At 35.4% G+C, this 72,089-nt stretch overlaps 2 protein-coding genes, 1 long non-coding RNA gene and 2 pseudogenes across 4 annotated transcripts; 2 read left to right on the forward strand and 3 right to left on the reverse strand.

The window, feature by feature from the left end:
• Nucleotides 1-20,069: 20,069 nt before the first annotated feature.
• Nucleotides 20,070-21,964, forward strand: LOC145059166 (protein FAR1-RELATED SEQUENCE 12-like). The gene is made up of 3 exons (XM_079007030.1): nucleotides 20,070-20,522; nucleotides 20,609-20,858; nucleotides 20,964-21,964. Exons 1-3 carry the CDS (start codon nucleotides 20,070-20,072, stop codon nucleotides 21,749-21,751), a joined length of 1,491 nt encoding a protein of 496 aa, XP_078863156.1. The 3' UTR covers nucleotides 21,752-21,964.
• A 12,044-nt stretch (nucleotides 21,965-34,008) lies between these two features.
• Nucleotides 34,009-35,750, reverse strand: LOC145058892 (UDP-glycosyltransferase 73C11 pseudogene; annotated as a pseudogene).
• Nucleotides 35,751-35,930: 180 nt separating this feature from the next.
• Nucleotides 35,931-37,826, reverse strand: LOC145058791 (UDP-glycosyltransferase 73C3 pseudogene; annotated as a pseudogene).
• Nucleotides 37,827-38,333: 507 nt separating this feature from the next.
• LOC145058866 (Pentatricopeptide repeat (PPR) superfamily protein) lies at nucleotides 38,334-39,846 on the forward strand. The gene has a single exon (XM_079006744.1). The coding sequence runs from the start codon at nucleotides 38,413-38,415 to the stop codon at nucleotides 39,643-39,645; it is 1,233 nt and encodes a 410-aa protein (XP_078862870.1). The 5' UTR covers nucleotides 38,334-38,412; the 3' UTR covers nucleotides 39,646-39,846.
• Nucleotides 39,847-43,248: 3,402 nt separating this feature from the next.
• On the reverse strand, nucleotides 43,249-56,501 carry LOC145058010 (uncharacterized). Of its 2 annotated transcripts, XR_013686216.1 has the most exons (5): nucleotides 55,885-56,501; nucleotides 55,230-55,328; nucleotides 45,059-45,155; nucleotides 43,673-44,078; nucleotides 43,249-43,574 (listed from the first exon to the last, which is right to left on the reverse strand). It is a non-coding gene; the product is annotated as an uncharacterized LOC145058010 (long non-coding RNA). The 2 variants fall into 2 exon arrangements; XR_013686217.1 differs by lacking the exon at nucleotides 45,059-45,155.
• Nucleotides 56,502-72,089: the final 15,588 nt, after the last annotated feature.

A 72,089-nucleotide genomic window follows, 5' to 3' on the forward strand; every position in this document is an offset into this window, starting at 1 on the left:
TTAGCCTATTTCTAATAGTTTTCTTGTGTATTTCAATATGATGGTTACTCGAGGTCCAGGCTACAGTGATCCTGAGAGGCCGAGTGCCAGTGATGATGAGATCCATAGGATCATTGTCGCCGTGGTGGCTACGGAGATTAGAGAGGCCATACTAGAGATGTTTGGGTCTATTAAGACCATGCTGATCGAGACTTTCGACAAACACTATGCCGTCGTCATTGAGGCTACTGTTGTCGCAGCCATTGCTGCTACAAGACCGCATGGGGGTGATTCGTTGTGGTACCGGGAGTTCAACAACACGCAACCACTAGAGTTTGATGGGACCTATGTCCCGATTGCCACCATAAGATGGATTTCTGAAGTTGAGGGTGAAGAGTTTTGAGCATTCTAACACTCCTAAGGTGTACATGCAACCCTAGAAACCTTGGATCTATGTTTTACTAAGATACATGCAAATTTGATTTTCCAAGGTTCTTAACCTAACTATGGCATGGGGAACTTTGAAACATAAAAGCAAATAGAAGAACATACCTTTTTGTTGCTTGGATTCCTTGAGAACCTTGTGAGCCTAGCACCTCAAGTGTGATGCCTCAAATGTCTCACACAACACCACAACTCTTGGAATAACCTTGAGAGAAGTTCACTAACACTCAAAATCGGATAGCCCTCTTGTTCTTTCTTTTTTGGTGTCGATTTTGCTAGCCATGGGGTCCTTTTATAGTTGTGTCACAAGTAGGGTTACAACATGTAAACCCTAATTGACATGGTTTTCCATATTCCATGATCCATGAGTTTATAACCTCCATGGACTATCCATGGAGCACCTTGTGGGTTTTAGCCCAATTCAATAAACCATGGATCATTAGCCCACTATAAAAGAATAGATGATTTACACAATCAACCCCATATATTTAATTAGTCTCCTTTTGATCACCAAATTAATTCTAAATTAATTGTTGATCAATACTAATTAAATAATATTATTAATATATTAGAACTTATAATATATTAATAAACCTTAAGTGTCCTTTCTCTCATTTAGTCTATCCAAGTGTTGCAATGCTATGCAACCCAAATGGACAGTGCCAACCGGGTCAAGTACATTCCAGAAATAGTTGTGAACTTAGACACCCAATCTAACAGTCTCCCACTTGGATAAGTCTAATAACTATAACTGCAAGAATGACTTCAGGAACCGATCAGCAATCGTAGCTCTTTCAAGGCCTCGCGAAATTAAGATGATGATGATACGCCATTTAAGATAAGTGATCATATAATCCTCTGTTCTAGATATCAGTCGGACAAATACATGGAACGATGTCTTACTTATTGTCCAACAGTTTGTTTCCCAATTTCCGATTTGTTTGACATAGAACTTAATTGAACACACCAATTTAGTTCTAATCGGGCCCAGTACATAGGTCAACACAAAATCATCGAGGGGCCCAGATATCGCTTCTAATCCAAGAAGGAACAGATAAACTTCGACTCATATGCTTGTTCTACTACTTGGTGAATTATACACAAAGGCACGTTTTATAAAATCGAGTTACCAAGGCGTTTTTGTACAATCAATGTAACCAAATCATAGTCAACATCTCATATCTCTAGGTTTGAAGACTTATATGACATTACCGTCTCACGATCACTCGAGATAAATTCCATGAAGTGATACAAGTGAGCGTGGGTTGAATCCAATACTCAGAACTTATGAGCACTCATGAGTGTTGTAGCAACTCTTGCTATGTCCATCATCTTAGACATCTACAAGCCAACTTCATGAAAGTCTTGATTCATATCTACTTCCAACATATGACTGACTGTGGAGAATTTGAATAATATGATATACCATAACATAATTATTCTGGAAGTCAAAACATGCAAAATAAAATGATAGTAAACGATTGAAAGAAGATATCAACAGTTTACTTATAAATAAGCAATAACTTTTATTTATCATCAAATGTCAATTACACTTTACAAATTTCAAAGCTATCTAATTACTAAAACTAATATCATCCTTCAGTCTTATGTGCCTCGCATGCTGGAGATGCTTAACCCTACCCAGTCCCTTCGTGAGGGGATCTGTTGGGTTCTCATCCGATGATACCCTTTTTGCCACGAGGAGCCCTTCTTCTATTCAATGTCTGATGAAATGGTATTTTCTGTTGATGTGTTTGGATCTTCCATGATCCCTTGGTTCCTTGGCTAAGGCAACTGCACTTTCACTATCACAGAAAATCTCCATAGGCTCCTTTATAGCTGGTACAACTCCAAGGTCTCCAATGGAGTTCTTTAGCCATATGGGAGCCTCCTTTGCTGCCTCGCTTGCTGCTATATACTCTGATTCGCAAGTTGAATCAGCTACTGTCTCTTGCTTGGAACTTTTCCAAGTATTTGCTCCTCCGTTTAAGGTAAAGACCCAGCCTAACTGAGAGCGGAAATTATCCTTATCAGTCAGGAAGCTAGCATCACTATACCCCACTACTCTCAAGTCATCACTCCCACCGAGGGTAAGGACCCAGTCCTTAGTCCTCCGCAGGTATTTGAGAATGTTCTTTACCACAACCTAGTGATCCTTGCCAGGGTTCCCCTGATATCTGCCTGCTGACCATGCTCAACGCAGAGGCCGCATCAGGAAGAGTACAAGTTATAACATACATGATAGATCCGACAACGGAAGCATACAGTACTCGACTCATATCTGCTATCTCAGCCTCTGTACTCGGGCTCTGAGTCTTACTCAATTTGGCGTTACTCTGGATCGGTAACTCTCCTTTCTTGGAATTCTGCATGCTGAACCTATTCAGCACCTTATTCAAGTAGGTACTCTGACTAAGTCCAATTAGTCTCTTACTCATGTATCTCAAAATCCTTATCCCTAGGATATAGGCAGCTTCTCCAAGGTCCTTCATAGCGAAACACTTACCAAGTCAGGACTTCACTTCCTGTAGAGTTGGGATGTCATTTCCTATGATTAGTATGTCATCCACATACAATACGGTAATACTAAAAAGCTAACTATACTCCCACTAGCCTTGACATATACACAAGATTCATCTTCGCTCCTCGAAAAGCCAAACTCTTTGACTTTCTCATCGAAACAAAGATTCCATCTACAAGGTGCTTGTTTCAATCCATAGATGGATTTCTCAAGCTTACACACTCTATTAGGGTACTCTGTGCTGACAAAACCCTCTGGCTGAATCATGTAAACATCCTCAGCTAACTTTCCATTAAGGAAAGCGGTTTTGACATCCATTTGCCATATTTCATAGTCATGAATTGCATCAATGGCTAGCATAACCCTAATAGACTTAATCTTCGCTACTGGTGAAAAGGTCTCATCATAATCAACTCCCGGAGTTTGAGAAAATCCCTTTGCAACCAATCACGCCTTATAAGTGTGTACATTACCATCCATGTCAGTCATCTTCTTGAAGATCTATTTGCACCTGACTGTCTTATGACCTGGTACATTGTCAACCAAGTTCCAAACTTGATTGTCATACATGGATTGTATCTCGCTGTACATAGCCTCTTTCCATTGGCAGCCTCAGGGCCTGCCATGGCTTCCATGTAGCTGTTAGATTCATCCAGACTTACCGGTTTATTATCACTGATACGTGTATCACCTTCGGCAGTAATATGGAAACCATAGTAATGCTCAGGCGCATTCTTAACTCTCGTGGAACGCCTCAGAGGTACGGATTCGTCAGTCGGATCAATAAGAGTTTCCTCCTCAGGTAGATTGCTAGGGTTTGAGGTTCCTTCACCACTTGACTCTTGAATTTCTTCAAGGTCAATTTGCCTCCCACTGTTTCCTTGGTTTATGAACTCTCTCTCTCTCTCTCTCTCTCTTCCCCTCTCTCTCTCTCTCAAGACTCATCTCCTTGCTACAAAGACCACATTATCACTAGGTTTGTAGAAGAGGTAACCAAAGGATTTCTATTGGTAGCTGATGAAAATACACCTTTCACTTTGAGGTTCGAGCTTATCGTGAGTCTCGCGCCTCACAAAAGCCTCGCATCCCTAAATCTTGATGTGGTCCAGATTGGGAACTTTTCTTGTCCACATCTCGTGAGGTGTTTTGACAACCTTTTTGGTAGGGACTAGATTAAGAATATGGGCGACAGTCTCTAAGGCATACCCCCATAATGAGATTGGTAGCGAAGCTCGACTCATCGTGGAACGAACCATATCCAACAAGGTTTGATTACGCCTCTCAGCCACACCATTAAGCTATGGTGTCCTGGGAGGTGTCAATTATGAGACAATCCCACATTCCTTAAGATAGTCAAGGAACTTTGTACTAAGATACTCACCACCTCGATCGAATCGAAGCATCTTAATGTTCCTGCCCAACTGATTCTCCACTTCCTGTTTAAACTCCTTGAACTTTTAAAAGGTTTCTGACTTATGCTTGATTAAGTAGACATATCCGTATCTACTAAAATCATTAGTAAAAGTCACATAGAAGCGGTTAGCATCCCTTGTGGCGGTTCTGAAGGGTCCACACACATCAATATGTATGAGATCCAACAAATCCTTACCCCTAGCACAAGAACCAATGAAGGGTGACTTTGTCATTTTCCTAAGTAAACAAGATTCATAACTATCATCCGACTTTAGGTCAAATGACTCCAAGACTCCATCCTTTTGGAGTTGGCCTATGCGTTTCTTGCTTACATGTCCAAGACGACAATGCCATAATTATGCTTTATCCAAGCTAGTGGAAGAATCAATACACAACACAATATTTCCTAGGTTATCAACAACCGACACAGTTTCATACACACCATCACAAGGTAATGCTTTAAAATAAAGAACATTATTAAAGAAAGAAATAATACCACCACATTCATTATCAAACGAAAAGCTAAACCGTTGTTTGTACAAACCATGAAAGGAAATAATATTTCTCGCCATTTCAGATGAGTAACAACATTTATTCAAATCTAATCTTAACCCACTACTTAGAAACAAAGAATAAACTCTAATCTTGGTGACATGTGAAGCTTTCCTATTCCCTATGATTAAGTTTATCTTCCCATGCTCCACATTATCACTTCTTTTGAGTCCCTACAAATCAGAACATATGTGAATACCACAACTAGTATCAAGGACCCAAGAATTAGAATGGGGTGAGTTATTAGACAATATAGTGTATATACCTGCATGGTTGGTTTTTACTTTCCCATCCTTAACATCTTGCAGGTACTTTGGGCAGTTTCGCTTCCAGTGCGCCTTTTCATGGCAATAGAAGCATTAAGCCTCTTTAGGGTTGGCAAAAGGAGTGACAGAACCTCTTTTGGTCCTACTTGAAGAGGAGCCATCAAGGGACTTTCCCTTGGTACCCTTCGAAGGGCTCTTCCTCTTCTTCCCTTTACCTTGCCTGATAGCTAGAACAGGGGCAACGGTAGGAGTAGGAGTAGTAACAACCGACTTACCTTTAAGACCACTTTCCGCGGTCTTCAAAAGTCCTTGAAGTTTGCTGAGTGTAACTTCCTCCTTGTTCATGTGGTATGTCATTCGGAATTGATCATAACACGAAGGTAAGGAGTGAAAAATGATGTCAATTGCCAACTCCTCGGGAAGTTCACATTCAATTTCAACAAATGGTCCATGAATCTTTGCATTTTCTGCATGTGGCCCGTGACGGGTTCACCATCCTTCATTCGGGTTGTTATCATGGAGGAGATGATTTCATACCTTTCTTAATGAGCACTTTTTTGGTAGCGGTCCATCAAGTCCTGGTGCATCTCAAAAGGGTAATAGTCCTCATAGGACTTTTGGATCTCGGTTGTCATTGTGGCCAACATGATACATGCCACTTTGGTGGCATCTCTCTCATGTGCCCTAATGTCAGCGATCTCCTCGGGAGTAGCAGTAGACTCATCAAGATCCCTAAGCTCCTTGTTGAGGACATATTCCTCATCCTCCTACCGAGTGACCATCTTGATGTTCCTGATCCAATCCATAAAGTTGGATCCATCGAAGATGTCTCTCCCACAAAGGTTCATGAGAGAGAAGGAGCCGGTAGGGTTTGAGCCAGAAGCAGCATTGTTGGAAGACATCTAAAAAGAAGTTTAGATTAGATATAATTATACTCCTTAATAAGACACCCAAATGTAATAATAAGGCTAGGATCCAACACAATATTTTATAACTTAGAAGAGGGATGCCGTAATCCAAGCTATAAAATATTTGAAGGTAGGTGAATGACGATTCACCAATTTCCACCATGAAAAACGAAATAAATTATTAGGTTTTAATTGGTTTTGAAACTCCTAGATTCATTTGAGATTCATTGAACTTTTCAATGGCATGTTTCAATCTCGATTGCGCCCTTCAGGTTTTGTGACCGGGATGCCAAGGATCACAAAACAAGGTGTGAATTAACCATGCAAATTACTTGGTACTCTTAATGTTTATCACCTAACCGATGTGCCGGTTAACCACACGCGCTCCACCGATCTATGATAAACATTAAGCCACCATTTTCCTACCTTGTTAAGTCCAAGTTAGTGTGTCGATTAACCACACACGCTCCACTAACGACTTAAGCAAAGCGTAAAGTGTAATTTCATGGGTTAGCACCATATTCACATTTTCCAAAAGTAACTAAGATTGAGAATTTATAAAAAACATTTAGTTACTTTATAACCATCATACTATTAATGAGGATTAAAGTCATTGTCCTACCCATTCGTCTAATGACCCTCCACCAGTCAAGGAAGTGGTGAGTGAGAGTGTACACCCATTAAGCTGCCATTTTATAGGCAACAACCTTATACCCCCTTATAGACTGGCTTCGTGAATGAGGCCTACTAACGGTAAAACAACTTGTTCTTATATATATATATATATATATATATATATATATATATATATATATATATATATATATATAATTAACTTATAATATTATAAAGTATAAGGGTTGAATTTTAAATTTTAAAATTCTAGGGGTTGGAACTAAAGTTTTTAAAGTGACTTTACATGTTCCAAAACATGAGGGCAAGTTTTGTAAATTTCAAAACTTTTCATCTTTCATATCTTATGAGTTAATGGTTTATTAAAATGAGAGACTTTTCATTTTATGTAGCCTATGTGTTTATTAATGGATTTTAAAAGAAAGACTTTTGGTAATCCATAACCTGTGGACAAATTATGGATTCCATTAAAACACATCAAGATCAAGAATTAAACTAACAAAATAATTCCTATGATCTACCATACTCATAAGTTCCTGAACATTCATATCAACAATTTCAAGAATCATAAAAAACACATATAAGACTTGAAATTTTGATAATAGCTAATGAAAATGGATTAGCATAACTATTACACCATCTAAAACAAGTTTTATAAGACCAAAACAGTTTAGGGTGATGTTTCTAGTCCATTTCCAGCAGCAAAACTTGAAAATCTACATTCAGGGCCTCCTACTCGTCGAGTGCAAGAACCTACTCGACAATTAGGATGAATTACACATGGACTCGGCGAGTTCACTCAACAGAATGCAGAAATCTTGAGTTTTCTCAACAATTTGCATCAAGTATCAAGAAAACAAGCCTAGGCTCTGATACCACTGAAGGGTTTTGAGCATTCTAACACTCCTAAGGTGTACATGCATCCCTAGAAACCTTGGATCTATGTTTTACTAAGATACATGCAAATTTGATTTTCCAAGGTTCTTAACCTAACTAGCATGGCATGGGGAACTTTGAAACATAAAAGCTAGTAGAAGAACATACCTTTTTGTTGCTTGGATTCCTTGAGAACCTTGTGAGCCTAGCACCTCAAGTGTGATGCCTCAAATGTCTCACACAACACCACAAATCTTGGAATAACCTTGAGAGAAGTTCACTAACACTCAAAATCGGCTAGCCCGCTGGTTCTTTCTTTTTTGGTGCTGATTTTGCTAGCCATGGGGTCCTTTTATAGTTGTGTCACAAGTAGGGTTACAACATGTAAATCCTAATTGACATGGCTTTCCATATTCCATAATCCATGGGTTTATAACCTCCATGGACTATCCATGGAGCACCTTATGGGTTTTAGCCAAATTCAATAAACCATGGATCATTAGCCCACTATAAAAGAATAGACGATTTACACAATCAACCCCATATATTTAATTAGTCTCCTTTTGATCACCAAATTAATTCTAAATTAATTCTTGATCAATACTAATTAAATAATATTATTAATATATTAGAACTTATAATATATTAATAAACCTTAAGTGTCCTTTCTCTCATATAGTCTATCCAAATGTTGCAATGCCATGCAACCCAAATGGACCATGATAACCGGGTCAAGTACATTCCAGATGAGTTTGGAGAGATTTACTGAGATGTCCAAAGATGAGTTTGTGCCGGTGCTTAAGAGAGAGAGAAAGAGAGGTTGGCCCAGGAGTTCCTGTCTCTCAAGTAAAAGATAGAGACGGTGACGGAGATCAACATGAACTTCCATGAGAGGGCCCTATTTTTCCCTGAGCACGTGACTTTAGAGCAGGCACACGTGAGTCGGTGTCGGAGTATCCTGAGAAAAGATATTCGTGAGTTGTGGTGAACACTTTGTATCAAACATTGGTTGAGCTACAAACCAATACCAGGATGAGAGAGGTTGAGCTAGAGACTCAAGTGTGAGAGGAGAGGGAGGCTCGGGGGAGAGATAAGAGGCTAATGCAATCACAGACAGAAACTAAGTGGCTCAAACCCGCTGACTCGAGAGTTGGAGGCCAGAAGGGCTATACTTATAGTAAATGCGGCAAGGGGCATGAGGGATCGTGTTGGTCAGGGTCTATATGCTACATGTGTGGCAACGAGGGGCACATGGAAAATTATGAATAATCTTAACATGTTTAATCCATGAATAACCTTATTATTCTAAAAGTTCATAGTCAGTTATAATTGTGGGAGAAATTATGAAGTAAGATTAATATGAATTGGATTAATTGACTCTCACTGGATGAAAGTAGGCAAATGGTTGTAACCAAGTTTAATAGGTACTTGCCATAAAGCTAGTATTGAACGAACCCATATCAAGATCAACTCATATATCACAGTTGTGAGTGATATTTGATTAAAGGTACTATCTTTGTATCCTTAACACCTCAGATACATAGTGGGACCTAAGTGTTGGGAGCTTTGTGATTTGATATGGTCAAATGTTAATCCTTAAACGAGAGTTATAAAATCCATTTTCAGGTATGGTGTGAACTATGCAAGAGGCTTATGTAGTCAAGATGTGATTTGTTCCTCTTATGTGTTTAGAGTGAGACATCTAACGCATGTTACCCAAAGTTGAACTACAAATGAGATTGATTGACATCCAAGTCTCATGTTCAACAGGATCTCTGTGACAAAGGGATAACTAATAAACTTATCTTATACATCAACTGATTCTTTGAGCTTCTGGGAATTGCATGTTGATAGAATTGCACTAAGTCATATACAACAAGGGCAGTGAAATGTTGCAAGACATTAAACACTGTCTATATCAATCTACGATGAGTTGTGTGCAAGTGGGAGATTGAAAGATCTATATGTCTAAGAGTCATTATAGAAAGATATTGCTAGATAATATATCTTCCTAAAGGATCACACTAACAACAACTTGATTCATATATATATATATATATATATATATATATATATATATATATATATATATAGAGAGAGAGAGAGAGAGAGACAGAGAGAGAGAGTTAGGTTCAAATGTTTCTTACATCTATTGTGTGCTAGAATGCACCAATAAGAATTTAGTAAAAGTTAAATTATTATTTAATCAAATAAAGATAGATATTAAATGATTTCCATAATTATATGTATATTAAACGATATCCATAATTATAATTCTGTTTTTATGGAAACTAATTAAATTCATCATTAATATCAGCAATAATATTCTTTCAGAATGAATTTGCAACTAGATTTTCGTGTATGGGTACATATTTTGTTTCACGACTCACTCACTCAAAATACAAAAAAGTTGTCTGAAACATGAAGAACAAGAGTGTATTATATCAGAATGAGAGTTTATTCTAGAAGAATGAGAGTATACTCTAACAGAATGAGAGTAGATTCTAGTAGAATACACTCCCGTTCTTCATATTTAATGCAATTTTGTTGTATTTGAAATGAGAGGGTCCATAAACAAAACACGAACCCATACACGAAAACTTAGATGTGAATTCATTCTGAAAGAATGTTATTGCCGACATTAACGGCGAATTTAATTAGTTTTCATAAAAAGAGAATCAAAATTATGGATATCATTTAATATACATACAATTATGGAAATCATTTAATATATATATATATATATATATATATATATATATATATATAGAGAGAGAGAGAGAGAGTTATGTTCAAATGTTTCTTACATCTATTGTGTGCTAGAATGCACCAATAAGAATTTAGTAAAAGTTAAATTATTATTTAATCAAATAAAGATAGATATTAAATGATTTCCATAATTATATGTATATTAAACAATATCCATAATTATAATTCTGTTTTTATGGAAACTAATTAAATTCATCATTAATATCAGCAATAATATTCTTTCAGAACGAATTTACATCTAGATTTTCATGTATGGGTATATATTTTGTTTCATGACTCACTCACACAAAATATAACAAAGTTGTCTGAAACATGAAGAACAATAGTGTATTATAGAAGAATGAGAGTTTATTCTAGAAGAACGAGAGTATATTCTAGTAGAATACACTCTCGTTCTTCATATTTAACGCAATTTTGTTGTATTTTAAATGAGAGGGTCCGTAAACAAAACACGAACCCATACATAAAAACCTAGATGCGAATTCATTCTGAAACAATGTTATTTCTGACATTAACGACGAATTTAATTAGTTTCCATAAAAAGAGAATCATAATTATGGATATCATTTAATGTAAATACAGTTATGGAAATCATTTAATATCGATCTTTATTTAATTAAATAATTATTTAATTTTATTAAATTTCTATTGGTGCATTCTAGCACATAATTAATGTAAGAAACGCATGAACCTTGCCATATATATATATATATATATATATATATATATATATATATATATATATATATATATATGTAGGGCAAGGTACATGTGTTTCTTACATTTATTATGTGCTAGAATGCACCAATAGAAATTTAATAAAATCTAAAGTCTATTTAATTAAATAAAGATAGATATTAAATGATTTCCATAATTATTTAATCAAATAAAGATAGATATTAAATGATTTCCATAATTATATGTATATTAAACGATATCCATAATTATAATTCCGTTTTTATGGAAACTAATTAAATTCATCATTAATATCAACAATAATAATCTTTCAGAATAAATTTGCATCTTGATTTTCGTGTATGGGTACATATTTTGTTTCACGACTCACTCACTCAAAATACAAAAAAGTTGTCTGAAACATGAAGAACAAGAGTGTATTATATCAGAATGATAGTTTATTCTAGAACAATGAGAGTATATTCTAGTAGAATACACTCTCGTTCTTCATATTCAATGCAATTTTGTTGTATTTGAAATGAGAGGGTCCATAAACAAAACACGAACCCATACACGAAAACCTAGATGCGAATTCATTCTGAAAGAATGTTATTGCTGATATTAACGGCGAATTTAATTAGTTTTCATAAAAAGACAATCATAATTATGGATATCATTTAATATACATACAATTATGAAAATCATTTAATATCTATCTTTTTTTAATTAAATAATTATTTAATTGTATTAAATTCCTATTGGTGCATTCAAGCACATAATAAATGTAAAAAACACATGGACCTTGCCCTATATATATATATATATATATATATATATATATACATATATATATATATATATATATATATATATATATATATATAGAGAGAGAGAGAGAGGGAGAAAGAAAGAGAGAGAGAGAGTTAGGTTCAAATGTTTCTCAGATCTATTGTGTGCTAGAATGCACCAATAAGAATTTAGTAAAAATTAAATTATTATGTAATCAAATAAAGATAGATATTAAATGATTTCCATAATTATATGTATATTAAACGAAATCCATAATTATAATTCTTTTTTTTATGGAAACTAATTAAATTTATAATTAATATAAGCAATAATATTCTTTCAGAACGAATTTGCATCTAGATTTTCGTGTATGGGTATATATTTTGTTTCACGACTCACTCACACAAAATATAACAAAGTTGTCTAAAACATGAAGAACAAGAGTGTATTATAGAAGAACGAGAGTTTATTCTAGAAGAACGAGAGTATATTCTAGTAGAATACACTCTCGTTCTTCATATTAGACGCAATTTTGTTGTATTTTAAATGAGAGGGTCCGTAAACAAAACACGAACCCATACATAAAAACCTAGATGCGAATTCATTCTGAAAGAATGCTATTTCTTACATTAACGGCGAATTTAATTAGTTTCCATAAAAAGAGAATCATAATTATGGATATCATTTAATGGAAATACAATTATGGAAATCATTTAATATCGATCTTTATTTAATTTAATAATTATTTAATTTTATTAAATTTCTATTGGTACGTTCTAGCACATAATAAATGTAAGAAACACATGGACCTTGCCCTATATATATATATATATATATATATATATATATATATATATATATATATATATATGTAGGGCAAGGTCCATGTGTTTCTTACATTTATTATGTGCTAGAATGCACCAATAGAAATTTAATAAAATCTAATAACTATTTAATTAAATAAAGATAGATATTAAATAATTTCCATAATTATTTAATCAAATAAAGATAGATATTAAATGATTTCCATAATCATATGTATATTAAACGATATCCATAATTACAATTCCTTTTTTATGGAAACTAATTAAATTCATCATTAATATCAGCAATAATATTCTTTCAGAATGAATTTGCATCTAGATTTTTGTGTATGGGTACATATTTTGTTTCACGACTCACTCACTCAAAATACAAAAAAGTTGTCTGAAACATGAAGAACAAGAGTGTATTATATCAGAATGAGAGTTTATTCTAGAACACGAGAGTATATTCTAACAGAATGAGAGTATATTCTAGTAGAATACACTCTCGTTCTTCATATTCAATGCAATTTTGTTGTATTTGAAATTAGAGGGCCCATAAACAAAATACGAACCCATACATGAAAACCTAGATCCGAATTCATTCTGAAAGAATGTTATTGCCGACATTAACGGCGAATTTAATTAGTTTTCATAAAAAGAGAATCATAATTATGGATATCATTTAATATACATACAATTATGGAAATCATTTAATATCTATCTTTATTTAATTAAATAATTATTTAATTGTATTAAATTCCTATTGGTGCATTCTAGCATATAATAAATGTAAAAAACACATGGACCTTGCCCTATATATATATATATATATATATATATATATATATATATATATATATATATATATATATATATATATATATATATATATATGTAGGGCAAGGTCCATGTGTTTCTTATATTTATTATGTTCTAGAATGCACCAATAGAAATTTAATAAAATCTAATAACTATTTAATTAAATAAAGATAGATATTAAATAATTTCCATAATTATTTAATCAAATAAAGATAGATATTAAATGATTTCGATAATTATATGTATTTTAAACGATATCCATAATTATAATTCTTTTTTTATGGAAACTAATTAAATTCATCATTAATATCAGCAATAATATTCTTTCAGAATGAATTTGCATCTAGATTTTTGTGTATGGGTACATATTTTGTTTCACGACTCACTCACTCAAAATACAAAAAAGTTGTCTGAAACTTGAAGAACAAGATTGTATTATATCAGAATGAGAGTTTATTCTAGAAGAGTGAGAGTATATTCATCATTAAATTCATCATTAATATCAGCAATAATATTCTTTCAGAATGAATTTGCATCTAGATTTTTGTGTATGGGTACATATTTTGTTTCACGACTCACTCACTCAAAATACAAAAAAGTTGTCTGAAACTTGAAGAACAAGATTGTATTATATCAGAATGAGAGTTTATTCTAGAAGAGTGAGAGTATATTCTAACAGAATGAGAGTATATTCTAGTAGAATACAGTCTCGTTCTTCATATTCAATGCAATTTTGTTGTATTTGAAATTTGAGAGTCCATAAACAAAACACGAACCCATACATGAAAACCTAGATGAAATTCATTCTGAAAGAATGTTATTGCCGACATTAACGGCGAATTTAATTAGTTTTCATAAAAAGAGAATCATAATTATGGATATCATTTAATATACATACAATTATGGAAATCATTTAATATCTATCTTTTTTTAATTAAATAATTATTTAATTGTATTAAATTCCTATTGGTGCATTCTAGCACATAATAAATGTAAAAAACACATGGACCTTGCCCTATATATATATATATATATATATATATATATATATATATATATATATATATAGAGAGAGAGAGAGAGAGAGAGAGAGAGAGAGAGAAAGAGAGAGAGAGAGAGTTAGGTTCAAATGTTTCTCAGATCTATTGTGTGTTAGAATGCACCAATAAGAATTTAGTAAAAATTAAATTATTATGTAATCAAATAAAGATAGATATTAAATGATTTCCATAATTATATGTATATTAAACGAAATCCATAATTATAATTCTTTTTTTATGGAAACTAATTAATTTTATAATTAATATCAGCAATAATATTCTTTCAGAACGAATTTGCATCTAGATTTTCGTGTATGGGTATATATTTTGTTTCACGACTCACTCACACAAAATATAACAAAGCTGTCTGAAACATGAAGAACAAGAGTGTATTATAGAAGAATGAGAGTTTATTCTAGAAGAACGAGAGTAAATTCTAGTAGAATACACTCTCGTTCTTCATATTCAACGCAATTTTGTTGTATTTTAAATGAGAGGGTCCGTAAACAAAACACGAACGCATACATAAAAACGTAGATGCGAATTCATTCTGAAAGAATGTTATTTCTGACATTAACGGCGAATTTAATTAGTTTCCATAAAAAGAGAATCATAATTATGGATATCATTTAATGTAAATACAATTATGGAAATCATTTAATATCGATCTTTATTTAATTAAATAATTATTTAATTTTATTAAATTTCTATTGGTACGTTGTAGCACATAATAAATGTAAGAAACACATGGACATTGCCCTATATATATATATATATATATATATATATATATATATATATATATATATATATATATATATATATATATATATATATATATATATATGTAGGGCAAGGTCCATGTGTTTCTTATATTTATTATGTGCTAGAATGCACCAATAGAAATTTAATAAAATCTAAAGTCTATTTAATTAAATAAAGATAGATATTAAATGATTTCCATAATTATATGTATATTAAACGAAATCCATAATTATAATTCTTTTTTTATGGAAACTAATTAAATTTATAATTAATATCAGCAATAATATTCTTTCAGAACGAATTTGCATCTAGATTTTCGTGTATGGGTATATATTTTGTTTCACGACTCACTCACACAAAATATAACAAAGCTGTCTGAAACATGAAGAACAAGAGTGTATTATAGAAGAATGAGAGTTTATTCTAGAAGAACGAGAGTAAATTCTAGTAGAATACACTCTCGTTCTTCATATTCAACGCAATTTTGTTGTATTTTAAATGAGAGGGTCCGTAAACAAAACACGAACGCATACATAAAAACGTAGATGCGAATTCATTCTGAAAGAATGTTATTTCTGACATTAACGGCGAATTTAATTAGTTTCCATAAAAAGAGAATCATAATTATGGATATCATTTAATGTAAATACAATTATGGAAATCATTTAATATCGATCTTTATTTAATTAAATAATTATTTAATTTTATTAAATTTCTATTGGTACGTTGTAGCACATAATAAATGTAAGAAACACATGGACATTGCCCTATATATATATATATATATATATATATATATATATATATATATATATATATATATATGTAGGGCAAGGTCCATGTGTTTCTTATATTTATTATGTGCTAGAATGCACCAATAGAAATTTAATAAAATCTAAAGTCTATTTAATTAAATAAAGATAGATATTAAATGATTTCCATAATTATATGTATATTAAACGATATCCATAATTATAATTCCGTTTTTATGGAAACTAATTAAATTTATCATTAATATCAGCAATAATATTCTTTCAGAATAAATTTGCATCTAGATTTTCGTGTATGGGTACATATTTTGTTTCACGACTCAGTCACTCAAAATACAAAAAAGTTGTCTGAAACATGAAGAACAAGAGTGTATTATATCAGAATGAGAGTTTATTCTAGAAGAACGAGAGTATATTCTAACAGAATGAGAGTATATTCTAGTAGAATACACTCTCGCTCTTCATATTCAATGCAATTTTGTTGTATTTGAAATGAGAGGGCCTTTAAACAAAACACGAACCTATACATGTAAACCGAGATTCGAATTCATTCTGAAAGAATGTTATTGCCGATATTAACGGCGAATTTAATTAGTTTTCATAAAAAGAGAATCATAATTATAGATATCATTTAATATACATACAATTATGGAAATCATTTAATATCTATCTTTATTTAATTAAATAATTATTTAATTGTATTAAATTCCTATTGGTGCATTCTACCACATAATAAATGTAAAAAACATATGGAACTTGCCCTATATATATATATATATATATATATATATATATATATATATATATATACATATTTAGAGAGAGAGAGGGAGAGTTAGGTTCAAATGTTTCTCACATCTATTGTTTGGTAGAACGCACCAATAAAAATTTAGTAAAAATTAAATTATTATTAATCAAATGAAAATAGATATTAAATGATTTCCATAATTATATGTATATTAAACGATATCAATAATTATAATTCTGTTTTTATGGAAACTAATTAAATTCATTATTAATATCACCAATAATATTCTTTCATAATGAATTTGCATCTAGATTTTCGTGTATGGGTACATATTTTGTTTCACGACTCTCTCACTCAAAAGACAAAAAAGTTATCTAAAACATGAAGAACAAAAGTGTATTATAGCAGAATGAAAGTTTATTCTAGAAGAATGAGAGTATATTCTAACACAATGAGAGTATATTCTAGTAGAATACATTATCATTCTTCATATTCAATGCAATTTTGTTGTATTTGAAATGAGAGGGTCCATAAACAAAACACGAACCCATACATGAAAACCTAGATGCGAATTCATACTGAAAGAATGTTATTGCCGACATTAACGGCGAATTTAATTAGTTTTCATAAAAAGAGAATAATAATTATGGATATCATTTAACATACATACAATTATAGAAATCAATTAATATTTATCTTTATTTAATTAAATAATTATTTAATTTTATTAAATTTCTATGTGTGCATTCTAGCACATAATAAATGTAAAAAACACATGGACCTTGCTCTCTCTTTCTCTCTCTCTCTCTCTCTCTGTATATATATATATATATATATATATATATATATATATATATATATATATATATATATAGAGAGAGAGAGAGAGAGAGAGAGATAAAGTTAGGTTCAAATGTTTCTCACATTTGTTGTGTGTTAAAATGCACCAATAAGAATTTAGTAAAAATTAAATTATTATTTAATCAAATAAAGATAGATATTAAATAATTGAGTAAATTGCAAAAATGGTCCCTGTGGTATGCAAAATTTTGGGGTTTTAGTCCAAACCACGAGTTTTTTGGAACCATAGTCCTTTTGGAGTGGTTTCTATGTGGTTTTGGTCCCTGGACTTAACTCCCGTTAAGTTGGAACTGTTAAGCCCCCTCACGTGCCTCACACGTGAGGGTAATTTCGTCATTTCATGTCAGGGACCATTTTTGCATAAACGGTTTTTTGGATTAATTGACATTTACCCCTCATTTACTTTCCCCAACACTCGTCAACTCCCCAACTCCCTCCTTCTTGCTTCTGCTCCATTGAACCTGCAAAAAACCCTCGTTGCTTATCTAAACAAGATAATCGACACTACACATATAAGGGCATACGTTTAATAGGAAATGGTGTTCGTAATGTGGCATATCAGACCAAAACACGAAGTTGTTGATGTATCAACTGTATATGGTAAGCTGCTCTGTTTTCTTTAACTTTTATACTTTGCATTTTCTTATTGATTTAGAACAAAAAAATGCAAAATTTTAACTTTGTTAATATGTATAATTTTGATTTTTAGCTGGTGCACCCACATGGTTTAGTATTAAGCTTCATCACGGTGGGAAATTTACTAAATTACCTGATATAAAGTACATTGGAGGTGAAGTGCGTTATGTTGATTATGTGGACATTGATGAGTTTTCTGTGCATGAACTTGATGCCATAATGCTTGACCTAGGTTACCCAGACCCACGGAATTCTGAATTCGCTGATGAATCCCCAGTTATATACTACCATTTTAGGATACACAATGGTGACTTTCAATTTGGTCTTAGAGCTTTAGGGAATGATCAGGATGTGATCAACCTTTCTAAATATATTGCACATAACAAGCTGATTGAGGTGTACACAGAGCATGGAAAGACAAATTTATTGACTTACTTCATGTCACCAAATGCAAAGGGTAATGTTGTCATTGAGGAATTACCAGAAAATGATGATCAAGGGGCTGAAGTTGAGGGTCAAGTTCATGCAGATTCTTCAATGAAAAATGTGAACCATGGTAATGGTGAGCCTATTGGTGAGTTCATGTCTCTGATTCTTTTTGGGAGTAAGAATGATAGTTTCTCACCAGAGTATAGAAGGGGTAGGGTTGGGAATTCCAAAATAGGTGAAAGTTCTTGTAGCAATAGGCTTAATTTAGATTATATTGATGAGGTTGTTCACATTTCAAAGGAAAAGAATGATGATCTGGATGGTTCAACTAATGTTCAGGAGGCAGCAACTTGTGTTCATATTGATGAGATGGATGGTGTTAGGGAGGCTGCAAATGTTGTTCAAGAGGCATCAACTTTTGATGAAGAAGGCTACAACACCCCCCCTGTTAATAATGCTGATGAACAATTGAATGAGTTATTTGATAACCTTATGGAAAATTTGATTGGGAGTGATGATGATAATGCAGAGTATGAAGGGGATGGAGAATCTGAAGAGGGTAATCAAGAGTATGAAGAGGATGATGAATCTCAAGAAAGTGATCCAAATTTTGAAGAGTATGATGAATCTGAAAATAGTGATCCAGAGTATGAAGAAGATGAGAGACAAATAGAAGATGAAGATCATATGGATGACATAATGGATGTTGACAACAATATACAGGATGTGGATGTGGACATGGGAGATTTCACTCTCAATGTTGAAAGTGATGTGGAAGGTGGGCATGAACCTGAAGATATGGAAGTGATTAACAATGAGGAATTTGAATCTTTGGATGAAGGATCCGACCAAGACAGAGAGAGAAGAGCTCTTATCAAGAATTCGAGAAAAGAAAAAAGGTGCAGTCTTGGGGTAGTACATAAACAATCTTTTTCAGTTGGAGATAAATTTAATAGTAAAAAAGAATTAAAGGAGGCAATTGATTTGCATGCACTAGAATCAAGAAGGAATCTTTTCTTTAAAAAAATGACAATGTAAGGCTTAGGGCACAGTGTAGAGGTGTTGTACCTGTCACCAATAAAGGCCAAGTGGGTAGTCAAGCTACCACTTCAAAAAGAAAGGGTAAAGAATTAAAGACACAAAAAGTAACATGTGGTTGGTACATTCATGCATCTAGGTCAAATCCTGAATCCGACTGGTTTATAAGGACCTTAAACCAAACTCACACATGTTTGCAAACAAGGAAACTCAGGGCTTGTACTGCTTCTTTAATCAGCAAGAAAATCTTTGATCAAGTTGAGGCGAATCCAGATATACCTTTGAGAGCCATACAAGATCACTTTCAAAAGACCTACCAAGTGGGTGTTAGTATGGACAAGGTGTTCAGGGCAAAGGATAAGGCAAGAAAGCATATAACTGGTGACTACACAAAGCAGTATGAACTGTTGAGGGACTATGTTCTCGAACTTCAAGCCACCAACCCAGACACCACAGTGAAAATAGATGTATGTTCTGAGCCTAACCCTGATTCCCCAACTAGGCAGTTTAGAAGAATTTATGTGTGCTTGGGTCCACTGAAAAAAGGGTTCAAGGCATGCCTTAGGGACTTATTAGGTTTTGATGGTGCCTTCATGAAAGGACCATTCCCTGGGCAAGTCCTTTCAGCAGTTGGTCTTGATCCCAATAATGGAATTTACCCATTAGCATATGGGATTGTTGAGTCTGAAAACACAGAAAGCTGGAAATGGTTTTTAGATAACCTTGGGGATGACTTGGACCTTGGAAGAAACTCAAATTTTACTTTCATAAGTGACAGGCAAAAGGTAAAGTTGGAAGTAGTTTTTATACATTTGGTCATTTAAAGTGTGGTTGTAAGTTAATTCTAATGATTGACAATTAATTTTTGCAGGGTTTACATACTGCAGTTGAGCAAATTTTTCCCAATGCTGAGCATAGATATTGTATCAGACATATTCATGACAATATGAGGAAAAGATGGAGGCAAACAGAGTACAGGGACCACTTATGGAGGTGTGCATCAGCTACCACCATTCCTGAGTTTGAACATTTGATGAAGGAGTTTAGTCAGTATGATAAGGAGGCATGTGAATGGTTGAAGCAAATTCCTCCTAAACATTGGGCAAGGAGTCATTTTTCAGGTAAATCTACATATTCCAATTTGATCCTTATGTCTTTCACTTAGTGAACTGTTTTACTTGTATGTGAATTGTATTAAATGTTTTTTAATGGTAATTTACACACAGGAAGAGCAGTTTCTGATGTGTTGATATCAAACATGTGTGAAGTGTTTAATGGGAAGATAGAGAAAGGAAGGGATAAACCTGTCATTGGATGTTTAGAATTCATAAGGGAGTATCTAATGAAGAGGATATGCAATGTCATGAAGGAAATGAAAAAGGCTAAAGGTCCACTAACACCCACAGCAACAGACATCCTAACTGCAAGAAAAACAGTTGCTTCACAATACATTGCTAGGTGGAATGGGGGAGACAAGTATCAAGTCACAGGAGCTTTGCAGGATCAACATGTGGTTGATGTTAGGAACAAAACATGCACTTGCAGAAAATGGGAATTAATTGGAATTCCATGCAGACATGCAATTGCAACTCTGAATGAGATGAGTAAAGACCCAGAGGCTGACCTTGACATTTACAAATGGGTTCACAAGGTGTATTTTCTAGAGACATGGAAAAAGGCTTATTCTTTTAAGGTGGAGCCAATTAAGGGTAGATCCATGTGGCCCAAAAGTGAATGTCCCACAAAGCTAATCCCTCCTCCACATCGCACTCAGGTGGGAAGGCCTAAGAAAAAGAGAAGACAAAGTGAGGGTGAAAGGTTAAGCAAAAAGCAGAAGGCAAGTCAAGGTGATGGAGTGAATGCTGCACAAGAAGGAGGTTCCCAAAAACCAACAAATGATGGAGTGCAGAAGCTATCAAGGAAGCATATCAGTGTTACTTGTAGCAAATGCAAGAACAAGGGACACAACTCTAGGACCTGTAAAGGGCAAGGTGGGAATCAATCCAAGAAGTAATGTGTCATGCATGCATGGAGTTTTTTGTGATTTTGGTTGGTTATGAAAACTTGGTTGTTATATTTACAATATTTTGTTGAAAATTTTTGGTTGGTTGTTATGAAAACTTGGTTGTTATCTTAGGTATGGTAATGTGTCCCTTTTGGTAATGTTTAGAATCTTTGGTTGTTATGTTTAGAAACTTTGGTTGTTATATTACAAATCTTAATGAAATATGCATTTTGGTTATGTACAATTGGTTCTAAATATATATATTTTGGTAACACATTCATACCATTTCTATTCATATGTTAATTCTTATACATTCATACCATTTTAGTAAAACATTCATTACACTTGCATCATAAAATTGTACATATATCATTATCATCATAAGTCACTACAAACTTGATCACATAAAATTACAAAAAAATGACCAAAACACCCTTCAGAGTATACCCCTACACAAACCAAATATAAAAGAATACAATCACAAAGAAAAACCAACTTCCAAACATGTACATTTTCAGCTTCAAATTATCATCCTTCAATGCTCTGACATTTGCCACCAAAATGTTGTTCTTGCATATCAGTCCATTGCATTGATCTTGTAGCATGTTCATACTTCTAACCAACTCATTGCACCGTTCCTGCACTGAATTCAAATTTCTTAGCAGACCAGGTATGATGGCTTTAGACCTAGCACACATTGGGGGATCAAGCCACCCAATAAACCCACAAACGGAATCATTCATAGGGCATGCAAAAAATCTCCTTCCTGGATTCAGAGGGGTCCAAGACGTTTTCACCACAGCAACTTTTCCACAAAAACATAGCACCATTTTTGTAGCAGAGCTCAAGAAGAAGAAGGGTAGAAGAAAAGAGACGTTGGGGAAGAAGAACGCAGGAAGTGGGGGTATTTAAAAGGAATTAATCCAAAAAACCGTTTATGCAAAAATGGTCCCTGACATGAAATGACGAAATTACCCTCACGTGTGAGGCACGTGAGGGGGCTTAACAGTTCCAACTTAACGGGAGTTAAGTCCAGGGACCAAAACCACATAGAAACCACTCCAAAAGGACTATGGTTCCAAAAAACTCGTGGTTTGGACTAAAACCCCAAAATTTTGCATACCACAGGGACCATTTTTGCAATTTACTCTAAATAATTTCCATAATTATATATATATTAAACGATATCCGTAATTATAAATCCGTTTTTATGGAAACTAATTAAATTGATCATTAATATCAGCAATAATATTTTTTCAGAACGAATATGCATCTTGATTTTCGTATCTAGGTTGTCTGACATCTATTGTATGTCTAGAATGCACCAATAAGAATTTAGTAAAAATTAAAATATTATTTAATCGAATAAAGATGGATATTAATTGATTTCCATAATTATATGTATATTAAACGATATCCATAATTATAATTACTTTTTTATGGAAACTAATTAAATTCATTATTAATATTAGCAATAATATTCTTTCAGAATGAATTTGCATCTAGATTTTCGTGTTTGGGTATATATTTTGTTTTACGACTCACTCACTCAAAATAAAAAAAAAATTGTCTGAAACATGAATAACAAGAGTGTATTATAGCATAATGAGAGTTTATTATAGAAAAATGAGAGTATATTCTAACAAAATGAGAGTATATTCTAGTATAATATACTCTCGTTCTTCATATTCAGTGCAATTTCGTTGTATTTTAAATGAGAGGGTCCATAAACAAAACACCAACCCATGCATGAAAATCTAGGTACGAATTCATTCTGAAAGAATGTTATTGCTGCCATTAACGATGAATTTAATTAGTTTTTCATAAAAAAAGAATCATAATTATGGATATCATTTAATGGAAATCATTTAATATCTATCTTTATTTGATTAAATAATTATTTAATTTTATTAAATTCCTATTTGTGTATTCTAGCACATAATAAAGGTAAGAAACACATGAACCTTTATATATATATATATATATATATATATATATATATATATATATATATATATATATGAGAAATTAAATATCCTCCTAGTTTTTGTTCCTACAAATCTTCCTACCCAACTAAATGATGACGTGTGTCACATTTAATGCTCATTTAATGATATTTTAGTATATTAAAATAACACATGTCATCATAATAAATGTAAGAAACACATGAACCTTGCCCTATATATATATATATATATATATATATATATATATATATATATATATATATATATATATATATGAGAACTTAAATATCCTCCTACTTTTTGTTCCTACAAATTTTCCTACCCAATTAAATGATGACGCGTGTCACATTTAATGTTCATTTAATGATATTTTAGTATATATTAAAATAACTAATGTCATCGTTAAATGATTTCATAATTATTTAATCAAATAAGATATTAATTGATTTCCATAATTATAATTATATGTATATTAAACGATATCCATAATTATAATTCTTTTTTTTATGGAAACTAATAAAATTCATCATTAATATCAGTAATAATATTCTTTCAGAATGAATTTATATCTAGATTTTCGTGTATGGGTACATATTTTGTTTCACGACTCACTCACTCTAAATACAACAAAGTTGTCTGAAACATGAAGAACAAAAGTGTATTATAGCAGAATGAGAGTTTATTCGAGAAGAATGAGAGTTAATTCTAACATAATGAGAGTATATTCTAGTAGAATACACTCTCGTTCTTCATATTCAATGCAATTTTGTTGTATTTTAAATGAGAGGGTCCATAAACAAAACATGAACCCATACATGAAAACCTATATGCGAATTCATTCTGAAATATTGTTATTGCTGACACTAACGACGAATTTAATTAGTTTCCATAAAAAGAGAATCATAATTATGGATATAATTTAATATACATACAGTTAAGGAAATCATTTAATATCTATCTTTATTTAATTAAATAATTATTTAATTTTATTAAATTCCCATTGGTGCATCTAGCGCATAATAAATATAAGAAACACATGAACCTTGCCATATATATATATATATATATATATATATATATATATATATATATATAGATCTTATAATTAATTATACAATATTTGTTTCATGGAAATATTAATTTCTAATGTTAAGTATCAAAGTAACTACAAATGAGATTGATTTCCATCTAAGTCTCATGGTCAATAGGATGTTTGTGAAAAAGGGATAATTGATAAGCTTATCTTATACATCAATTGATTCTTTAAGCTTTTGGGAATTGGATATTAATAGAATTGCACTAAGTCATATATTACTAGGGTAGTGAAATGTTGCAAGATGTTCACCACTGTCTATATTAATCTATGATGAGTTGTGTGCAAGTGGGAGATTGAAAGATCTATATGTCCAAGAGTCATTATAGAATGATATTGCTAGATAATATACGATCCTAAAGGATCACACTAACAGCAACTTGATGCATATATATATATATATATATATATATATATATATATATATATATATATATATACAGCAACTTGATGCATATATATATATATATATATATATATATATATATATATATATATATATATGTATGTATTACGCTCGCAGATTCGGGCTAGTCAATTTAGAGACAATAAGCGTAAAAAACGACTTTTTTTATAGAATATTATTAAAGTGAATAATCTAAACTAATCTATAGTATATGTCACAAAGATTTCGTACATATAAAGAATGCTGAAATCTGACTCATAACGAAGAAGTTATGACCTGTTGAAGTTTTGCGACAAAACCGACACGACGCCACATATCGTAAAAAGTGAATTTTTGATAAACTACTTTTTTTCCTTAGCGATCTAAACAATAGTCGTAGTGGACGTCAAACCAAAATCGTGCATATAGAGAACATCCAAATCTGATTTCGTATGAGGAAGTTATGATTTTCTAAGATTTGACATAGTAGTATGCAGCCCGAGAATCGAATTTTAGATCAATCGATTTTTAGCTGAAACAGCCTAAATGAGAATTGAGTATCTCATTAATAGGAGCTCAACGGTATAAAGACAGACGAAAATGGACGTCTGATGACAATGTTATGAATTTTTAACGGACTTTAACTGTCCAAGCCCTTTAAAATATAACTTTAAAAATAAAATCAAATTTAGCCAAAGGAGTCTAAATGAAAGTTGTAGATGACGTCACTACCTACACGTGGATATAAAGAACGTAAAAAAATGGAGATCGTACGCGAAAGTTACGGAATTTAGAAGATAATTAATTTTGGGGTTAAGATGCGAGGTGACACGTGGCAAAATCCTGACCATTGATTTCTCCCCACGCCTTGCCACCGAATCTTGACATGTGGCTACGTACACCCTGCGTAGCACCTAGTACACCCCACGTACCGAGTATGCCCAACATACATTAAAGTTACGTCCAACGTAATCCGATCCTCCGGCCTATAAATATGAGGCGTTTTTCCTCATTTTTCTTCACATCTTTCTCACACTTTTCTCCCAAATAACTCCAAACCCTCTTCCCGTTTCCCTAGTACTTCTTAAGTGATAGGAGCGAGTACAGGAGCGCCAGAAGGCCCTGAGAAGAAGAGCTTTCGGCTTAGAAGTTCTGCACTTAAGAGCCCGGTTCCTCGCCAAACTCCCTTGTAACTGAGTTATGCTTACCCTACTTTAAGTATAACTTATGTTTAAGTTCATTATCGTTATTATGAACCTATAAAAAAGATTTATCAGTGATTTAAAGTCGTTATATTGATTGATATACTTATATGAGAGGTGTCTAGAATGGTCACATTGGCTTGGTTGTTGGATTTCAGAAAAGCTATATGTCGAAATGGTCCTGCCTCCCAACTGTCCTGCCTGGCTGCTCTTTACTTGATAGATCATGAAAGTAGACTTTGAGTTAATGATGAATCTAGACTAATAATTAGTCGCAATAAATATTAGACTAAAATCTAGTAATAATGATACTAGGTTTTGTCGAAGGAAACGAAAATTAATAGAAGCGAAGCGCTGCCCGAATTTCGAGTCATCACTTAAACAAGTGAGTGCATAGTTACTTTCATCTTACACATAGATATGAAGAATTTAATATAAATTATGTGCTATGTGTGCATATTATATGTGTTCTTGAATTTATGCTAGATGAACGAAATATACATGTTTTATTCGAGTTAAACTGTATATGTATTTTTATACCTATAATTCTATAAATATTGGGTAAAGATGGGTAGATGAAAGATGATATGGATGATGAGAGATGAAAAATGATATAGACGTTGAGAGGTGAAAAGATGATGAGAAGCCTTGACATAAACGATGATCCAGTCATCTAGCAGAGTATAGATGACAACCACAGACTATTCTAGACAGTCCAGTGGAACGCTAGCAGGCTCGCAACCTGTAGGTGTTTTTGAACTATATGTTCACTAGATGTACTCTAAATATCCTGGCAGCTGAGCCTAATGGATAATATTAGCAGCTATGCTTAATAGATAATCTTTGAACTACGTCTTCACCATATGTACTCTAAAAACCCTGGAAACTATGGACTTAGTGCCTTATGAATGGACGTTGGCAGCTATTGATTTAGTGCCCTATAGATAATCATTGGCAGTTATGGACTTAGTGCCTTACAAATGAACGTTGTCAGCTATGGATTTAGTGCCTAATAGATAACATCCACAGCTATGGACTTAGTGTCTATTAGATAAACCCTGACAGTGATGGACTTCGTGCCTATTCCTTAGGACAATCCTTAGGAATGAATGAATCAATGAAGGATAAATGATTCTTAGGGTAGATCCTTAAGAATAAAGAAGATAATCGGGATGGGAAATTAGGTTAATTGTTTGATGATTAAACATAATAATTATTTTATTGTGGGTTGAAAACCCTATGTACTCACTAGGTTTCCCAACCTGACCCACTCAGTTTATTTGTATCACAGATGTCGATACGAAACTATATTGTACTGAGAGATTAACAGAGATGTAAATCATTAGTGTAAATGAATGTAAGGTCTGTTTATGCTTATGTTACTGTATTGATGATAACATCCCAATGTTTTAAATATAAACAAAATACATTTATTCGGAAATGCTTTGATAATATATTTATCATGTTTTCTGGGAACAAATCTGCAATATTATTCTGTAAAATGGATACTCTGATTTTTAAATAAGCATAAATAAAATTTTTAAAATGATCGTGAATTTGGGGATGTCATATATATATATATATATATATATATATATATATATATATATATATATATATATATATATATATATATAGTAATTAATTATACATTATTTGTTTCATGGAAATATTAATTTTCAATGTTAAGTATCAAAATATATCATAAGTTATGATTTATTATGTCATGTACATCTTTTTGGATGAAAATGTTTTTCGTCTTATATGGATTTATATGTTTTATAAGTTATAAAAATTAGAAGAGTTTTTATATAAAAACTAGCTTCTTCTTTTTATAAAATATTCAAGGAGACCAGAAAGAAGAAAGAAGACCTGCTTTTGATTAATTTATTCAACACACCATGCTCTTAGAAAGCATGGCTAGTTGATTTGATAAAACATGGGTCTTAAAGTGCTAAGACCCATGAGATAAAGGCTTAGAGTTAGGACTTAAAAGAACTAGTTTTCTCCCTTCTTTGAAAAGCCAAAAACCAGGAAATTTGTGGCTTCCCATCTCCATATTATCTCTAGTTTTTGTCTCTTAAAATGTTAAGAACATAAAGATGAAGATGATAATTGAATAGTCTCCTTTAATGCAAACCAGTTTCTTTGTCTTAAGAGCTTAAGAGATTCTTTTATTACAAGAAGAAGACTAGAATCTTATCAAGTTGATTTACTTTTGGTGGATATCTCTAGAGAACTTCTACCTTGAAGTTTCATGTTACACTTCATCGACTTCCAATATCCCATGAGAATCAAAGTCTTCAAAGGTTGCAAAATGATCTTTTGTTCAAATCTAAAGTCTTCCATTTCTATGTTTATGTTTTTGAAGCAATTTTTGAATAAAAACCCAATGTATCTTTTTTTGCAAATTCTGAAAAATATGTCTAGCACACTGCATGTGCTATATAAATACCATCAACTCCTTAACGACCTTAATCAAACCCTATAATAATAATAATAATAATAATAATAATAAGGTTTAGTACCAACTTCACACTATAAATAGGAATGTATTACTATATAATAAACTCACATTATGTTGATATGACATTAAATTGTATCCATTTCCTAAATTTAAATTGAGATCATCAATTAGAAGATCTAAAAAAACACTTCTAATTTTGCTTGTTCTCCATACAAACCACTGCCCAAGCAATAGGATATATCTGGTCATTTTCATCCCTCCCAATTGCACAAAGCAATCCCCCTTGCAAATCTCTTTCAAGAAACAGCCATGAAATCCTATTATCCTTCTACATCCTTCAATCCAACCTTGTTTCACTCCTTGAAAACACACATAAAACTTGCTAAAATACTTCTTCCCATCTAGACCATTCTCCAACTCTAGTTTCACAGTTGATCCTGGATTTGTCCTCAATATCTTATGGCCATATGACCATAGTTTTGCATAGTGCTCTACAAGAGTACCTTCAATAAGCTTTGGTGCATACTTCTTTGCTCTCATATATTAGCCTCTGCTAGCATAGATACCAAACTTGGTCATTACTTGTAGCCTAAGTTTCTTTACACTCAATTACTTCCTCTGTACAAAGCATAGATTTATCAACGTTAGAAGCAGAAGTTAAAAATGCAGAATTTTGAACATGTAATAATTTGTCAACAATATTCAAATGAAACATTATATTGTTTAAATATCTAAAGCCAACAAACATTCCACCCTTAGACAAAATAAACTTATCCGACTCAATAACTTGTTTAAAACCATCAGAATTCAAACAACTAGAACTAACAAGATTCTCGCGAATCTTGCGAACAAACAAAACATCAAAAAGCCTAATTGTCTTTCCAGAAGTAAATTCAAGACACACAACACCAACACCACAAATAGGAATAAATGAATCGTCTCCCATTTTTAGCACCGACCCATCTTCAAGGAGAGTTAATGTTTCAAACATTCGTTTATCCTTGCATACATGGTTCGTTGCCCCAAAGTCGATCCACCAAGCAACATCATCATCCTGTATATAGAATGATCCTGGAATGAATAAAACATAGTAAACATAATTCTGATTAGAATTATCAAAGTTAGTAAAAAACTGACCTCTTTCAACTTGGGGCAAAGACCCGTTCACCTTCCCATTGGTTCCACTGTTTCCAACACCATTGTTGCCTAAATTCACACGACAATCATGCTTTCAATGCCCAGCTTGATTACACCTCCAATAAACCAGATCCTTTCTCTTTTTGTTGGAGTTGCTTGGGACATGTTCCTGCTTACGTTTTCCATGTCCTTTGTGGTTCTGATTCCTTGATTTGTTTTCAACCATATGAACCGAGGGCTGTACATATTCAACTTTTCCTTTGGGTTTATCAGTTTGTCACTTTCCTTCGCACGAAGAGATTCTTCAATACGAATGTGACTAGCAAGTTTAACCAAAGACAGTTCCTCCTTTTGATGTTTTAAGTTATATTTGAAGTCTTTCCAGGATGGAGGCAGTTTGTCAATGACGGTTGACACAACAATGGATTCATCCATATCCATACGGTGCAGTTTAAACTGACCGTATATGCAAAGGAGTTCATTGTATTGTTCAGTAACAAACCTTGAATTGTCCATCTTATAATTATTAAAGTCACTGACCAAAAACTTCTTGCTATAAGCATCCTCAATGATATATTTCAATTCAAGGGTGTCCCACAACTCGTTGGCACATAAGGCTTCATTATGGATATCAAATAAAGCATCAGACATGCCGTTCAGAATGTGGCCTTTGCAAATGTAGTCATCTTTGTCCCACTTCTGCCTCCTCCTTATCTCTTCAATTGTCTCAACAACACCTTCCTTAGCCTCCGCTGGTCTTGGAGTAGTCAGCACGTATGCTGCTTTCAAAGTAGTCAACATGAAGTTCTTCTTCTTCTTCCAATGCGTGAAGTCGACGCCTTTGAACTTCTCCAGCTTTGCAAACTTCGTAGTCATCTCGTGGATTGAGTCTCCCATCTCCAGGAACATAGAATATAATTCAATTGTAAGAAAAAGTAGGGTTTGTAGTGGAGATCTGGATACCACTTGGATTGTGTGAACACTTTCTGAACTGATATTTCTACCCTATGCCTGGGTTGCAAGAAATTCATCCTAGGATAATCCAAGAGGACACTTACGATTCTAGGCATAGAAGTCGTAAACCAAATTACTAGAAGGATTCTGTGTTAGTTTGATGAAAAACGAGAACTTAAGAATTTTGTGTATCTTCTCAAAGAGAAGAGCTGTTAATATAATAAACGAGATTAGGGTTTCTATTAGGGTTGGCCGCTATTGGTTGCTTTGGAAGCAAGCCAGGAAATTCGAAATTTAATGAGGATTTAGGGTTTCCAAAACTGAAAAAGTTCATCAGCGGGACCCCAGCCAGGGGCTCTGCCCCTTGGACCCCTCTAGGGGCACTGCCCCTAGACCTTGCCAAAGGGGCGCCACCCCTTTGGAAACCCCAGACCTAGGGGCGCTACCCTCCGACCCCCGACTTGTCGTCAAACCGGCTTCTAATTCAATCTTATAGATGCATGCACTTCGCACAAACCCATACATATATTAGAGTACAAATTATGAATCCCCTTAGCTCACATGTTAGTTCTAGTTACATAAAATGACAGGGTGACACTAAAATCACCAACATTTTGTTCCATGAAGATAAAAGTCTTGCGAACTAAGTCCCTAAGTAAACCCTTTGACAACTACTCTAACAATTTTATTTAGTCCAAAAATATTCCACCAAAATCACATTGTTCATGATTAATGATAACATTAGGAACACAACATAAATAAGAAGTAAGAAGCAGACACTTTTATTAAAAGATCTTCAGATACTTTTACACATGAAATCCTTACTCTAATCCTATACAAATCAATCTAAACTAACCAAGAACACTCATATGTTTCTGTGTTATTTAACTAAGAAAAAGGAAACATACCTCCCAATATTACACGAACAACCTATGAATATTCAAAGGAAAATAATCACAGATACAAAAATTTGAAGCTGATGATAATTACTTTGTAGGGTTTCCATATGTGTTATGATAAGGTTCTAACTAATGGTGGGCGTAACTTGGCGGCAATGTCAAACATCAAACTTTTACGAGCCATGGTAAGTCACATCGTTTGTAAGGTGTGTTGTATATAATTAATAAGTTTGTATATATTTTCTACTATAATTCATTTTTACATACATATCACTTAAGGTGACATTTTGTTAAAGCGTGACGACAAACACAAGTCTTGGATCCATGATGAACTTTTTAGAACCTTGGATATTATATATAATGTATACGATGCTTATTATCTCAATGTAATAAGCTCTAAATATACAGTAGGCAACGGAGTAGAGAAATTGCATTTGTACTCGACGTGGGACAAATACAACTGTAGACAGTTTGTGGAGCTTCATATCCTTTAATGTATCCACACATTGCTTAGTTGTACTTGCAATATATCCTGCTCAGCTATATATCATCTTCAAGACAACCCATGAACCTCTACCTTATTCCACTTCGGTCCCTCAACAAATCTGCATTAATCAAAATAACTTAGGAGTATCACCCATTCATGAGTTTCAGTAATTAGGATTGTAGGAAATCTACAACCTTTAACATAACACATTTTAAACAAATTTTTGCAAGGTAATCATACCGAGTTAAATATAAATAAATAATTCATTGTTCTGATTGAATAATTCGTGAATCATGTTGTTTGTAAATGCCCTGATGTCTAGGTGTTGAGACTTTCCATTATAAACTTGGTTATATTTCTTAGTCAAAGTTGCACCATTGTCACAACGGATAGAAATTTATGATATTGGTTGCAATCACAACAAAATCTACATTCTCTAACCATTTGTCTCTTTACTACAACTACTAATGTTACAAATTTGGATGAGATTGTTGAATTTGTAATGCATGTCTTTTTTGGAGGCCTACTAAATGGTATTTCCCTCAATATATAATTTCCAACCACTTGTGGAACATCGTCTTTTACATTGGTTATCCAACATTCATCAAACTATTATGTATAACTTACAGATATCCAAAAATACGACAAATCATAATCTCTGGCTTCTTTTAAAGATTTGAATACCATTTTGATTGCTTTCCAATGGAGTACTAGGATTCTATAATACCTACTCAACATCAAGCAACCTATAACCATGTGGTATTTCAAATGTAAAATTGATTTGCCCATATTGGCAGGGCCGGTCCAAATGTGTATGGTGCCCGGGGCGAAAAGAAAAAAGTGGCCCTCTTAAAGAAAAATAACATAAAGATTCAAAAAAATATCATTTATTCTTCACTGTAAACATGTACAATTAGCAATAATAAGCAAGTCAAAATATTTATCTTTTGAGTTAGTTTGAGTTTGAACCAACTTTAGACCCTAAAAATCATTTAAATATTAATTATATATATATATATATATATATATATATATATATATATATATATATAATTTTGGGCCCTCTGAAGACGTGGGCCCTGAGCGGTCGCCCGGGTTGCCCACCGTTACCGGCCCTGCATATTGGGCATAATCTTCACAATCATATCCATGGGAGTGCTAATCGGAAAGCAATCTTTATACTTATATTTATTGAGAATTTCTCAATGTAATGTAATTGGGATGTCATAATCACTTTCTTCTCACGTCTAATCCTTCTTAATAAATGAAAATAATTTTGCCACATGTCACTCTTTTATTAACTTTGACACATGTCATTTTTTGGTATTTTTGATTAAAAGTTTTTTCCATTTGTCATTTTCTTATTTTTTATTTTTTTCTTAATTAACACATCATATTTACACTTCAATTAATAATTACCTTAATTGAAAATAACCAATAAATTACAGTATTAATACTCATATAGTATTTAATATGTTTCCTTTTAAATTCAAATTTAAAATTTAAAATTTAAAATTTAAAATTTAAACAAAATTTTGTTTAAACTTTTATATGTAATTATTGTTTTATCAAACACGTATAATATACGTATGTCAAACCTAGTCCTTATGTAAAGGATGACGCCTCCCCCATGTTTTTGTTGGAAAAACTTGATAACAAGAAAAATGTTAGGTCATTGCTCAAAAAATTCATTGGGTGAATTCCAACTACCTAAAATACTTTATAACACTAAAATTACCAACTTATGAGATTATCATACCAATGAAAGACCATGGTTCGTACATGGAACTTGAGGAAATTGAACATAGTCTTATAATTTCCTACTAGTGGCTTGTTGCATGATATCTTCAATTAATCGTGTTATATTCTGGTGAGAAGATCCTCCCTCTTCTATTGCTTTATATGCCATCTCACTTAGTTCTTTAGCTCTCTTTCTTCTCTCTTCTCCTTCTTTCCCTTCTTCCATCACCATCTCTATAGCCTTCCTCAGCTCCTCCCTCTTTACTCCCACTCCCGAATTCTCTTCATCACCCAAATGGACAACATCTCGAGCACCAACACTAACTCCAATCCTCAACACTTGTACAACCAACTTCTCATTCAAGAACTGCTCTTGAAACTGAGGCCATGTCACCATGGGAACACCAGCACATACTCCTTCTAAAGTCGAATTCCACCCACAGTGTGTCAAGAACCCTCCAATCGCAGAGTGGGACAAAACCAACACTTGTGGAGCCCACCCACGGATCAATAGACCTCTCTCTTTTGTTCTCTCTTCAAACCCCTCTTCATCTATCCATTCTTCTATCTTTTGCGTCTTATGACCTGCCCGAACTACCCAAATAAATGGCCTTCTAGTTGCTTCTAGAGCTAAAGCAAGCTCAATTAGTTGTGTAGGTTCAACACGACTAACACTTCCTAAACATGCATAGATCACCGAACCATTTTCTTGAGAATCTAGCCACTTGAGGCATTCGTTTTTGTTAATTGACGACTTGTTACCTCTTTGGGCTTTCTCTGATACATCTTTGTAACATAACGATAATGGCCCTATGCACCAAACTTTACCTCCTTTGAGTTTCTGATATTCATCCGCGTATCCTTGTTCTAACTCCTGAAAACTGTTTATGATTACTCCATATGCTTCGGATTCAGATATCCGAAGCTTTTCATGAAAACTATCTAAATTTTTTGAGCCTGAATTGAATACGATAGGCAGTTGGGATCTTGTTAGTTCAATACGATCAGGCAAACCAGGTAAAACAAATGACTCCAACTCACCCACAGTTTCATATACCTTAGTGAGGTACAAAACATGGTTACACATCTGTGTGAAGCAATTCATTCCATCGAATATAATCCTTGGAATCTGAAACTTTTTTGCTGTTTCAGCTGGCCATAGGAGAAACGAGTCGGATACTATGCAACTTGGTTTAGGATTCAGGTTTTCAATATATTGTTCGACTCTTTCTTGTAGTGTATTAAATGCTTGCATAAGTGATCCGATCAAGTTGAAACTAGGGAGAGTATCTAAGCTCTCACAACCTTCTGGTAATCCAAATTCCATAGATGGAAATGGGAATTCAAGAAAGTGGATGGGAAGTCCTGATTTGATTGCTTGATCAAGAATGGATCCGAATCTTAGGGCGTTTACAGGGGTGGTGATGAAGGTGACTCGGACACCATGCTGAGATAGTAACTTGGCTATGTCAATGGTGGGAATATAATGGCCTGGGGATGCCATGGGTATAACAAGAAAGTGAAGCTGGTTATGTTCTTGTGATTCTTCTAAAGCCATTTTTGAGGGATTGAATCTATGTGGGATAATGGAATTGCATTTGCATTCTAAATAAAGGGTTTCATTCTCTTCTCCTTTCCCTTCCCCTCTTTAATTTATTAGATAAATCCGTGATGAGGTAAGCGTATGCATAAGCGATTATTTGCTTACACAATAAAAAAAACATAACTTTGTAGAGGAAGGTGGAGGTTGCTACAAGTTTTGTCTAATCCGGAAAAATCCAAAGGCGGAAAATTAAATTAAAGAATATAATATATTTATTAGAAAGACAGAAAGCCGGCTAAGATGCTAAATAAAAAGATATTTTTATAAACCTTGTGTTTTGATAAGTTTGTTGGACTATAGTCTTTGTTTACAAGGTTGTGTTTTATCCTTTTTGTGTTTTGCTTTTGTCAAATACTATGTTATGCCTATTGTGCTCCAACTGTATGCTTGTTGTGCTTCAAGAAATCTCACAAAATATGCTTAATAGTAAATACAACCAAACGATTGTGTGGTTAATTTTGTTTCATAAACATTGATTAAACATATCATTTGGGAGTGATTATTTGTTGTTAAGTTTCATATGTCTCAAAAACAACCTCTTTACCTCAATTTATAATTTTATATGTTCCCTTATATCTTGTATTAGTAGTCTCAAGTTCATGTAAGAAGATCCTCCTTCCTCCATCACTCTATTTGCTATCTTCTTAAGTTCCTTCACTTTCTTTCTTCTCTCAATTCCTTCAATCCCATCATCCATTACCTTTAATATACTCTTCTTCACATCCTCACTCTTCACTTTCACTCCAAACTTCTCTTCTTCCCCCCAATGCACAACACCCTCAGCCCCAACACCCACCCCAACCCCCAACACTTCCACCACCAACTTCTCATTCAAAAACTGATCTGCAAACTGAGGCCATGTGATCATGGCTACACCACCACATATTCCTTCAAGTATGGAGTTCCATCCACAGTGTGTCAAGAACCCTCCAACTGAAGGGTGGGACAAAATCAACACTTGTGGGGCCCAACCTCGAATCAAGAAACCCCTATCTTTTATCCTCTCTTCAAACCCACTTTCTATTACCCACTTCTCAACTTCATTGTCTCTAATCACCCAAATGAAAGGATGATTTGATGCTTCTAGACCTAAACCAAGCTCGATGAGTTGCAGAGGTGTAACATGACTCACACTACCAAGACAAGCATAGATGGTGGACCCACGTGGGAGCAAATCAAGCCATTCCAAGCATTGTTGTTCAGAAATTGTGCAACTTTTTCCTCTTTGAAGCTTATCTTTTTCACTATCATTGCATAGTGACAATGGTCCTATGCACCAGACCTTACCTTCTTTAACTTTCTTGTACTCATTGACATATTCTTGTTCCAGTTCTTCAAAACTATTGATCACCATTCCATAAGATCCCAAATCGGTTTTCCTCACCAGTTCAAGACGCTCACTTGAGGTTCGTGAGCTTGGATTGAACTCAACCGGAAGCTGTGCTCTTGTTAACTCAATGCGATCAGGCAATCCAGGCACCACAAACTTCTCTGACTCAGGCAAACCATCGAACACCTTGGATGCATACAAACTGTGAGCACATAACTGTTTGAAACAACTCATTCCATCAAAAGTAATTCTGGGTATCTGATATTTAGCCGCAGTATCAGCAGTCCAAGCGAGGTACTTATCAGATATAATACAACTTGGTCGAGGTTCTAAAGTATGGAAATTTTGCTCGAGTTTCCATTGAAGCATGTCAACTGCAGCCGAAAACTTCAGCGCTAGATCGGGAGTAGGGAGAGCGTCTAGACTTTCGCATCCCTCTGGTAATCCGACCTCCGTGGATGGAAACGGAAGTTGAAGGAAACCCACCGGGAGTCCGGGTTTGTTGAGGATGGGACTGTATCGAACGGCGTTGAGGGGTGTGGTGACGACTGTGACAGTAATATTTGGTTGCTGTGCGAGTAATTTGGCCATGTCAATCATGGGGATGGTGTGGCCAGGGGCTAGGAATGGAATCAATAGGAAGTGAAGCTCATACGTGGATTCGGAAGCCATGGAAAACTTTTGGAGATTGAGGGTTGATAATTGGTGATTAGGGAATTCGATTTTAGAAAATTTGTTTCAGAATTTTCATGTTCACGTAGAATGATCATCTTGAATCTTCTATCAAAATGGACAGCTTTTGAAAAGTCGTTGCCGTAAGAAACATGGAATTCATGGCAATAAAACACGAAGATAATATATTTATTTAATTATATATTGATTTTTTTAATAAAGATAATTACATTTTTTGTCGTTTTTATAAAATATGAGTTTAACTTTATGTAATCGTAAAACTTGATGAATTTTAATTTCATTTTTAAGAAGTCATGAGTTTTAAAAACTAGATAATAAGCGTAAAACTAATAACAAAAGAGAAATTTCAGAATAACATAGCTTATTATATTTCTGTTATAAGAAAGTATTATATTAGTTTTATTCATAAAAACTCTCTAATTATTGAAACAGTTGATTGTGTTGATAAGGGTAACAAAGTAAAAATAGGGACAGACGGTATAACAAAGTAAAATGTCGGATCAAAGATGCATATTATTTCAAATCACAGGGACCATTCATGTAATTTAGTCTAAAATTAATATTCAAATAAATATTGTATTTTTGTGTTTTTTTTTTCAAATATTGGATTTTATTTTATTTTATTTTATTTTTTCTTATTCTAGCGAGGGACTACCACGTTGTCTTCCGTCAGGCTCACTTGAGAAGGGGTTAGGGTTTATGCGAGCTGCAAAATGGAGACGATAAAGAAAGGGTTTAGGATTTCAAAATTAATTTCTTTCAGCATCTCGGATTATTCTCATCATCACCAATCTCATTTTCGAACTCATCGTCGTGTAGATTCTCCATTGTTAAGTAGATTTTTCTCCTCGTCGTCATACAATAACAGGTCTAACGATGGTTACAGTGGTGGTCGATCACCACCACCAAGACGACGCTCCGGCGATGGATTCAGCACATCAGATCGAACTCCTTCTTCGTCACGGCTTTCTGGATTCAACCACGGTAACGATGACAGCGACGCCGGCGATAATAGGGATCGAAGACACACAGGAGGAAGAAGGGATATCGACAGCAACAGAAGACCTAAGTACGATGATGATAGTAGGTATAGACCGAGTAACAGAGCATCATCGGAAGTAAACAGAACCGATAGTCGGAAATCTGAAACAAACAGCTCTTATGTCCCATTTGATGATGATGACGAACAGAAGCCCCAGTTTTCTCATACTCCACGAGTTAAAGATCCTAAGATTCAGGACGTTGATGGATTCCTCGATAGATTCAAGCTTGGATTCGATGAAGAAAAAGGTAATCCCATTTCTGACAAATCAGATACCAGCAATACTGCCGGAGAGGGAGAAGTAGTGACCGGTGAGCCTCAACCACCGCCACCACCACCACCAGAAGACGCTGATGAGCTATTTAGGAAAATGAAAGAAACAGGGCTGATCCCAAATGCAGTAGCGATGCTCCATGGTTTGTGTAGCGATGGATTGGTTCAAGAAGCAATGAAGCTGTTTGGTGTAATGCGTGAAAGAGGATCCATCCCCGAGGTGGTGATATACACAGCAGTGGTTGAAGGGTTTTGCAAGTCTCAGAAGCCAGATGAAGCTATCAGGATCTTCAGGAAAATGCAGAATAATGGTATTGTACCCAATGCATTTAGTTATGGTGTTCTTGTTCAGGGTTTGGTTAAAGGGAAGAGATTAGATGAAGCTCTTGAATATTGTTTGGAGATGGTGGAAGCTGGTCATTCACCAAATCTGGCTACTTTTACAGGTTTGGTGAATGGGTTTTGTAGGGAAAGAGATTTGGAAGCTGCTGAAATGATGATTAAGAGTTTGAAAGAGAAAGGGTTTGGATTTGATGAAAAAGGTGTTACAGATTTCATGGAGAAGAAAGGTCCATTTTCGCCTTTGGTTTGGGAGGCAATCTTTGGGAAGAAACGTTCACAAATGTTTTGATCATTTTCTATGTTTGAAAACTTCAGTTTTTCTAGAAAGAGGTTGGTGGTTTCTTGTTATTTATGGTGGATAAATAGTTGAAATTGAAACAGAACTTTGATTACAATACATAATATTAGCCTGAGATCTGGTGTTTTTCTGGAAGTTGTTTTGTATGAACTTGTATTATGCAATTAGTCAATGCATAAATTATAAACTCAAGATTTAAACTTGCACTTTAAATGAGTTTTTAAGTTTTGTAAGTATACTTATATTCCAAGTATTCCAACATTTCATATTGAATTTGATTTACCAAGTATTCCAACAGAATATGAAGATGCCTTTGTGGGAAGGTTTTGTGGTTGATAGTTGTTGATTAAGCATTGATCTGAGTGAGGCAGCATGTGTTATGTTTAGGACCGAACCAGAAGCTTCTAATTATGGTATCAAATGGTTTGAATCTGATTTTTTTTCTAGTTGTGGTATCAAATAGTTTGAATTCTAATTATGATGTCAAATTGTTTGAATTTGACTCTTTTCTAATTGTGGTATCAAATAGTTTGAATCTACCAGTGAGTCCCAACCTCTTACCAAATCAAGGAAGAGGCATACCAAACAACCTTATGTAAATAAAAGTGTGTTAGCATACAAATAGAAACATTGCGTTACTATTGATGGAGACATTTGTCTTGTTTGAGTAAAACTTATTGTTTTGGTTTTTATGTTCTGCGATTTCTAAAAATATGAAATCTTAATACAAAGTAACTTGTGTGCATCTGTCCCAAAAATTATTGTCTACACTTTACAGACAAAAACACACAAACAGATTAAGAAAACATTAATTACCATTAACATTATTAAATGAAATGATAGTTTTAACTTTTTGTTGCATTTAATTTCATGGTAGGTTAATTAATAATAAAGTGTAGTTTAGTAAAATGATATTTACTTTTAGAAGTAGGTTATTACTTTGGGACAAACCAAAAATGAAACATTGACTATTAATATGGGGCGGAGAGAGTATTTGATTTAATAAAAACAAATGTCAATTAACATTTTTTTTCTTGTAAATCATTTACAAATTATGTTGGTATTCTGAGGCCAGAGTCAGACATAGCAGGTGTCCCGAGGTAGCACGTGCAATCCTTCAATTTCGTCCTAGAGGTGTAAAATTCTATAAATGTTTCACAAATCTCTTCTATTTCTTCTTATCAAAATTATTTTACAAATACATGTCATAATAAGTTAAAGGGAGACAAACACAAAAACCTAAGGGGCGGAGGTCCATAGTAGGTGTCTCAAAGTTGCATGTGCAACCCTTCAATTTTGTCCTAGAAGTGTAAAATTCTATAAATCTTTCACAAATCTATTGGAAATCCATCAAAAAATCTGACAAACATAAATTTGTCGGTAAAAACCTTTTAGTGACGAAAACTACCTTAGGGAATGAGTTTTTTTTTTTTTTTTTTATTTTTTTTTTATTTTTTTTTATTCTAGTAGTGTAACTCCTAAATAGTTTGTATAACCCCTAATTTTTCTTTCTGTGTCTTCCACCGGGTGTTGTAATGGTTATTATGTTCTTTTCTATATAGCGAAAATCAGAGCAGGTTTTAAAAAGGATCTAAGAATGTCTAGGGTTATGCCAAGTGAGTTTCTTAATGCCTTTTTCTTCTTCTTATGAGAAATATTTCACAAATATTTTTCTTCATAACGCCTTTTAAAAAGGATCTAAGAATGTCTAGGGTTATGCCAAGAGGGTTCTTAATGCCTTTTTTTTCTTCTTATCGGAATTATTTCACAAATGTCTGCCATAGTAAGTTAAAAAAGGGAGACAAACACACTTGGAGAGGGCATTACAACAAAGAGTTGTACGTTGCGTACGGGAAGAATGAATTAATCGCTCCTTAAAAGAAATCTATTAATTCAAGTCTTGGATGATGCAACTGTGTCAAGGAAAACAATAAAAGAAGTGTCTAACGCCTTCATGCATGTTACACTTGGTTTGGGGATATAACTCAATGGGATTTAAGGAATAATATAACAAGATAGAGGCAAAAATATTATTATTTAATAAAAGTCAATAAAGTAAATAAATAAAAATGAAGTAGAAGAACTTATATTCTAAATAAACAAATTCAAACTTGAAAACGATCTTTATGATTCTCAAAGGATGAGAGGCAAGGAGATTGAACGAGAAAGATAACTTGTTAAATTAAATATTTATTCCATAATGTAAAACACTATTGTTTTTTCATAAACCGAAATAAAGGATTATATATATATACACACACACACACACACACACACACACACACACACACCTACCTTGGTCTTCCTTGGTTCATTTCAGGAAGTTCAGATGTATGAGTTGCTATGATTGACACTTATATGAGTTGCTCTATCATGTCCTTTTGAATTAAAGGCTACAAATTGTAAGAATTTATTATGGTTTATGATGGAGATCTGGATACCAACTTAGATCGTGAGAGCACTTTTCGAACTAATATTTCTACCCTATGCCTATATTGCAAGACATTCAGCCTAGGATAATCCAAGTGGACACTTACGATTCTAGGCACAGAAATCGTAAGCAGATTTTCTAGAGAGATTCTGTGAGAGTTTGATGAAAATGAGAGCTAAAATTCGTAACCATCTTCTGAGACTGAAGAGTTGTTTATATATTAAACAAGATTAGGGTTTTATTAGGGTTAGGCCGTCATTAGTTGCATTGGAAGCAAATTAGGATAATCTAAATTTAATGAGGATTTAGGGTTACCAAAACTAATGAGTTTCTTTAGTTTTACCATAATCACCCTCAAGAAATTGAATTTTCCACTATGTTCCCATATGTAAATTTCGGTGAGGTTTTGGGGTGTTGCCCCAAACCCCGCGGGGGCACTGCCCCTCGACCCCACCCGCTGACTTGGAGCCAGGGGCTCTGCCCCTTGGACCCCGCTAGGGGTGCTGCCCCTAGACCCGGCCAAAGGGGCGCTGCCCCTTTGGAAACCCCGGACCCAAGGGCGCTGCCCCCGGACCCCGACTAGTCGTCGAACAGACTTCTAATTCGATCTTATACATGTGTGTACTCCGCACCATCCCGTACATATTAGAGTACAAATTAAGAAGCCCCTTAGCTCACATGTTAGTTCCAGTTACATAAAATGACATGGTTACACTAAAATCACCAACACAAATTGACCGATCGAGCAACCAACAATGTTCCAACAACTTATTAAAAGGAGGTAATCATTTTGGGTCTTGAAAAATGCTTTCATATTGGTCTGGTAGATGTTTGATGTCTTGATGAGTATAGATGTTTGATGGCTTTATGAAATCGGAAAATGCATCAACACAACTATGAATGGGTTTAAATTAATCAGTCGCATCATTGGGATCATTTTGGAGAAGTTGTTTGGTTTAACATTGTTTGGAGGGTTAAAAAACTGTTAAAGAGGAATGTCTTTTTGAGATAATGTACAAATTCTGATGTTATTGTTTGCTTACATATAGAGTTGATATTCAGAAGATAGTTTTGACTAGTACACATGCTCATTTTATGTATTTGTATTTGCTTGCTCCATGTTAGCCCTTTAATATATAAAATCTTTGGATGTTTTCTAAATTTTGTGGGTCCTCATTTTTGCTTAGACAGGCCCTGGTCATAACAAATCCAAACATGTTTCAAAATTCTACATACCACAAACCATTTATAATCGTATAACATTAAAAGTAAAAACATCTATCTTACCCTAGATGGATGTTTGTAGTTTTAACCATAAATAAAACACAAATCCACCAAAAGGGTATTATTCATTCATTGCTTAATTTGCTTCTGCTTAGAAAGACTGAAACAAAAACCATCTTGAAAAGTAACTCCACCATAAGGCCCCACTACTTCCTTTTCTAACAAACATGTTCCTTGAAATGCTACGATTGATGTCAATTTTTGTCTATATTCCCTCCGATGTAGACATATATAATATATAATATAAGTTATCTGTAACAATATAATAAGAATTAAGAAACTACTTAATAAAAAAAATAATACCAGAGCTTGGGTTACTTTTTCAAAACCAAAAATCTGAATCCACATGGACTCAACATCCTCAGCAGCTGGAATCACCATCTTCTTAACCTTGAGATATGCAAGTAGCTTCTCAAAGCAGTTGAAGAAAAGTTGGAAGTAGCCATGAATTCAATCAATGTATTCATACAATTTTTTTTATATATAAATAAATAAAATAGACATATGATGTTGATAATGTGTAAAAAAGCACGTTTACCTTTCTTTGGTTGGTTTCACTAGTAGCAATTGTAACACATCAACAATCGATCATATTAAATTGAGTGAAAAAAATAGGAAGCTTTAATAAATAACTAAATTCAAATTCACACACCTTCAGATCAATCTTCTTATCTTCCCTCAAATAGCCAATATGATATTCCCTCTCACACTGCAAGGTATGGGGGATAAATCTAACAATCAGAAATGAAAACAACATAACTTATTTTTTTAAAATGACCATTTAACCTTGGACAAAACCTAAAACAAACCATATATCACACTACCACAGGGACCAAATTTGTGATTTTCTCTTCATACTTAGTTAAGCTTTATAACATTTTATATCATACACATGCTCTTTTAATTTTATAATATTCTTAGTTTGTAGTTTTAACCTCAAATTTATAACTTATTTGATTCCAAAATAAGATAGAAGCGATGAGACATATTCTATTACAATTAACATTAAAAAATTTACAATGAAGATTATTTGTAAGAGTGTAATACATATGTAATCCAGAGGAAGTCATGATGAGCAATCTTAAGTGGTAGCATCTTGAAACTAATGTAAAGAATCTTTGGAAATTAGGCCTTCCAATTTCCATTATGATTAAATGCAACAATGAAGATATAGAAAATAAGAAAATGTCCAATTAATACCCTAAGTGTAGCAACTAGTCATGTGCATATGAGTGAGAGAAAATGAGAGAGAGTGCCACACATGACTTAAAATTATTATGACTTTTCTCAAAGAACCATAATTGAGAAAAACATTGTAGTCTAGTAACGGATTTTGGTATAAAGGGCTTTGCCTTTTTAGGGTTGTATTGTAGTATTTGCATTTGCCAAAATTTTCCACTGGGTAAAAGGTGTAATGTATATCTTGTTCATGTAGGTTGATACCAATGTACTCAACATTTATTTCAATCAAAGGCTTATTTGTTATTTTAGGTTAATACTAAGAAACTTATCATGAAATCATTATAATTTATATTCTTTACCTTTATCTCTTTATCAAGGACCTAGCTTTAAATTTTTATTCTAACTAAAACAAAGAGGTGGTAAGACTAATACTTGGACAATATAAAAACACATAACATAAATCACCAAAATATAATATCAAGACACTTAAATGATGAGAAATATAACCTCATTGACACAAATGCAAGACCAACAGTCCTCTCACTTTGCATTCAAAAGTTTCTCACTTGCATTGTATCATAATACCATTGACCAACAAAACAAACTGCAAAATTTACAACAACAATCAAGTCAAGAGGATTATATTAGTATTTAAAGGTTATATGATTTATTTATGAACTGAAACATAAAATATCAGAGAGTAACCTAGAACCTTTGATCTCCATATTGAAGTATACTTCATATTCAAGGCTAAAGTTTTGCATAATGAAGTGGTCATTAGAAAAAAAAAACATATAAAGTGGCCTAAATGACAAAAAAGTTCACTAATGAACAAAACTTTCTTTAAGGCTTTTAACATGGAAATCGGTCCTATATTGCTACACTTTATTATAAACACTTGACTTGAGATAGATAATATTCGTCTTTACTATGACAACTTTATGGCATGACCAAATTTAGTTCCAAATTTCTCAAAAAACCTTAAAGATTTCAAAGTTCTTTATCCCCTAATAATCCCTACAGACTTCAATGTTTCAAATCTCTCAAAACACCCTGCAGAGTTCAAAGTTCCAAATCCCCCCAAAAGCCTAAAAGTTTAAAAGCTTCAAATTACCCAAAACACCTTGCTGAATTCAAATTCACATATCCCCCAAAAGACCATGTAGATTTCAAAGTTAAAATTTCCCAAAACACCATGCATAGTTTAAAGTTCCAAATTCCGCTAAATACTTGCATGTTTCAAACTTCCAAGTTCCCCAAAATCTCTTTGCTAAGTTCAAAATTCCAAATTCCCCAAAATACCCTGTAGAGTTTAAAGTTGTGAATCCTCTATTTAGCCTCGTAGAGTCCAAAGATCCAAACTCCCCAAAAGCCATGTAGATATTAACTACAAAAGTTAAAATGGGAAGACATAGAAAGGTTGGTAGTATATATACTTTTATTAAACTACATGATTATAGTAAAAGCTACATATCTCAAAAATGCGCTTAAAAGTCATAATATCTTTTGGACAATCATCCAGGTAATGAAGCTCTACTTCTGGAATCACACCAACCAAAAGTACAACTCAGTGATCCTCACAGATCAAGAAAAACACAAAGCTAAAATTTAAGTTGATCTTTAATTCTAATTGCGTACCTCTTAAATCACACGATGAAAATTAAAGATCAACTTGAATTTTAGTGTTGGGTTTTTCTTGATCTGTAAGGATCATTGAGTTGCACTTGTGCTTGGTGTAATTCCAGAAGAAGACCTTGATAACCTGAATCGATTTCCTAAAGGAGATTATCAGTTTAAGAGCATTTTTGACATATGTAGCCTTTATGATAATCATGTAGTTTAATGAAAGAACATATACTACCAACATTTCTATATCGTCCTTTTTAACTTGTGTAGTTGATGTTTGTATGGCTTTTTGGGGAGTTTGGATCTTTGGAATCTGCAAGACTAAATGGAGGATTCGGAACTTTGAACTTTAAAGGGCATTTTAGAGAATTTGGATTTTTGAATTTTGCAAGACATTTTGGGAGACTTGAAAGTTTGAAGCATGCAGGTTTCAGGGGCATTTGGAACTTTAAACTTTGCATGTTGTTTTGGGGAATTTAAACTTTGAAATCTGCATGGCGTTTTGGGGGATATAGGACTTTGAATTCAGCAAGGTGTTTTGGGTAATTTGGAACTTTGAAACTTGCAAGACATTTGGGGGATTTGGAAATTTGAACTTTGCAGAGTGTTTTAGGAAATTTGAAACATTAAAGTCTGTAGGTATTATTAGGGGATAAAGAACTTTGACATCTATAAGGTTTTTTTGATGAATTCAGAATTGAATTTGGTGGCCTACTAATTCATGCCATAAAGTTGTCACAATAAAGACGAATATTATCCATATCAAGTCAAGTGTTTGTGATAAACTGTAGCAATAAAAGACTCATTTCGATGTTAAAATCCTTAAAAAAGTTGTCCATTAGTGAACTTTTGTTTTCATTTAGGCCATTTTATATGTTTTTTGCTAATGAATACTTCATTATGCAAAAGTTTGGCCTTTAATATGAAGTGTATTTCAATAAGGAGACCGAAGGTGCTAGGTTAGCCTCAGATATTTTATCTTTCACTTCATAAATAAATCATATAACGTGTAAATATTAATGTAATCCTCTTGACTTGATTATTGTTGTAAATTTTGCAGTTTATTCTGTTGGTCAAGGGTATTGTGATATACAATGCAAGTGAGAAGCTTTTGAATGCAAAGAGAGAGGATTGTTGGTCTTGCAATTGTGTCAATGAGGTTATATTTCTCATGCATTTTAGTATCATAATACCCTTGACTAAAAGAACAAACTGCAAAATTTACAGCAACAATCAAAGTCAAGAGTAATACATTAATATTTAGAGGCTATATGATTTATTTATCAAGTGAAAGATAAAATATTAGAAACTAACATAGAACCTTACGTCTCCATATTGATTTATACTTCATATTTAATCTCATAGTTTTGCATAATTAAGTGTTTATTAGCAAAAAAAATATAAAGTGACCTAAATGAAAACAAAAGTTCACTAATGGACAAAATTTTCTTTAAGTCATCTAACATGGAAACCGGTCTTATGTTGCTACACTTTTTCATAAACATTTGACTCGAGATAGATAATATTCATCTTTATTATGACAAATTTATGGCATGAATGAGTAGGCACCAAATTCAGTTCCAAATTCCTGAATCGATTGCCAAAAGAGAGTATAAGTTTAAGAGCATTTTTGACATATGTACCCTTTATTATAATCATGTAGTTTAATAAAAGAACATATACTACCAACATTTCTATAGCTTCCTTTTTAACTTGTGTAGTTGTTGATGTTTGTATGGCTTTTTGAGGAGTTTGGATCTTTGGAATCTACGAATCTAAATGGAGGATTCGGGACTTTGAAATTTGTAAGTCATTATAGGAAATTTGGAATTTTGAATTTAACAAGACATTTTGGGGAACTTTGAAGTTTGAAGAATGCAGATTTTCAAAGAGATTTGAAACTTTAAACTTTGCATGGTATTTTAGGGAATTTGAACTTTGAAATCTGCATGATGTTTTAGCGGATATGAGACTTTGAATTCTGCAAGGTGTTTTGGGTAATTTGGAACTTTGAAACTTGAAGTGCTTTTCGGGGGATTTGGAAATTTGAACTTTGAAGAGTGTTTTAATAAATTTGAAACATCAAAGTCTGTAGGTATTATTAGGAGATAAAGAACTTTGAAATGTATAAGGTTTTTTGAGAAATTCGAAACCGAATTTGGTGGCCGACTCATTCATGCCATAAAGTTGTTATAATAAAGACGAATATTATCTATCTCAAATCAAGTGTTTATGATAAAGTATAGCAATATAAGACTCGTTTCAATGATAAAAGTCTTAAAGAAAGTTTTGTCCATTAGTGAACTTTTGTTGTCATTTAGGCCACTTTATATGTTTTTTTTGCTAATGAACACTTCATTATGCAAAACTTTAGCCTTGAATATGAAGTATATTTCAATATGGAGACAGAAGGTTCTAGGTTAGTGTCTGATATTCTATCTTTGATATTTTATCTTTCATTTCATAAATAAATCATACCTGTAAATATGTTTAGTAAAAATGCCGAATAACACCTCAAATTTATAATTTATTTGATTCCAAAATAGGATAGAAGCGATGAGACATATTCTATTACAATTAACATTAAAAAAATTACAATAAAGATTATTTGTAAGAGTGTAATACACATGTAATCCAGAGGGAGTCATGATGAGCAATCTTAAGTGGTAGCATCTTGAAACTAATGTAAGGAATCTTTGGAAATTAGGCCTTCCAATTTCCATTATGATGAAAAGCAACAATGAAGATATAGAAAATAAGAAAATGTCCAATTAATACAGTGTAGCAACTAGTCATGTGCATATGAGTGAGAGAAAATGAGAGAGAGTGCCACACATGACTTAAAATTATTATGACTTTTCTCAAAGAATCATACTGGAGAAAAACATTGTAGTCTAGTAACGGATTTTGGTACAAAGGGTTGTGCCTTTTTAGGGTTGTATTTTAGTATTTGCATTTGCCAAATTTTTCCACTGGGTAAAAGGTGTAATGTATATCTTGTTCATGTAGGTTGATACCAATGTACTCAACATTTATTTCAATCTATAGCTTATTTGTTATTTTAGGTTAATACTAAGAAAGTTATCATGAATTCATTATAATTTATATTCTTTACCTTTATCTCTTTATCAAGGACCTAGCTTTAAATTTTTATTCTAACTAAAACAAAGAGGTGGTAAGACTAATACTTGGAGCATATAAAAACACACAACATAAATCACCAAAATATAATATCAAGACACTTAAATGATGAGAAATATAACCTCATTGACACAAATGCAAGACCAACAGTCCTCTCACTTTGCACTCAAAAGTTTCTCACTTGCATTGTATCATAATACCATTGATCAACAAAAAAAACTACAAAATTTACAGCAACAATCAAGTCAAGAGGATTATATTAATATTTAAAGGTTATATGATTTATTTATGAACTGAAACATAAAATATCAGAGACTAACCTAAAGCCTTTGGTCACCATATTAAAGTATACTTCATATTCAAGGCCAAAGTTTTGCATAATGAAGTGGTCATTAGAAAAAAAAACATATAAAGTGGCCTAAATGACAAAAAAGTTCACTAATGAACAAAACTTTCTTTAAGGCTTCTAACATGGAAATCGGTCCTATATTGCTACACTTTATTATAAACACTTGACTTGAGATAGATAATATTCGTCTTTACTATGACAACTTTATGGCATGACCAAATTTGGTTCCAAATTCCTCAAAAAACCTTAAAGATTTCAAAGTTCTTTATCCCCTAATAGTCCCTACAGACTTCAATGTTTCAAATCTCTCAAAACACCCTACAGAGTTCAAAGTTCCAAATCCACCCAAAAGCCTAAAAGTTTAAAAGTTTCAAATTACCCAAAACACCTTGCTGAATTCAAATTCACATATCCCCCCAAAAGTCCATGTAGATTTCAAAGTTAAAATTCCCCAAAACACCATGCATAGTTTAAAGTTCCAAATTCCGCTAAATACTTGCATGTTTCAAACTTCCAAGTTCCCCAAAATCTCTTTGCTAAGTTCAAAATTCCAAATTCCCCAAAATACCCTGTAGAGTTTAAAGTTGTGAATCCTCTATTTAGCCTCGTAGAGTCCAAAGATCCAAACTCCCCAAAAGCCATGTAGATATTAACTACAAAAGTTAAAATGGGAAGACATAGAAAGGTTGGTAGTATATATACTTTTATTAAACTACATGATTATAGTAAAAGCTACATATCTCAAAAATGCGCTTTAAAGTCATAATATCTTTTGGACAATCATCCAGGTAATGAAGCTCTACTTCTGGAATCACACCAACCAAAAGTACAACTCAGTGATCCTCACAGATCAAGAAAAACACAAAGCTAAAATTTAAGTTGATCTTTAATTCTAATTGCGTACCTCTTAAATCACACGATGAAAATTAAAGATCAACTTGAATTTTAGTGTTGGGTTTTTCTTGATCTGTAAGGATCATTGAGTTGCACTTGTGCTTGGTGTAATTCCAGAAGAAGACCTTGATAACCTGAATCGATTTCCTAAAGGAGATTATCAGTTTAAGAGCATTTTTGACATATGTAGCCTTTATTATAATCATGTAGTTTAATGAAAGAACATATACTACCAACATTTCTATATCGTCCTTTTTAACTTGTGTAGTTGATGTTTGTATGGCTTTTTGGGGAGTTTGGATCTTTGGAATCTGCAAGACTAAATGGAGGATTCGGAACTTTGAACTTTAAAGGGCATTTTAGAGAATTTGGATTTTTGAATTTTGCAAGACATTTTGGGAGACTTGAAAGTTTGAAGCATGCAGGTTTCAGGGGCATTTGGAACTTTAAACTTTGCATGTTGTTTTGGGGAATTTAAACTTTGAAATCTGCATGGCGTTTTGGGGGATATAGGACTTTGAATTCAGCAAGGTGTTTTGGGTAATTTGGAACTTTGAAACTTGCAAGACATTTGGGGGATTTGGAAATTTGAACTTTGCAGAGTGTTTTAGGAAATTTGAAACATTAAAGTCTGTAGGTATTATTAGGGGATAAAGAACTTTGACATCTATAAGGTTTTTTTGATGAATTCAGAATTGAATTTGGTGGCCTACTAATTCATGCCATAAAGTTGTCACAATAAAGACGAATATTATCCATATCAAGTCAAGTGTTTGTGATAAACTGTAGCAATAAAAGACCGAAGGTGCTAGGTTAGCCTCAGATATTTTATCTTTCACTTCATAAATAAATCATATAACGTGTAAATATTAATGTAATCCTCTTGACTTGATTATTGTTGTAAATTTTGCAGTTTATTCTGTTGGTCAAGGGTATTGTGATATACAATGCAAGTGAGAAGCTTTTGAATGCAAAGAGAGAGGATTGTTGGTCTTGCAATTGTGTCAATGAGGTTATATTTCTCATGCATTTTAGTATCATAATACCCTTGACTAAAAGAACAAACTGCAAAATTTACAGCAACAATCAAAGTCAAGAGTAATACATTAATATTTAGAGGCTATATGATTTATTTATCAAGTGAAAGATAAAATATCAAAAACTAACCTAGAACCTTACGTCTCCATATTGATTTATACTTCATATTTAATCCCATAGTTTTGCATAATTAAGTGTTTATTAGCAAAAAGATATAAAGTGACCTAAATGAAAACAAAAGTTCACTAATGGACAAAATTTTCTTTAAGTCATCTAACATGGAAACCGGTCTTATGTTGCTACACTTTATCATAAACATTTGACTCGAGATAGATAATATTCGTCTTTGTTATGACAAATTTATGGCATGAATGAGTAGGCACCAAATTCAGTTCCAAATTCCTGAAAAAACCTTATATATTTCAAAGTTCTTTATCCCCTAATAATCTCTACAGACTTCAATGTTTCAAATTTCTCAAAACACCCTGTACAGTTCAAAGTTCCAAATCCATCCAAAAGCCCTGCAAGTTTCAAAGTTCTAAATTACCCAAAACACCTTGCTGAATTCAAAGTCTCATATCCCCCAAAACGCCATGCCGATTCCAAAATTCTAAATTCCCCAAAACACCATGTAGAGTTTAAAGTTCCAAATCCCCCTGAAAACCATGCATACTTCAAATTTCCAAGTTCCCCAAAATGTCTTTGCTAAATTCAAATTTCCAAATTCCGCAAAAAACCCTGCAGAGTTCAATGTTCCGAATCCTCCACTTAGCCTCGCAGATTCCAAAGATGCAAACTCTCCAAAAGCCACGCAGTTATCAACTACACAAGTTAAAAGGGAAGATATAGAAAGTGTGGTAGTAAATGCACTTTTATTAAACAACATGATTATAGTAAAAGATACATATGTCAAAAATGCTCTTTAAAGTTATAATCTCTTTTGGACAATCGATCCATGTAATGACGGTTTACTTCTGGAATTCCATCAGCCACAAGTGTTACTCAATGATCCTCACAGATCAAGAAAAACACAAAGCTAAAATTCAATTTGATCTTTAATTCTAATCGTGTGATTTTAGAGGTACACGGTTAGAATTAAAAATCAACTTAAATTTTAGTTTTGTGTTTTTCTTGATCAGTGAAGATCGTTGAGTTGCACTTGTGCTTGGTGTAATTCCAGAAGTAGACCTTGATGACCTGAATCGATTGCCAAAAGAGAGTATAAGTTTAAGAGCATTTTTGACATATGTACCCTTTATTATAATCATGTAGTTTAATAAAAGAACATATACTACCAAGATTTCTATAGCTTCCTTTTTAGCTTGTGTAGTTGTTGATGTCTGTATGGCTTTTTGAGGAGTTTGGATCTTTGGAATCTGCAAATCTAAATGGAGGATTTGGGACTTTGAAATTTGTAAGTCATTATAGGAAATTTGGAATTTTGAATTTAGCAAGACATTTTGGGGAACTTTGAAGTTTGAAGCATGCAGATTTTTAGAGATATTTGAAATTTTAAACTTTGCATGGTGTTTTGGGGAATTTGAACTTTGAAATCTGAATGATGTTTTAGCGGATATGAGACTTTGAATTCTGCAAGGTGTTTTGGGTAATTTGGAACTTTGAAACTTGAAGTGCTTTTCGGGGGATTTGGAAATTTGAAACATCAAAGTCTATAGGTATTATTAGGAGATAAAGAACTTTGAAATGTATAACGTTTTTTGAGAAATTCGGAACCGAATTTGGTGGCCGACTCTTTCATGCCATAAAGTTGTTATAATAAAGACGAATATTATCTATCTCAAATCAAGTGTTTATGATAAAGTACAGCAATATAAGACTCGTTTCAATGATAAAAGCCTTAAAGAAAGTTTTGTCCATTAGTGAACTTTTGTTGTTATTTAGGCCACTTTATATGTTTTTTTTGCTAATGAACACTTCATTATGCAAAACTTTGGCCTTGAATATCAAGTATATTTCAATATAGAGACAGAGGGTTCTAGGTTAGTGATTGATATTTTATCTTTAATTTAATAAATAAATCATAACCTGTAAATAATAATGTAATCCTCTTGACTTGATTGTTGCTATAAATTTTGCAGTTTGTTCTGTTGGTCAAGGGTATTATGATATAATGCAAGTGAGAAGTTTTTGAATGAGAAGTTAGAGGATTGTTGGTCTTGCAATTGTGTCAATGAGATTATACTTCTCATGTATTTTAGTATTATTTAAGCGTATTGATATAATGTTTTGGTGATTTATGTTATGTGTTTCTATAAGCTCCAAATATTAGTCTTATCACCTCTTTGTTTTAGTTAGAATGAAAATTTGAAGCTAAGTCCTTGATAAAGCCATAAAAGTATAGAATATAAATTATAAGGAAATTATGATAAGTTTCTTAGTATTAACCTAAAATAACAAATAAGCCATAGAACGAATACATGTTGAGTACATTGGTATCAACCTACATGAACAGATATACATTACACCTTTTTACCCAATAGAAAATTTTGACAAATGCAAATACTACAATATAACCTAAAAAGGCAAAGCCCTATGTACTAAAATCCACTACTAGACTATAATGTTTTTCCCCATTATGGCTTTTTGAGGAAAGTCATAATGATGACGGTTTACTTCTGGAATTCCATCAGCCACAAGTTGGTATCTCAAGAAGACGGGTTACCTAATGGAGCTAAAGTAGTTTATATATTTCTTATGGAATGGTAGTAAACTTTTATAACAAATTCATTTTAGCAAAAAAAAAAAAAAAAAAAAAAAGAAACTTTATAACAAATTTGAAATTTTAAATCAACTTATTATTCCAAACATCTAACATTCTTTTTTTAATATAATCTTAAAAGGTTACAAGTGAGACCGTGAAATATTTTGTTTTTGCTACAATACCGATACATTTTCTTTTTGAACCTTAACCCCTTATACTTTTAACATACATAATAAAAAATAACCTTTCATTTTAATCTTTTATCAGGTTAGCCCCTCACATTTTGAAGCAGTTCATGTTGTCCAAACCTCCCGTAAAACACCAAAGTTTTTTTTTTTGTTTTTTTTACCTTCAACTTTTTAATTATAGTTTATTGATTTTTAATTATATCCATGGATTGTCTAACTTAACAACCTATCTTGTTAACTTATACAACTTAAGCATTTAATGCATAAAAAATGTGTTCTTGTTTTAGAGGGACAACTTTTAGAAATAAACAACGTTCCAAATTGAAACTGCTACTCTACATTTAATGCACAAAACTTCTACTAAAAATATATAGCAAAAATGCCAAACAACCACCCAAATTTATAATTTATTTTATTTCAAAAGAGGGTCCCACATATGAGACATGCTATTATAATTAACATTAAAAACTTAATAATAAATATTATTAATGAGAGTGCATCTAAAAACTAATGGAAAGAATCTTTGGAAATTAGACCTTCCAATTTCCATTATGATCAAAAGCAACAAAAATGAAAATACAAAAAATGTTCAAATTAATACCCTAATCGTAGCAACTAGTCATGTTTGTGTATGTGTGAGTGTGTGTCACATACGACTAGTCATCATTATGACTTTTCTCAAAGAACCCAAATAATACTAAAAGACATAAGAAATAATACCTCATCGGCACAATTGCAAAGACAACAATCCTTTCTCACTTTGCATTTACAAGGTCCTCACTTTAATTGTATCGTAAAACCTTCAACCAACCAAACAACCTGCAAAAATTTACAGCAATGGTCAAGTCAAAAGGATTACATTAGTATTTACAGGTTATACGATTTATTTAAGAATTGAAAAATCAAAAATCAAAAATAATGAAAGAGCTCATATTAGAAATTTGACAAGATACGATGAGCATTTTAAGTTCTTACATTAGATTCATAAATACTAGAGTCTAGAGTGGGTGTCCATATAATAAGCAACAAGCATGTAAGTTATACAATTCAACTAACATGCACCTAACTTATACATTAACTATTAGTCTCTTACATTAAAGAGCATAACATAGTACTTTCGGGAACTAGTTTCCATAAGAACACCAAAATAGTTGTCCGACATAGTACATACACTATCAAATTTTGCATAGTTTGAGTTTCTCTAAGTGGTTAAGATGTATTCATGCAAGACCTGAAACCATTTACAATTGACATGTAATCTCATTGAAAGATTATTCTTTTAAAGCCTACTTTACAAAAACATAACTTCTGGTTTTGGTTACTATAAAAATCATGAGGGAAATAATGATTACGAGAAACTGAGGAAGCAATCTACCTTGTTCCCTGATGTTGATTGAAGATTTTTTAACTCAATCTTCATCAAACTTTCAGATCCAAAAGCTTCCTTGTTTGAATCGCGTTTTTCACTTAATACTTTCCACTTTTAACACAACGATTTTCTTATTCCTTGGATCTGTCGACATTTACGAAATCATCATTTGGACTTCGATTGTTAAACGTCGTTTCCGGAAGAAATGAACACCGTCTACGGTGAACCAAAACTATTAACATTCGGATCTAGTGAGATCTTCATGATTGACTATAACGATGACTGAATAATCAATCGGATTCATAAAAAAGAAAGAGATTGATGAAGATTAGCCATCGATCTATGAGAACAGCGATTGATTCGTAAAAAAGAAAGAGTTTGATGAAGATTAAGCATCGATCTGTGAAAACAAGCCACTGATTCATACAAAAAGGTAACAGCCTGATGATTGAGCATCGATCTGTTAAAAACAGGTACTGATTAATAAAAAAGAGAGCTTGATGAAAATTGAGCCATCAATCTAGTCCAAAAATTGATTCATAAAGAAAAGGTTAGAGCTTGATCAAGATTGAGCATTAATCTGTGAGAACAAGCACCGATTCATAAAAAAAAAAAAAAAAAAAAAAAAAGCTTGACGAAGATTGAGCATCAATCTGTGAAAACAACGATTGATTCATAAAAAAAAGGTAAGATTGAGCATCAATCTGTTAAAAACAAAATCAATCTAGAACAAAATTTGATTCATAAAAAAGGTAAGAGCTTGATGAAAAAAAGGTAAGATTGAGCATCAATCTGCGACAAACAATTCATAGAAAAATGTAAGAGATTGCGCATCAATCTGTAAGAACAAAGGATGGACTAAAAAAAATAATAAATAAATAAATAAATAAATTGCTTCGAGGAAGATTGAGCCGCATCAATCTGCAAAGACAAGAAAGACCTAAAAACCTAGGATTTGACGAATGTGGAGCCCTCTCCAACACTCCCAGCTTATAAAGAAAAAAAATTCCAAGATATTTTCCAACCATTTCCTTTTTTTCTTTTTTTTCCTTTTTTAAGTCCTGAATGATTTTTTTAAAAACAAAATGATAGATATATTTTGCTTTGGTTTTTATTTTGTTATCATTGAAGTTGTAAAGGAAAAACAATTAACTTGAGAGTAAATATATATATATATATATATATATATATATATATATATATATATGGTTTTGGATGTAGTCATATCTATAGGATATATCTATTTAGAAAAATAAACAAACAAAAAAAATATGTTGTTTGTTTCCTTATAAGCAACCAAATCATACATAATTAGACACGATATATCATCGACAAAAAAATAATGAAGTTAATAGGTTAAATAATATGGTTGATATCGACAAAAAAATAATGAAGTTAATAGGTTAAATAATATGGTACACGACATCATATCGAGAATATATATTAATATGATTAGATTAATAGTGATAACATGTTCAATGTTCTTTCGGCATATCGCATATGGAAGTTTTTATTTTTACAACATTAATATGTTTATGATTATGCATCCATGACAATGATCACTAAAGTAGTAATAGTTTGACGAGTGATGTTCATATTAAGGATACCGATAAATTTCTTATCAAAAATATAAAAATATCTAATAATAGATTCACATCGAAAAAGGTGTTATGTGATAAGGATCCAAGATGCCAAATAATTTGGTAAGTCGGCTCATGTATATATTTCAACCGTCAAATGGGCAACATATATATATTTTAATTGGTTTTCAAATAAAAAAATATAATCCTACGAAGATCATGTCCACGATTTTAGCTGTAGGTTTATGTGGTAAGTGTAACAAGTGTTATACTCGAGCGTCGTATTAATGCATCATTTAAATGAAGTATACACTTATTTGTTAAGAACTGTTTTTAGATGTGTAACACCGTGATCCTAGTATTTCCCATTTATACCCTTAATAAGAAATATATTTGCAAAGTTGGTCTGTTGGATCCTTAAGTGGAAATCGCGTGTGTTCCTAGTACACTCGGCGTACTCCAACTTACGACGAGTGTAAGTACCTAAGGGTCAAACCCTAATTTTTAAGGATTGAGCCCTATTTAAGCATCATTATTTTTCTAAGACATCTTCCCTCATCAGCCTCCATCTCCCAAATCGTCCATTGCTAACCTTAACCCATTATGTGAGCATTTTGAGCTTAAAAGTGTGCTTTTGGTGATCTTGAAGGAAGAAGAAATAAGTTGAATCAACTTGGAATCTCAAGGCATCTTGGATTCAGAAGTATCTTGCCCTCAATCTTCATTGGGAGGTTTAAAGCTTGGATCTTGATGTGTCATTTTGCTTAGATCTTGTTAGTCTAGAGGTTGTATGCATTTTGGTCTCATAGTTTAATCTAATGGAATATGAGCTACTCCATGTCCTTGAAATGTAGTTTCCTGTAGTTTTGAGCTTCTAGATTCATAAAAAGGAGAGCTTGGACACTTTCGTTAATCCATGCAAGAGTTTGGGAGTTTTGAGTGACTTTTGGACCAAGGGTTTGAGTTTTTACCCACTTGAATACACGCAAATGGATAAATTCAAACACTTTATCCCTTAAGACGTCCCTTGATTTTGGATCTGAAGTTTGGTGCTTTGTCTTAATGAAATAAGAGCTTAATGGAAAAGTTTAGGTTCAACTCAGGTACGTTGAGCATACCTGGAGGTACAAGGGTTTGAGCATGTGGTTTGCGAAGGCACCCTCTACACTAGGTACATGGGAGTACATAGCGCAGGGCCTATAGCCTATTCGGTCGTCCTCGGGTGTCTTCGCGTACAACACGAAACAGGACTGCCTCAACCCAAACCAACATGTCGACATATGCAAGAAATAAACATGAACACAAAGCCGGAAAATACAAAATAATCATACGAATCTAACGAATCACAACAACATAACAACATATAGTAACCAAGATAGCAATTCAATGGGCAGGCCTTGGTACCTTCAACCTTTAAGTATAGTGAGGAAACCTCACCTCACAATCTGAAGAATAGCTGATCAATACTTTGCTCCCAAATACCGGCTCAACCCAAATCCTAAATGTCAAAACATTTCCATTCTAAATTAATAACATTTCCCCAAAATAGCCTTGGTCAAAACTTGTCAAAATCAACAAGTCAATCGAATCAACACAGCTGAGTCAACTCGGCCGAGTCGACTCAGGATTCGTACGAGAGGAGTACTCCGGAGGTATGAGGGGCGTACTCAAGCTTTAACCGTAGTCAGGGTGGTTGACCATGTACGCGGTGCATACTCCAAGTTATGTAAGGTGTACGCTCAGGCTTTCCAAATCCTCAACAAGAGCTTAATGCATTAAGCTCTCAAGTCTAACTTTCAGATCCAAGGCTAAAATACCATCAAGAGTCATAAAGTCTCCAAATTTATGACTTTTCATGTTCACTAAGTGCTTAATACACAAAATCTCAACTACTTAATGCCTAAAGACCTTTTATAGCATGCATCGAGCAAAATTAGCCATCAAGACCACATTTTTATGACTCAAGACCCCTCATAAGGCCTGAAAGGACAACTTATTTGGTCAAGAGCATGACATGCTCAAGAATCAGCATATTTAGGACCAAAAGTTCCCTAAAGGAAGAAATAGCTAGATCTACAAGATGAAGTGATCAAGTTATGAACTTTTTACCATCTGGAGGTAGCTAACAAGGTGATAATATCATATCCAAGTTGCTTCCAAACTTCAAGGTCCTTACACCAACTTCTCCTTCTTCAAGAACACCAAAAAGGCACACAAATAAGCTCAAAACACTCTTCTCACATACGGTTTGCTAGAGGGTCAAATTCTCTTAAGGGGGCTGATGAAGGAATAATAAATGACGCTATAATGATGCTTATATATGGACCAAAACCTAAAATTTAGGGTTTAAACTTTCTCCACGTACGCCCTGTGTATGCGGTGTACGTCCAACGTACTAGGGTCCACCCTAGTACGCTTAACATACACAACGTACGCCCGACGTACTTTCCTTAGCCCAAAATACCACAATGGGCCATTTTGCACTCTTTCTTGCACTCAAGAGATAAATTTCCATATTTACTCAAACATAGGGTTATAGTTGAAAATAAATCAAAGTCGTGATGTTACAGTTGTCGAATTTGACTTTGACAATTGTAGCACCTGGTTCCTGGTACGTAAATCTTATTTGAGTATTTCTCTTCTTTTAGTCTTGGACTCGGCGAGTCACAGGTCCGACTCGCCGAGTAGATGCGGGACCCGCGACATGTTTAAGTTGTCGACTCGGCGAGTCCATATCCTGGACTCGGCGAGTCATAGCTGTTGGATGAAACCCTAAGTTTCAAGGGTTTGCACCCTATTTAAGCAACACATCCGCCCCAGGACAGCCCCCATTCACCCCCCAGAGCTCCCAACCCTCGTTTAAGCTTGTTCTTTGAAGAGTTGAAGCATTTGTGTGTGTTCTTGAAGGTTTTGAGGCAAAAGGGGAAGTAGATCAAGAGGAAGGAAAGGAACCCAAGCATCTTTGCACTCTTTCAGCAGTTCCTTTGAGGTATAATCCGTTTTCCCCCTGTTTCTATGCTCATTACTTCATTTAAGTCATTCTTGAGCCTTTCCCCAAGCTTGTACGTGCATAATATTTCGTAATAAGTTGATTGGCCTCTAGATCTAGGCAAGATTGAGCTCCAGGAGCTCAGATCTGTTAGCTTTTTGGACCCATGTTGCTTTTTCACCCTAGATCTACCCTTTTGAGGCATTTTGAACCCTAAAATCCATATTGGTGAATATCTACACGTAAAGTTGGAAACTTTACGTGTGATTCGTGTCCTAGAAGTCCAGATCTGTGAATGGCATGGACTGGAATCGAGCAAATCTGTGTATTTAGTGGGTGCATGGCAACGACTCGGCGAGTCGTTCATGTGACTCGGCGAGTCTGTTCGCGAGTCTCCGAGTTTATCCCCTTTTCGTAGTGTCGAGTGAGCAGTGAGTCACGGGGTGTGACTCAGTGAGTCGGAAGCTGAACTCATCTATGGAGGTACTCGGCGAGTCAATGCCCTGACTCGGCGAGTTCAAGGCAATCTCCTTAGATCAAGAACAGACTCGGCGAGTTGTTCATACAGCTCGGCGAGTCTTAGCATAAGTGTTCATCGGATGAAGATGAACTCGACGAGTTGTTCATATAACTCGGCGAGTAGGATGAAGGACTTGAGTATCTGTTAAGAAGGAGAACTCGTCGAGTCATCGCCTAACTCGAGGAGTAGGAACGGGATTCAGGGCAAACGTTTGGGTAGGGACTCGGCGAGTTGGAAAGCCAACTCGGCGAGTTGGGTCAACTGAAAGTTGACTCTGATTTTGACTTAGGTCATGATCAGGGGTAAAATGGTCATTTTACCCAAAGGACAGTTAGTAGTGTTTGATTGAGTATGTTGTGGGAATTGCAGCCGGAGGATTCCCGGAGCAGCAGCAGCAGCAGTAGACAGTCAGTTCCCGCTCAGATCAGCAGCTACTTCGAGGTGAGTTACCTTCCAGTAGCGGTGGGTCTACGGCCACAACGTCGGCCCACCAGTAGGAGTCGTATGTTAGATGATTGTCTTTGTGATATGATCTAGGTTGCTACTATCTGATATGTTATATGCTAGCATGATATGTTATATGTGATGATAGTAGAGTTCGGTTGTTAGGACCGGAGGGTAGTCAGACACCCCAGAAATGTCTGACAGTACGTGATGATATGTTTGCATGCTGGCCTGTTATGTTATATGCGATAGTGGTAGTGGGAGGGGACTAGTCCCCGAGGATCGGTTGTTAGGACCGATGGGTAGTCAGCACCCTAGAATGGCTTGACATGGGTAGTCAGCACCCCAGAATGGCTTGACATGGGTAGTCGGCACCCCAGAATGGCCGTACCGGGTAGTCAGGCACCCCAGAATAGCAGGGTAGTATGCGTGTTATTTGTTTGTATAGTATGTGGTACGATGGGGGAACTCACTAAGCTTTGTGCTTACAGTTTATAGTTTTGGTTTCAGGTACCTCTTCGTCTAAGGGGAAGGAGCCGGCACGATAGCGGCACATCATATACACACACTGGTTTCCGCACTTACGAGATTCTCTGGGATTTATACTCTGATATTTGGATGATTGTATGATTTGGCTTTTAGACATGGTTTACGTTTTGTTATGGTTTGATCAAACAATGTTTTTAACTATTAATGTTTTCTAAAGTAATGTTTTTAAAACAAAATTTTTGGTCGTAAATTTTGGGACGTTACAAGTTGGTATCAGAGCCCTTGTTTGAGGGATTCGGACTCACCTTCGGGGGTGTCTGAACTCAAATCGAGGGATTAAAAGAATTTCTAAAAGAAAAATGTTTTCTGAAAATCGAGAAAAGAGTTTAAGAAATAACGAAGTGTGTGATGTGCGCGACCGGTCGAGCTCAAGTAAGTATTCCCCAAAGTACCCATACCAGTTTATGTTATGTTTATCAACTTTTGTAGAACAGCATGCTAGAATAGGGCTAAGGATCTAAGAGTGATGCCTTATGTGCCTGCTTTATGTGTTCCCGCTGTATGAGAATTGCATGCTAGTATCGAGTAGACAACAGTAGGGTAGCCTGTTAGGGTTATGCCCGATAGTATGAGTTAGCACTGTGTGCTAGTTCAGTTTCCCTCCAAGAGAGCGGAATTGCTTGAGGTTGTTTCCCTTGTCTGAATTCTGCTTGCTTTGTGCTATGTGGGACTCCGAATAATGGGAATTAGCCATTAGGCGAATACGTCACGTCACATGTGATCAGAGTTGAATAATCTTAGAGTACCGGATCTGATCCTACTGCGCAGCTCTTGTTTGAGTCCAACCGTTGTAGGGACGAGTCGGGTACTCGAAGGATTATCTAAGTCTCGTCGCGTGTGATGGTATTCGGGTGATGGCTAATTGGCATTACAAGGAGGTCTACAACAGCTGAGGACTGGATCGAGTGGAGTCGGAGATTTCCTAGGGCGAGCCTGGGATGGGTATAGTAGTGATCAATAATAGGGAAAGGGATCTGGTGGAGTCGAGGCAGTCCTTGAAGAAGGTACGGATAGATGTGGAAGGTAGTATGGGCCCGTACTACTGAAAGGAGAGGATCCGTACCCGAACCAAGGAAGGCCAAGACAAGACCAGGGAACTTTGTAAGTAGTTGTGATCCCTCAGGAAGTATCAGTATCTCTAATTATTTTTGTGATGTATTGCAGAATGGTGGTACTTCGATCGAGGCCGGTAGATGGCCGTTCAGGAGAGGGGTCAGGTTCGGGATCAGGTTCCGAGCCGATAGATGCAGGACTACGTGAGTTCATCGCGTCAGAGATCACCAGAGGCATCCTTGAGTCGACCCCCATCCTCTTTGGGTCAATCAAGGAAGGGATCATGGAGTTGATGGAGGATCGCCTGCAGGCATTCAGGAGTGATTTGGCATCTAGCCAGTCGGGATCTCGCACACTGTCCTTCAAGGACTTTAGGGGCAGTGGTGCGCCGGATTTCCATGGGGTGAAAGACCCCATTGCTGCCAGGCGATGGATTGCAGACATCGAGTCTGCCCAATTGACTACCTTCTGCCCCGAGGGGTCGAAGGTGAGGTATGCAACAGGGTGTTTACGGGACCGAGCCCGGGATTGGTGGGAGTCAGTGGGCGACTCGTTGGGAGCCTCAGCTATCGAGGCTATGACCTGGTCGGACTTTGTGACCAGGTTCAGGGCAGAGTTTGCGCCGGCTGTCGAGCTTCAGCAGCTGGCCAGGGAGTTTCTAGACATGAGACAGACGACGGAGACTGTAGCGGAGATCACCGCCAAGTTCCGGGAGAGGGCCTTGTTGGTACCTCAGTATGCTGGTGACGAGGATATGAGGAGGACTGTTTATCACGATATGCTACAAGCTGACATCCGGGAGCATGTTAGCTTTTCGGCTTGCCCTACCTTGGACTCTATGATTGCCAGGGCAAGGGAGAGGGAGATAGATTTGGAGCACATCCGGAAATGGAAATTAGAGAGGGACAGGCAGGAGGGGCTTCGGGGAAGAAACCCAAGGGATCAGATGGTAGGCCGAAAGGCCAGTCAGGACCGAGCCGCTGCAGGAAATGCAGCAGGCCGCACAAGGGGGCGTGCAGGATGCTACAAGTGTGGCAAGTCTGGGCACATCAGCAGGGATTGCACTGCTCCGACAGCAGTTTTTCAGACATCAGAGTTGCTGTGTTTCCACTACAACCAGAGAGGCCACAAGAAGGCCAATTGCCCCCAGTTGACAGTTTCAGCGCCGGTGAAGGCGCCAGCTCCAGCGACCCTGCGGATCACGGATGGACGGCAGGGCAAGGCAGAGGCTCCAGTGGTGAGGAGCCGAGCATTTCAGCTGACTACCGAGGAGGCACACGCCGCACCCGATGTGGTGACGGGTATGATTCTTTCCCTCTATCTTATTTTTATGATGTTATGTTATTGATATGTGCTCCGTATGTATATGTATGCATTAGGTTCGTTCCATGTGAACTGCTTTCCAGTTCAGGTGTTATTCGATTCGGGTGCGTCCCGATCATTTGTTTCCCTTGCGCTTAGCAAGAAGTTTCATGAGTCATCCGGCGAGTTAGATTTCTCTTTGGAGGTGGAGATTGCTGATGATCGATCGGTGCGAGCATCGATGGTATTTCGAGATTGCGTGTTGCGTTTGTTTGAGGAGTGCTACTTGGTAGATTTGGTTCCCATTCTGTTGTGTGGGAACAAGGTGATTATAGGCATGGATTGGCTGAGCCCTAATGGGGCGGTGATAGATTGCGCACAGCAGCTAGTGTGGGTCAGGACCCCAGACGGGGGAGAGTTAGTAATTCATGGCGAGAGGCCGCAGTATGGACCCGCAATATGTTCAGCAGCGAGGGCGAGGCGCTACCTTCAGCAGGGATGCGCAGGATATGTCGCGTATGTGATGGATACCCGGGAGGCAGGTAAGGCGACAGTGAGCGAGGTTCCGGTGGTCCGAGACTTTTCAGATGTTTTCCCGGAGGAGCTTCCTGGGATACCTCCGAAGCGACAGGTGGAGTTCAGGATTGACCTTGTTCCTAGTGCAGCTCCGATAGCCAAGGCGCCATATCGGTTGGCTCCTCCCGAGATGCAGGAGTTGTCTACGCAGCTGCAGTAGCTGCTAGACAAGGGATTTATTCGCCTGAGTAGTTCGCCCTGGGGAGCCCCGATTCTGTTTGTGAAGAAGAAAGACTGGTCGCATCGGATGTGTATAGATTACCGGGAGCTGAACAAGGTAACGGTGAAGAACCGTTACCCGCTCCCGAGGATTGATGACCTCTTTGACCAGCTTCAGGGAGCATCTTGGTTCTCCAAGATTGATTTGCGTTCGGGTTATCATCCGATGAGGGTCAGGGAGGAGGATATGCAGAAGACCGCATTTCAGACGCGCTATGGCCATTATGAGTTTGTGGTGATGCCGTTTGGGCTCACCAATGCTCCTGCCGCGTTCATGGACCTCATGAACCGCGCATGCAGACCGATGCTGGATCGGTCTGTGATAGTCTTTATCGATGACATCTTGGTTTATTCCAAGACTCGGGAGGAACATGAGGAGCATCTGAGAGAGGTGTTGGAGACCCTGAGGAGGGAGAGCTTCTATGCCAAGTTCTCCAAGTGTGAGTTTTGGTTGCGCGAGGTGCAATTTCTTGGACACCTCGTCAACCAGAACGGGATTCTGGTTGATCCGGCCAAGGTCGAGGCCGTGATGAGATGGGAGGTTCCGAAGTCTCCATCTGAGATTCGGAGTTTCCTGGGATTGGCAGGCTACTATCGGAGATTTATTCAGGATTTCTCCAAGATAGTCGTGCCCCTGACGCGGCTGACAAAGAAAGCCATGGTCTTTCGGTGGGGACCCGAGCAGCAGGCTGCATTTGAGACGCGGGGACAGAGATTGTGCAAGGCTCCGATCTTAGCCCTGCCAGAGGGCGTAGAGGATTTTGTGGTTTATTGGGATGCGTCCATTTCTGGGTTGGGTGCGGTACTGTTGTAGAGGGGGCATGTCATTGCCTATGCTTCGAGGCAGCTCAAGCCTCACGAGGCGAACTACTCGACGCATGATTTGGAGTTGGGGGCGGTGGTTTTTGCCCTCAATATTTGGCGACATTACCTCTACGGGGTTCGATGTACCATCTACACGGACCACAAGAGTTTGAGGTACCTCATGGATCAGCCGAATCTGAACATGAGGCAGCATCGGTGGTTGGATGTGGTGAAGGATTATGATTGCAAGATCCTTTACCACCCGGGGAAGGCCAACGTGGTGGCCGATGCGCTTAGCCGCAAGGCGGCGCCGATCAGGGACGTTTGCATGAGGATGACCGTGGTGACTCCCCTATTGGAGCAAATCCAGGAGGCTCAATAGGAGGCTATCAAGGAGGAACATCGGAAGAGCGAGCATGTGGTGGGTCAGGTTTCCTCCTTTGATTATGATAGTCGAGGACTATTGACATTACACCGTAGGGTGTGGGTGCCGTATCACGGAGGTGTGCGCCAGACTTTGATGGAGGAGGCACACAAGTCCCGATTCTCTATTCATCCCGGGGCGACGAAGATGTATAGGGATCTTTGTCTAGATTATTGGTGTCCCTGCATGAAGCAGGATGTGGCATAGTTCGTTGAGCGGTGTTTGACCTGCAGGAAGGTCAAGGCCGAACATCAGAGACCGCATGGCAAGATGCAGCCGTTGGATATTCCACTGTGGAAATGGGAAGATATCACGAAGCTTCCCAGGACCGCGCGTGGAGTGGATTCGATTTGGGTCATCGTGGACAGATTGACCAAGAGTGCTCATTTTATTCCGATTTAGGAGAGCATATCGGCCGAGAAATTGGCCGACATCTATATCAGGGAGATTGTGGCACGACATGCAGGACCCGGGACATGTTTAAGTTGTCGACTCGGCGAGTCCATATCCTGGACTCGGCGAGTCACAGCTGTTAGATGAAACCCTAAGTTTCAAGGGTTTGCACCCTATTTAAGCAACACATCCGCCCCAGGCCAGCCCCCATTCACCCCCAGAGCTCCCAACCCTCGTTTTAGCTTGTTCTTTGAAGAGTTGAAGCATTTGTGTGTGTTCTTGAAGGTTTTGAGGCAAAAGGGGAAGTAGATCAAGAGGAAGGAAAGGAACCCAGGCATATTTGCACTCTCTCAACAGTTCCTTTGAGGTATAATCCGTTTTCCCCCTGTTTCTATGCTCATTACTTCATTTAAGTCATTCTTGAGCCTTTCCCCAAGCTTTTATGTGCATAATATTTCGTAATAAGTTGATTGGCCTCTAGATCTAGGCAAGATTGAGCTCCAGGAGCTCAGATCTGTTAGCTTTTTGGACCCATGTTGCTTGTTCACCCTAGATCTACCCTTTTGAGGCATTTTGAACCCTAAAATCCATATTGGTGAATATCTACACGTAAAGTTGGAAACTTTACGTGTGATTCGTGTCCTAGAAGTCCAGATCTGTGAATGACATGGACTGGAATCGAGCAAATCTGTGTATTTAGTGGGTGCATGGCAACGACTCGGCGAGTCGTTCATGTGACTCGGCGAGTCTATTCGCGAGTCTCCGAGTTTGTCCCCTTTTCGTAGTGTCGAGTGAGCAGTGAGTCACGGGGTGTGACTCAGTGAGTCGGAAGCTGAACTCATCTATGGAGGTACTCGGCGAGTCAATGCCCTGACTCGGCGAGTTCAAGGCAATCTCCTTAGATCAAGAACAAACTCGGAGAGTTATTCATACAGCTCGGCGAGTCTTAGCATAAGTGTTCATCGGATGAAGATGAACTCGACGAGTTGTTCATACAACTCGGCGAGTAGGATGAATGACTTAAGTATATGTTAAGAAGGAGAACTCGTCGAGTCATCGCCTAACTCGACGAGTTGGAAAGCCAACTCGGCGAGTTGGGTCAGCTGAAAGTTGACTCTGATTTTGACTTAGGTCATGATCAGGGGTAAAATGGTTATTTTACCCAAAGGACAGTTAGCAGTGTTTGATTGAGTATGTTGTGGGAATTGCAGCCGGAGGATTCCTGAAGCAGCAGCAGCAGCAGTAGACAGTCAGTTCCCGCTCAGATCAGCAGCTACTTCGAGGTGAGTTACCTTCCAGTAGCGGTGGGTCTACGGCCACAACGCCGGCCCACCAGTAAGAGTCGTATGTTAGATGATTGTCTTTCTGATATCATCTAGGTTGCTACTATCTGATATGTTATATGCTAGCATCATATGTTATATGTGATGATAGTAGAGTTCGGTTGTTAGGACCGGAGGGTAGTCAGACACCCTAGAAATGTGTAACAGTACGTGATGATATGTTTGCATGCTGGCCTGTTATGTTATATGCGATAGTGGTAGTGGGAGGGGACTAGTCCCCGAGGATCGGTTGTTAGGACCGATGGGTAGTCAGCACCCCAGAATGGCTTGACATGGGTAGTCAGCACCCCAGAATGGCTTGACACGTGTAGTCGGCACCCCAGAATGGCCGTACCGGGTAGTCAGGCACCCCAGAATAGTCTGGCAATATGCGTGTTATTTGTTTGTATGGTATGTGGTATGATGGAGGAAGTCACTAAGCTTTGTGCTTACAGTTTACAGTTTTGGTTTCAGGTACCTCTTCGTCTAAGGGGAAGGAGCCGACGCGGTAGCGGCACATCATACACACACACTGGTTTCCACACTTACGAGATTCTCTGGGATTTATACTATGATATTTGGATGATTGTATGATTTGGCTTTTAGACATGGTTTACGTTTTGTTATGGGTTGATCAAACAATGTTTTTAACTATTAATGTTTTTTAAAGTAATGTTTTTAAAACAAAATTTTTGGTCGTAAATTTTGGGACGTTACAACAATGCTGACCTAAAAGTGGTTTGAATATTTTAGGCCTTGGGATTATTATCTAAGCTTAAGTCCTTGTTCCATTTAGGTGATCGGTAGTGTTGACTTTTGGAGCTGCATTCTGTTCAAAATTCGCTTCGTATTGAGAGATGAGTTTTCCTCACTATACTTGTGGGTCGAAGTCACCAAGGCCGGACCAATGGATTGTTATCCTGTTAGATTTTGAGTTATGATTGTTGGATTAAGTGTCTAAGCCCATAACTATAATTTGTATGTACTTGACCGGATAGTAGCATGGTCCATTTGGGGTTGCCTTCACCAGAATAATTTGATAAGATGGATATTTGAGAAAGAGGTTATTTGTGATTTATTAATATACTATAAGTATAATATAGTAATTGAGAAATCATATTTTTTTAATTAGTATTGATCAAGAATTAATTTGGAATTAATTTAGTGATCAAAAAAGACCGATTAAATAAATAGGGACTGATACAGTGACAAATTTTTATGATGTTTCGAGTTACATGACTTATGTTTTGATGTGAAGTTTGATATTCATGGTTTTCGGTAGTGATTTAAAATGAAGTTTTTGGGTTGTTTCAAGTTGGTATCAGAGTGTAACATTCTGTTTCGGATCGCCCGTGATTAGGGTTCGTGGGCTGCAACTCGGGCATGAGGAAGTCGTGGGGTTGCGACAAGTTGCTAGAAGCGTAGGGCAATATCGTCACCTTTCCGTGGATATGAGGTTCATGGGAAACAGAGTTATATCGAGTAAGCAATGGAAGTTTGAAGTTTTTGCAGGATTAATCCCTTATTTGAGAAAGGTGGCAGCTGAGTATGTTGGGCGTACGTGTGTGTACGCTTAGCGTACTCATGTGCATGATTTTTAAGCGGAGCCACCTAGTATGTTGGGCATACCAGAGGGTATGTTGGGCGTACTAGGCACTGAATGAAAAACCCTAATGAGGGTGTCCCTATATAAAGAATGAGATTGCTTCATTCCTGGCCACCATCCTCAAATTGCAAACCCTCTTAAACCCTAAACCTTCGTTCATGGAGCTTACGAGTGCATTTAAGAGCCTTTTAGTGTTTTTGTGTGTTCTTGGAGTGAAGAAGAAGCTTTGGAGAATAAGGAGTGAGATTCCATGCCCTTGGATTTGAGCATATCTATGTTGGGAGCTTCATATAGAGGTATAAAGCTTCAAACTTTCTCACTCTTTTGATTTGTGCATCTTAGTAGAACATTTTAGAGTCTTGTCCCAAAAGTTGGAGACTTTATGAGACATTGAGCTCCAGAGACTTTGATTAACCCCTTTGAGTGTATTTAGTCATGTAATGTCATAAAAATCAAGACTTGGACGTTGGAATCAAGTCATGCATGAGATATGAGAATTTTGTGATAGAAGAATGAGAGTTTTGTGTGCTGGTGATCTTATCAGTCATGCAAAGGCTTAAAGTCACTGACTTTATGGAGTAAGAGCCATTAGGGAGTCCAGATCTAGGATTTGAGTTAATGTCTTAATGGGTTAAGATCAAAAGAGTAGGAAAAACAATCCTGGTCGTACGCTGAGCGTAATTCTACGCCCCGCGTACTGACCAAGTGTCCCCGATGGCCAATCTGGATTCATGAGTACGCTGAGCGTACCAAGGGTCAAGGGAGGTACGTCTTGCGTAACCTCACTATGGACTTTGAGATAAGTCTCATTTTAGGCCTTGAGTGTTGGGGCTGGAGTTTGGGCTTGTTGCACTAGAGTTTTGGACCACATGAATATATATATATATATATATATATATATATATATATGTGTGTGTGTGTGTGTGTGTGCGCACGCGCTTTGGGCCTTGGTGGGCCCAATGGGTTTTAGATTATTGATGGGCTGGTTAGTGGACTATCTTTAGGCCTAATGAGTGAGAGTTTGGACTTAGTTCCTAATTGGTTTACTTGTGGGTTTGGCTCAGAGGTAGAGACCGGTGCGTAGCAGCAGCGTTTTAGGGGTTGCTCATCATCTGAGGCGAGTCTTCTTACTATACCTTACCTAGAGTGGTAATTCTTGTGTGACTGGAGGGGCTTATGTGTTTATATTGAGTATTGCGATATCTTGCATTATGTCTATGTGATTTATGTTGTGTATTATTCTGTTCTTACTGAGTTAGGACCGGAGGGTCCACCCGAGTTGTGGGACCGGAGGGTCCCACTGAGACACATTGACCGGAGGGTCTTATTGTGTTATAGCCTCGAATGGCTAATGAGATGTGTGTGGTATTTTGGGGAACTCACTAAGCTTCGTGATTACCATGTTATGTGTTATGTGTTTCAGGTTTTTCTCAGGACCGCGAGAAGGCACCGACTTGATTGTACACACCAATAAAAGAGTTATATTTTGAGGATCCTGGATTTTAATCAAACAATTATGGAGTTGTGATTTGTAAATTAAATAAATGAGATTTTTGTGAAATGTGTTATGAGAATTATGTGATTTTAAAAGAGAATTTAGGTTGGAAATTTACGGTGTTACAAGTTGATATCAGAGCCTCGGTTTGAGGGATTCGGATGCACCTTCAGGTATACATGGACTCAAACTGCGGATTTGACAAAAAATTTCAAAAGAAATGATTTTTCTAAAATGAACAAGAGTTTCTAAGAGAAAAACGCGCAGGAGTAGTGTGTACAATTAGCCATAGCCCGAACGGTGATTTCTCAAAATACCCTTACCTATTTGTGTTATGAGTTATTATTAAGATATTAGTGACGCATACTAGAGGATAGGCTAGGTGTTTCGTATTTTAGGGCTAGAGTTGCTTGATTTGTGATGCCTTAGCCTAAGAATTTTTGCTATCTGTGATGTTCCTTGGGTGTGTGGAGTAAGAGTATCCAGTAGGGATCTTTTAGAGAGAGCTTTGAGTAGAGGCGTAATCTAGGAGAGATACCTAGATGAGCATTTGAGGATCCTACTGAGAGAGTAGTTAGATACCCACGAGGGGTAGGGTTGCTTGAGTTAGGTGATACCTTTTTAGTGTGAGTAGAGCAAGTGGAGTTGTAACCTAGATTGGTTTTACGTGTTGGTGGAGATTATTCGATGCCCGAATGTTGCTTGCTTCATGCTTTGTGGAACTCTTGATGATGGGAGTCAGCTACTAAGTGAATATGACAATATTCAGGAGGTTGATGGATGGCATCATAAGGAGTTCTTCAGCAGCTGATGGTAGAGAAGTGTGAGAACCTAGGAAGAGCCTAAGGAGTGACCTTTGTCAGATGAGTATGCTGATAGAGAGGAGTATTCGCTGGGGAGCGACCAGGTTTAACGGTATTGGTGATCGAGAAGGT

Source organism: Lactuca serriola, chromosome 6, assembly GCF_051521515.1.
Source record: "Lactuca serriola cultivar US96UC23 chromosome 6, Lser_US96UC23_V15, whole genome shotgun sequence".
Lineage (NCBI taxonomy): Eukaryota > Viridiplantae > Streptophyta > Magnoliopsida > Asterales > Asteraceae > Lactuca > Lactuca serriola.

Bases quoted from the DNA above. Each gene is read 5' to 3' on its own strand.
- LOC145059166 (XM_079007030.1), top strand. From the start codon at position 20,070: ATGGACAAGGTGTTCAGGGCAAAGGATAAGGCAAGAAAGCATATAACT. The intron at 20,523-20,608 runs GTAAAGTTGGAA...TAATTTTTGCAG, and splicing joins TCATAAGTGACAGGCAAAAG to GGTTTACATACTGCAGTTGA. The intron at 20,859-20,963 runs GTAAATCTACAT...ATTTACACACAG, and splicing joins GGCAAGGAGTCATTTTTCAG to GAAGAGCAGTTTCTGATGTG.
- LOC145058866 (XM_079006744.1), top strand. From the start codon at position 38,413: ATGGAGACGATAAAGAAAGGGTTTAGGATTTCAAAATTAATTTCTTTC.